The 72,089-nt window shown below is 38.6% G+C and overlaps 1 protein-coding gene and 1 non-coding gene across 2 annotated transcripts; both read left to right on the top strand.

Moving 5' to 3' along the window:
- The first annotated feature begins 22,604 nt into the window (after positions 1–22,604).
- Positions 22,605–38,358, top strand: CLDN1 (claudin 1). The gene is made up of 4 exons (XM_037131757.2): positions 22,605–23,081; positions 31,202–31,366; positions 33,494–33,578; positions 35,205–38,358. Exons 1-4 carry the CDS (start codon positions 22,859–22,861, stop codon positions 35,365–35,367), a joined length of 636 nt encoding a protein of 211 aa, XP_036987652.1. The 5' UTR covers positions 22,605–22,858; the 3' UTR covers positions 35,368–38,358.
- A 21,846-nt stretch (positions 38,359–60,204) lies between these two features.
- On the top strand, positions 60,205–60,306 carry LOC119039131 (U6 spliceosomal RNA). Its single transcript, XR_005080562.1, has one exon. It is a non-coding gene; the product is annotated as a U6 spliceosomal RNA (small nuclear RNA).
- The last annotated feature ends 11,783 nt before the right edge of the window (positions 60,307–72,089 follow it).

The raw sequence follows: 72,089 nt of genomic DNA on the forward strand, positions 1-72,089 counted from the left end.
CATACTTCTTAACTTCACGATGCCTCAGTTTCCTCACCACTCAAATTGCATTAACCTCTTAAGGTTATCGTAGCAGGATAAATAGTGTCCCTCCACACAAATTCATGTCTACACAGAACCTCAGAAATGATCATTTGGAAATAAGGTCTTTGTAGATGTAATCAAGTTAAGACGAAGTCATACCAGATCATTGTGTACTGAATCCAATGACTGGTATCTTTCTAAGAGGGACATTTGGACATAAAGATGTGGACAGATGAAAGAAGGTGTGAGATAGGGGAAAATGCCATGTGAAAATGAAGACAGATGGAGTAATGAATCTGTCAGTAAAATAATGCCAAGGATTGCCAGCAACCACTTTGTAGACACCTTGATTTCCAACTTCTAGACTCCAGAACTATGAAAGAATACATTTCTGTTATTCTAAGTCACTCAGTTTGTGGCAATTTGTTGCAGTAGCCTTGAGAAACAAATACAGTTGTTGTGAGATTAAGTAGGACAATTTACACAAAGAATTTAGAGCTGTGCCTATAGTAAGCATGCCCTAAAATATATTTTATTTTATTTTTTTAAAGATTTTATTTATTTATTTTTAGATAGAAGGTAAGGGAGGGAGAAAATGAGGGAGAGAAGCATCAATGTGTGGTTGCCTCTCGAGCGCCCCCTACTGGGTACCTGGCTGGCAACCCAGAGATGTACCATGATTAGGATTAAAATCAATGACGCTTTGGTTTGCAGGCCAGTGCTCAATCTACTGAGCCACACCAGCCAGGGTTTATTTTATTTTCATTTCATTTTGTAAGCCAGGGCTTATTCAAATCTAGATTGAAATTCTTAAAATGTAAATATGATCCTGGCACATTCCTACATAAAACTTCCCACAGGCTTTTATTGTCCACATCATGGAGTCCAAAACCTTATGATAGCTCAAAATGCCCTGAACATAATCTGACCAGACTCCCAACTCTATATGCTTCCTTTTCCTTCATTCTCTCTTCCCCAGCTATACAGACCTTCTTTCAAATCTTTGTTCTCTCCCAACTGCAGCCATTCTAACATGTCACTCCCTCTGCCTGGGGCATGCTTCCCTTTCCTTTCCCAGGACACTCTCATCCTTTAGGTTTCTGTGTAAAGTCCTTTAAGGGAGTCTTCCCTAATTTGCCAAGATCCTGCTGCTTTACTTCCCTTCATGCCTTCTATTTCTGTCCTCCGCTTCGTTCCTCATCCTTGTCAATCTTCATTTGTATGCCAGGGGACCCTGCAAGCTCGGAAGGGACTGGTCACAATCGTCCTATTCTTTGTGCTTAGCCAGTCAGTACCTGGCATATAGTCAGCCACCACCTCAGTAAAAGTATATTACATAAATAATGAATAAAATTATTCAAATATAATAACAAACATACAATTATGACTTCACAGGAGAATAGATGGATAGGCTCGCAGGTCACCGAGGACAAACTAAGAGTCAGAATTTTATGGATAGGAAAGTCACTAAAGTGCATTTATTTCAATCTTTTTCCCATATTTCATTTAGTCAGAATGAGTAACCAGAAGCCCAGTGGGGTAAAACATTTGCTCAAATGCTTTACAGCTGTCAACAAATGGCCAAACTAGAACCAGAATTCCTTTTCTTCTTCAAAGAGTTTTTCCATAGCATTATGCTGTTTACAGTAAACAGAGGTGGAGCTAGGACCTTTAAGAAATAAATGATTAAGAGACAGATAACACAACCGCAAGAATGGACCTGGGGAAAACACCAGACTTGTTTACAGAGAACAAAAATAACAAGCAATGAGGTGAGAATATTTTAAATCATTCCAGGATTGCCTAATAGGGTGATTCAAAACTGGGTGATGGGAAGTAACTCAAATTCCTTAAGTGCAGTGAGAGAATATGTAACTAAGGGAGGAGAAATCAAATTCCTGAGGTGTAGCGAGACAGTGATCTGGAAGGAGAAGAGAAATTCCCTAAATTGAGATAGAACACAGAAGGAACAAAGAAATTATGAAAGACCTGTCATCTAGGAGTATCTGTCCATCCAAGCCAAAATTCTTCCTGCCTACTTGCCCCTAAGAGCTCTTGTCAGCTGCCGTTTCCCTGGTTGCCATCAGAGTTGGTAAGATAACAAGAACCAGCAACTAACAATGCCATTAGCACAGATAACATAACAGAGCTGTGTGTGTGTCAGAGTGGGGACAGCTGTCTTTAGCCAGATTTCTTTTCTCCCTAAATCCACAATTCCCAATGTGAACTCTGCTGTTAGGCTAACTCTCCTGCTGTCGCAGAATTCTGCCTATTTCTCCTATAGATTTTTTCTAAGTAAAAGCCCAGTCTTCCTATTCCCTCTGCTTACACTTCTGAATATGGGCATACATCACTTTATTGTGCTTCAGAGATGTTTTGTTTTTTATAAACTGAAGGTAAGACCCCCCACCAGCAATAAAATTATGGCTTGCTTTTTCATGATACTAGCTTTATTGTGGTTGTCTGGCATGGAACCTACAATATCTTTGATGTATGCCTGTAAATAAAATTATATCCACTCTCTCAATCAACCTGGGAAATTCAGTTACCAGACCCTCCTCTGTCAATATCCAATCAGTCCCTAAATCTCGACCATTCTGAGTATAAACAAGAAGACCTTTCATACTTTAGTCTCAGCTAACTCCTACAACAATCTCTCCAGACATGAACACTCTATACTTCAGCCACACTGCTCTCTGAAATCTTTAGGTATTTTTTACATTTTTATATTTTTGCTCATTATTCACTTCTGGAGGATCAAGTGATAAGAGTAATTTAATTCTAAATGTTCTGACAAAAGAAAAAACTGGGTTAAAACTATATATTCATATGCATTTTAATCCATCATAAAATGTTAATATATTCAAATGTTCATATGTATAAATATATACTCTGTAATAAAGTATGCAGCATGTACAATTATAAAGTCTATATGGATAACATACACACTATTCATTCATTGTTCCACTATACTGATATGAAAACTTAGAGTTAGTGATTTATATGCACATGGAACCCACTAAATGCTAATGACTGTTTAAGTGATATTTAATAATAATGTATTTGTAACTCTATTAATAGCAGTAGCAAATATGATGGGGCATAATTAAACATAGCCCTTGGGAGATGAATGCCTAAAAATCCATATATGTCTTTTTAGGAAATTTTAAGTAGTCACTCAGAGGTGTTTGGGTAATATAGTGATTTCATTGAAGATGTGTTAGTTATAAAAAATAAGGTAATTCTGTACTTTATAACCTTAGAGTTATGACTATTCTTTGTACTTTCACTGTCTTTGGCTTATAACTCTAGTATAGCATTTACTTTGTTTTGCCCTTTGAAACAACTATCCATAAGCATAATTCTCCATTAACAATACAGCTCATAGAGTGTAAGTGTAAATTTATTTGATCTGTGGGAACACAATCATTGTTTTAATGGAGTCATAAAATAACATACGTGGTTCTCTCAGAAACTTAGGACCCTTGATCTCTTAAATCAATTTTACATCCTACCTCAAATTTCACCTCAACAGGTTATCTTCATGGGTATTGAAGTTGCATCTGTTTCAAATATTTTCTGAGTTATTACAATAACATATGAAATGATCTCTTTGTAGCTGGTCTTGTCTTTCTTACTATTTCTCCTTTACACTGATATCAGATTGATCCTCCTAATGAAAATATGATCAAATCACTCTCTGCTTGTCCCTAATTTATAGGCCAGGATTTTGATAAGAAATCAATGTCACACAAAAGTGAGGGAATTGAGAAGGGGTAAATAAAAGAGCTATTTTCAAGATGTGAGCAATATTCAAGGAATGGTATAACCCAGCTCTCTCAACAGGAGAAAACCATTATGACAGGGTATCCTAGAAGAAAAAGGGGAGAGAGCATTTAGAGAGCTGTACCTACAGAGTGTGACCACTAGAGGAGACTGTGGTAGTCAGTGGTATAAGGCAGCCATTGTCACAGCCAATTGACTTAGATCTGGTAACCTAGAAGCAGAGCATAAGGGGAAGTCCTGTACCAAGTGATTTATGAAATCTGTAAGGGAGAAAGGAAATCGAGAAAAGGCAGAGGATAGAGTTAGGCAAAAATGTGATTTCTGAGGTTGTTTAAGCTCAATCAAATCCCATAGAATTCTCTAGAACCTAAGGAGACAGAAATGTTTCTGTTCAGAGAAAGGAGGGTTGCAGTGTCACATCTGTACATCAGTCAGTCATGGGCTATCAGCTGACCCCTGGGGGGAAGACAGTTTAAATTCTCAGAAACCTCTGCTTGTGACAGCTTCAATCCACCCAGGACAATCTTCCAGGGTAAAAGGTCAGTTTGAGTAGTTATCAGCCAAGACCTGTAGCCAGTAGGGGATGGATGCACCAGTCCAGCAAAGGGGAGTTGGAGAGGTCCCCATAGCTTCTGCCATGGGTGCACCGCTTGCATTTCTCAGATCCACTTGCTATCGTGATAAGCTCTTCCCAATCTGTTCTCAGCTTCCTCAAATTTGGGTTGGTCTCAATTCCTGGGGAGACGTATAAGAAGAGCATTAACAAGATAAAGTACAGCCTTCTTTGCTGCAGTTGGTTTCAAGTTTGTAAGTGATACTCAATCATCTCCTGCTCCTACTCTTCAACATTCCCTTTATTCTTACCTAGAACCTCAGGCAGCCTAGGCAGCTTGTTTGGTGAGATGACTCAGACTCTCACCCCAGAGAAACTTGACACCCCAGTTACCATGCCCTTGCAGGCCATGATTACTATCCTTGTTCTTCTATAAAGTAAGGCCAAGAGACACCTGTAGTTCACCTGAGTACTAAACATATTTTTCCATGCCCCTATTAAGCAACCCTACTCTTGGAAGATAATCAGATTAAAATACCCCAGTGTATATAGTGGTGCCAGTATGGTAATTCCTTTACATGCTTGCTGCAGAAGTGTAAGGGATCAAGTATCAGCCACAGCTGAAGTTCAATGGTGTGGGGGCAACTTTGCCCGCAAGTCCCCTCATCCACCACAGATGAAAATAAAGCTGCCAAGACATGATCTGCTTGGGGAGGAGAGGTGACCGATCTCTCACAGGAGAAGGACCAAGAGTCTCTTCTTCAACATCTTTTATTGGGTTCATTTTGCACAAGAATACAAGTAAGGATCAGACAATAGCATTCAAAGAACTATGAGGGCTTATTCTCAGTCAGGGCCAGATAGCTAAAGAGCCATAAAACTTTGAGGAACAAACTTCTTGCTTGGACTCTTATCATTTAAATGAGAGCATTCTAAACAAAGCAGGTTTCACAGGATTTTACATATTCTCTCTTAGGCCTAATCACTCCAGATCCCTCTCTAGCCAGCAAAGGGCTACACCACCTTCCCAGTCATAGGTTTTTAGGCTTAAGTGGATTAGAGCCAGGAAGCACTTCTCCCAGATGGACATGGGAACTTGGGCTGTGTCAGAATAGCTGGAAGGCTAGGGTCCATCACTCCCTCTTTGTTGCAGCCCCCCAAGTCCTTCTTGAGGGCCTCCCAAGTGATTATGTCTGCCTTAAGTTGCCCCCCCTCTGTGGGGTCTTACCAGTCACTGACTAACCAATCAAGCGTTGGGGGCAGAGATGGATGAAGCAGAAGCAGGGCTGCTGCCAGAGACAAGCTTTGTCTCCTGGGGCTCATATTTAGGAGGTTGCTCAATCAGCCTTAGCCATGGGGGGCAGTTACAACTCCTGAAACCAGGCAGAATGGTTCCCAACACAGTGGGACTCTTGCTACTTCTCAGAGTGGAGGCATCCAAATAGGAACTCTAGACATATAGGGTCTAAAGTTGAGACAAGAAACAAAATTTCTTCCCATGGGCCCCGGGAATGATGAAATAGGGCCTCTATTTCTTCTATCTATTGGTTTCTGAATTCATGTTTTCTGCCTCTTTGGAACACAGCACCATAAAATGGCCATTGGTTTAAGATAAGTAGACTGTTCTCTGAAGGACACTGTCCCCAGTAGGGTATATCATCTTCAAGCTTGCTCTACAACTGTGCCTTAAAGTGGGCATTTCCATGCTCTATAGGGTCAGGAGACTCTAAAGGATTCAATACAGAGTAGGTGCAGCAGATTCCTTTGTAAACTTCCACCACCATGCCTTTTTTGCCATTAAAGGGGTTATCTTGATCTGGAGTGCTATTGTGATGAATCCCATCCAATAAGATCATCCTGTGAGTCCTTGTATGTGATGCTGACTGACACTGTAGGTTAGAAAGGTAAACACATACTCAAAATATATGTCATTACTGCTCAGTACAAATTGTTGCCCTCATCGGGATGACAGGGATCCAGTGTTATCAACTTGCCTCCAAGTGCCTGGTTGGCTTCCTTAAAGGAGGTGTCATATCAGGGGCTCAGCATTAAAATTTGTTTACATATTGGTTGGCCATTTAGCTGTTACACATTAACTAGATCACTTTTAGTGGAAGGGAGCCCATGCTATTGAGTCCATAGATAGTCTCCACCTCTGTCACCATGGCTACTCCATTCATAAGTCCATTGAGCAAGCACAGAGGTTGGCTGATACTCTATTGGACCAGCCATCAACCACACCAGATTGTTTCGTAGCTTTTTGATAGTGGTGCTCTCTGGTGCACCAATGTTAGATAGTAAATTCCTTTTATTTTGATCCCATTCCCATGTCCATCCACATTCATATCCCCTGGACCTCCTTGTCCCTGGTCTGCCAATTTTGTCTCTTACCGGGCTCTAACTAATGACCCAAGCTATTCACCACTACATATACCTTTATGTACATCCTTATTTTGGCCACTTGTCTCTCAACTAAATGAGATAATGAGTAGTACTGACCAAAGCCCTGTCTGCCGCTTAGAGTTTTTCATTACTACTGTCTTTCAAGGCTGCCCCTGGGTGAAACCCTATTGTAATAACAACCCATTTGTAGGCCATGCTAAAATACCAAGCTGAACCATCCATGAACCAAGACTGAGTTGCTCTTATCCCCTAGTAAGCTGGTTATAAGAAGTCTCCCATGAGGCTACATTGAGACTGCTATGTGACATGGAAGTCTGGGATACTTGTTCATTCATCTTATTTATGCTCTTTGGACCAACTTAAGGTTTATCAAAATGGAACCCTTCCATTTTATAAATAATTACTCCTGGGGCTGCTAACATTCATGACTTGGCAGGTCTGGCAGTTACCAGTTTGCAATAAGCAGCTCTGTTTTCATGGCTACTTATGTCGCTTGGTCAGATGTTTACCTTCCCTATGATCTTGATTCCCAAGGGGAAATTAGACTACTAGTCCACAATGAAGGCAAAGAAGAGCATGTCTGGAAAACAGGAGATCCTCTAGGACACCTCTTAGTATCACCATGTCCTGTAATTAAGGTCAGTAAAAAATGATAGTCCAATCCAACAGGACTACTAATGATACAGACCCTTTAGAAAGAAGGTGTGGGCCACCCTGCCAGCTGAAGAACCATGGCCAGCTGAGGAGCTTGCTGAAGGCAAAGGGAATACAGAGTGGGTAGCTGAATGTAGTTATGGATACCAGTTATGACCATAGAACTAGTTACAGACACAAAGACCGCAATGGTCATGGGTATTACCTCCTAATTTTATTGGGAATATGTTTGTGTGTACATACACATACCTTAAGCACATATCCTTGTTTTCTTTCCTCTCTTATTTTTTATCATGTAACATAAGACATCATGACATTATATCAGTGTTAGTTTTACACCACAGTATTTAAGTTATGGGATACCAGAAGCAGAGTAACCATCACTCAAAGACATTACCCCTTCTTCTGGAGAAGGGGCTAGTGTATGTTCAGGTGTACACAGGATAGTCGTATCATGGAATTTGGCATTACCACGTTGCTATTGTCTTTATTTTGAGATTAAGTATGGTTTAAGAAGATACATCTATCAATAGAACCAAGTTGACAAGGAGTGCACTTTGATGGTTAACTTTATGTGTCACTCTAACTGAGCTAAGAGATGCCCAGAGAGCTGGTAAAACATTACTTATGGGTGTGTCTGTGAGGGTGTCTAAGGAAGAAATTAGTGTTTGAATCAGTGCACTGAGTAAAGAGCCAACACAGGTGGCAATCACCTCCGAGGGCCTAAATAGAACAAAAAGGCAGGAGATATACTCTGTGCCTCACATCAGACATTCATCTTCTATTGCCCTCAGACATTGGTGCTTCTGGTGCTCTGTCCTTTGGGCTTGGACTGAATTCTACCACTGAGTTTCCTGGTTCTCCAACTTGCAGACAGCAGATCAAGGGAATTCTCAGCCTCCACATTTGTGCCAGCCGATCCTTATAATAAACCTCTTCATATGATTTATAGATTGCGTGTACTTTATATTTTTAAATAGTACTTTTTATTGATTTTATTTATTTATTTATTTTTAGAGAGAGGGGAAGGAAAGGAGAGAGTAAGAGAAACATCAATGTGTGGTTGCCTCACGAGCACCCCCAACTGGGGACCTGGTCCATAACCCAGGCATGTGCTCTGACTGGGAATTGAACCAGCAACTCTTTGGTTCATAGGCTAGCATGTAATCCACTGAGCCACTCCAGCCAGGGCTGTATTTTACATTAATTATATATATAATCATTGTATATAAAATGTTAATATAATGTCATATATATATGCTTTTATTCTGTCTATATAATTCATTCTGTTTCTCTAGAGACCCTGACCAATATACCATGCCTGGTAGCATTCCAGCAGCTGTAGGTAGCATGATCTTGCTCCAAAATCTCAGTTGTCTGCTTTGAAACTCTTTTGCTGAGACTTGTTGGAGGCTCCACATGTATCTTTATCTCCTGCAGATAACTCTTGCACCATTAACCCAAGCTGTAGGACTGCTTCTACTACAGCCTGGACATGCCCTTTCTTGCTCAAGTTCCTTACTGAGCACTGGCAATTTTCCACATAACTTGCTAAATCACTCAGTGCAGTATTTGCAAGTGCAGCATTGATGTACTTTGCTGTTTTCTTAATGATAAGATACACAAACTGCAATACTTTCTGCTTTACATTGGAGGGGATATCCCAGGATGCCCCAGACCACTGGATCCCTGCAAGAGTCTCAGACATAATAAGCCACTGAATCTTTCTATGGCTTATCACTGAAGCCCATATCTTATCATGGCACCATCCTGAGTTGTACCTTGGCTGTGACTTCAGCCTTCCCAAAGTTTTGCTATCCTTTTCATTGCCCCATGCCTGGTCAGCAGCTCAGTGTGCCCCCCAACTGCAGGTGACAAGCTCTCTAAAGGACCTCTGACTTTCACGCTTAGCTTTGAATTGATGATCAATCATTGTCTCTTCTGAATGCTTTAGCAGGCATGCAATGATAACCACCCAATTCCTCATTCCTTCATTTTGTTATTTTTCCTGTTTCTCTTAAATGCCAGAGATGCTGTAGGAGGTCATGCATCACCGTTACCTCAGCAACTGCACTGCTACGCATCCAAGAAACCATCAACACTCCACTTACTGCAAAAAACAGGATCTTCCTTGTCATCCAGCTGGTGTAGGATACAACTCCAGAATTAAATCTTTAGAATTGGCTTTACAGGACTATTTCTAGTATCAGTTATCTTAAATCAGGCTTCCTAGAAGATAAGTTTGGGCAGACAGTCTTACGCAAATGTTTTATTCAGAGAGTGCTATTAGGATAAAACTTCAAAGGAGTAAGGGAAGCAGGATAGGGCTGGGGAAGATGCTAAAAAATATGTTTTCCAAAAACATTTATCCTCAACCTGAACCCACAAGGCACTCTGGAGTCTCAATTGTTCACAGAGGTGGTACTGTCTAGATCCAAGGGGACTGGGATGTTTTACCCTTGTATTATTGGTCAACTACTGGTTACTGGCCACTGATTAAGTGGAAGGTAGTGTAACTTCTAGGCATCGTCTGGCAAGATGGGCCTCAAGCGCCAAGGGCTCTCTTCATTGATGCTAAAATATAAGTTGTTAATAAAAAGCTGTAGCCCCTATACAATGAATGCACCATTCTGACAAAAAAAGATAGAGCAGGACACCACTAGCATCTGCCACATTGCTCTCCTCCAGCCCTCTGATTTCCTAAAGGTGTTTTTCTCTGGTCCAAGTCGGAAGACAAGAGAGGCCCCAGATGCAACAATAAAAATGTACTTCCTGGAACACAGAACGGGGTGGAGAATATTGCAGAGTGGTTGTAGACAAGCACACAGAAAACACCCTGTGCTTCTATATAAAAGCATTCATGGCTTCCACATAATGTAAAGATAAAGCCCAAAGTCTTCAGCTTGCAGGGCCCTTCACAGCCGCTCTTCTCGTCTGCTTTGAGGCTTCGTTATTTCATGGCTCCCTAAAAGATATAGTATATGCTTGGGCCAAAATGTCTCAGACTTCCATTACTTTCCTTCTTCCCATGTATTTCCTCCCCCAACCTCAGTACCTCCTCCTGCTGCCTTATCACAGCTTCATCCTGGTTTCCAAACACACACACAGTTTTTTCCTAACAAATACTCTGGACTCTAGTTCTTGATCGGTCTACTTCTCAGATAGATTCTGAATTAGCTGAGAAAAGAAATAGCTTTGTTTCTGCACTGGTTTGACACAGAGGAACGGATGAAATGGGTGGAAAAAATAGTGAATGATTCATTAATATTCTTGAAGATTCACTTTTAAGTAACATCTTATTAATGCCAGTTCTGGCCTTTCCTTCCTGTCTCAAATTTTAGGTGCTGTGCCACTCTGTCTCCACAACCCTTTTCCTGCATTTTTAATACAACTTAGCATAGGACATTATAATAGTTTGTTCAAGCGTCTGTCACCCCCATCCCTGGAATAGGAGCCTTTCATTATTGTATCTCCAGTGCCTGGAAAATAATAGGTTGTTTAAGAATATGAAAGATGAATAAATGACTGAATGAGTGAATGGGTGTAATAGACTGTGAAAGTATAATCTTCAGGAGAGCATACTTCTTCTTCAGAATAAGAGGAAGAATTTGAAATTGTAATGAGATTTTAATATGTGTGGCATGTTCAGTGGGCTACATGATAGTTGGCAGAATATTATAGATAGGTAATAGATAGGTAGGTAGGTAGATAGAAAATATAACCAGGGACAGTGACACAGATAGAAATCGAGATCTAGCAGTTTTATCTAATTAGTTTGCAGCTTCTATGAAGGGAAAATTTAAATTAATAATATATGTGATTTTTATCTGGTTTCTGAGTAAGGATATATTTAAGTTAGGGTGTTTTAAGGTACTCATCACTGATAATTTGTTAATATTTTTAGAGTATCATTGGCCCAAAGAATTCTAAGAATCTGTGTGATTTCTAGAATAACACCTTTAGACAAAATAGTTTTAAAACACATCGATCTAAGAGCTTTGGCTCTTCAAAGTTCTCGAATCCAAGGTGTATTTCATGCAAAAAGCTTCTCCTGCCCTCATTGGTGTGGCTCAGTGGGCTGGGTGATGTCCCACAAATCAGAAGGTTGCTGGTCTGGTTTCCAGTCAGGTCACCAGTTGGAGACGTGTGAGAGGCAACCTACTGATGTTTCTCTCACACATCGACGTTCCTCTCCCTTTCTCTTTTCCTCTCTTCCCCTCTCTCTAACAATAAATAAATACAATCTTTAAAAAAGCTTCTCCTTGCAGAATGTGTGGAGAAAAGCCTTTGTTTCATTGCTTGGGATGAACTTCCGCTGAGCTCCTGCCTCATACACACATAAATGCCCACAGCAGAGTCTCAGTTGTTTATGAACTTCATTGAGTACAAAGGTTTATCTGTGAAAGGTCAAATAGCTTTTGAAACAAAAAAACTGTAGCCCTTCTAATGGCAACAATGTTTTTGTGTTTTTCTAAACACTTGGTTAAAATAAAGGTGGGGGGTGAAAAGTTAAACACCTTTTAGACTAGATTGGACTAGTAATTAGTCCCAGTCTAACGCAACTGGAAATACAAGTGTTCCCTGGGCATCCCCTCTTCTACCCTTGATTCTTAATGAAGTGATGTGCGCAATCATACTTTCCAGGCCAAGCCTATTTCTACCCATTTTTTAAAACTCTTCAGTCGCAGGGTACCTTAATTTGCGATAAAAATGAGACCTGTTTTGCTATCACTGATTAGATCATTTCTGTAGTTTTCCTGTACCACGTATATTTTGCTTTATTTGGGTGCAATGTGGAGCAATGCTGTGCTGCTCAATATTGTGTGTAAAAAAATCTTATCATTCTCCTAAATTCTAAAAACTAGGGAAGAAGAGAGGAGAGAAACATCAATGTATGGCTTTCCCGAGCTACAAGCCAGGGCCTCTCCTACCCTAATTCTTAAAGAGAAAGTCTCTAAGAGTGGAAAGGGACCGTGTAGATAATGTTATCTGCTCTCCTTTTACCTATGTAAAAAGTCGAATTCAGAGAAATTTCATATGTGAGTAGGTGTCTATGCTGAAAAGAGAACCCTAGTTTTCTGGTTAATATCCCACACACAGCCTTCATTTATCCCACACTGCTATTTAAAGTGCTATTAGCCCTAGCTGGTGTAGCTCAGTGGATTGAGCTCGGGCCTGCGAACCAAAGATCGCAGTTCAATTCCCAGTTCAAGTCAGGGCACGTGCCCGGATTGCAGGCCAGTTCCCAGCAGGGGATGCACGAAAAGCAGCCACACATTGATATTTCTCTCCCTCTGTCCTTCCCTTCCCCTCTAAAGATAAATGAATAAAATCTTAAAAAAAATAAAATAAAGTGCTATTAATGTCTCTAGTCATTCATTCATTCATGATTGCGTACATGCGAGCTCTCAGACTTCGGTGTCTGGTGCACATTAAGTATAAGCTATTATTATCTTGTTTTTCTTGCAATTAACTAATTTAAATTATTTCATGACGTAGTCAAAATTTTTGTTAAATTAGATACATACAAATAATTATCTGTAATGTACTTACCTTGGACCTCTCTTTAAGGTACATCCTTGTCCCTTGTAAAATATGTACTTACTGAGCTAGGTAGAAAAACAGCTTCCCCCAGAGATGTCTGTGTCTCCATTCCCTGACCTGGGAGTATGTTATGTTTGTGGCCACGGGGGCATGGAGATGGCAGATGGAATTAAGGTTGCTCATCCACTGGCCTTGAGATGTGGAGATTATTTTGGTAGATCCCACTGGGACCGATGTTATTACAAGGGTCCTCATAAGCCAAAGAGGAGGGCAAAAAAGAGAACCAAAGGAGAAAAGGACTTATCCCAAAGTTGTTGACTGACAAGGATGAAGATCATCAAGAGCCAAGGAAGTCGGGTAGCCTGTGGAATCTGCAAGGACGAGGGACAGAGCCCCTGGGAAGGTACCAGCTCTGCTGACTCATTTTAGCTGGGTAAACCCCCATTTTGATCTTTCGAACAGCACACTCTGAGGTAATACATTTGTTTTTTTAAGTCACTGAATTTGTGGTAATTTGTTACAGTATCTAAAGAAAACTGATACACTCATTTTTAGAGGTATAGAAAAGTTCAAAAAGTATAAAACACTCTGCTACGGGGCTGACCACTAGAAGAACCTGAGAGGACAGGATGCTGCACATCTCCTTGCCCAGTGTGAGGCGAGTACCACAAATAGACTGATCCCACGAAATGAGGCAAGTGCCAAAAACAAACTGAATATTTAATTTTAATTTTAATTAATTCAAATTTAAGTAGCCCCATGCGCCTAGTGGCTACCAGATTGGGCTGCACAGTTAGCATTTGGATTATAATTAAATGCTTCTGCCCAATACCCTACCATAGAATCGAAATACAATTCTCACAAAATAATAAGGTAGCAATCAGAAACAAGACTTCGCAGGTTCTAAGCACTATAGCCATGTGAAGTAAACTATGTAGTTAGTAACTACTTAATGAAGCTTGTGAGAACCTGGGGGTAGCCGTTATTGACATGGAGGAGGCAGAGGAAGACAGTTCCTGGGGCAAGGTGCCTTTCTGCAGCCAAAGGCGGGCCAGCTTGGTCTCCGCAGCAGTAAGATCTGGGACACCCGGCTAGCACACTGTTGGTGCCTAGTGGCCCTGACCCCACAAATGTGTGGTATTACAGGTCAGAGTAACAGAAAATTCATTTCAAATTCTCTCCTAACAGCGGGAATTTTGCAATGTTCCGCTCTGTGTCCTCTTCCAGTTTCTCATGTTTACTTATTGATTCTGATTCCACCAGGTTTAACCTCTACCTTGTACAAGTTTCATAAAAAAAAAAAAAAAAGAACTCTTTTCTAAGGTTTTCTCATGTGGGGCAAAAATGGGATGGGAGAGAGGGCAGATCTTCTGAGAGTTTGGTTTTTATCTAAAGGTAGAAAGTGCATACACGCACATGCCTTTGAAAAATTAATTTCAGTTAGTTTTGATTATTTTTATGGGTTACCGGATGTAAACTGTTTCCTTATACTGTATTTGATGACATGATAAGGCACCTTCTCCTACTGCAAAACCTCTCACCTCCACCCTACTCTTCATCCTTACTCTTACATACTGGTTCAGATCCTCACCATCTTCCTCCTACGCCAGTTGTTGTAAGAGATAAGACCTACTGAGCAGTTAAAATGTGCCAGGCCTTCTTCTAAATGTTTTATGTAATAACCCTCTCCTTACCACCACCCAGTGATGGTGGAAATACTCGCATCCTTATTTTGCTGAGGAAGAAGTGAGGCATGGACAGGATAATTAGTAACTAATGTTGCCTAACACTACACAGCTGGCAAGCAGCAAAACCAGGAGTGGAAACCAAGAAATCTGGAGCTACAGCCCCTGCTGTTAGCCATTTTTGCCTCACTGACTTCACCAGCTTCATTATGATACACCAACGAGGAACACTAATTAGAAGATGAATCATAATTAATTTATTAATATTATAAAACAGTGTAATTAATCTAGTGATTTAATAGCCAATTGGTGTATTCCTTGGAGCTAACATTTGGCAATAAAATAATACATTTTCAGTAAAATGGAGGGAAGTCAAGTTTATGTTTCTAAGTGTCTCAGGCTGAGGACCTAAAAGAGTGAGCATGCCGTTAGGACTCAATGCATATAGGTATTATACTTGGATTCTTTATCTCTTTTTTCTTATGTTTGTATTCATATTCTTGAACTGGTGGCTACTTATGGCCAGGGCCCCTGGATTACATATAGCTATGCGTTCTGCCACGTACATGATAAAGTGAGGGGGAAAAGGTTGGGATCTCTGGCCTACCACAGAACAAGGATCTCTGGTCCTTTAATTAGGCAATTAACAGGTCTCCAGCATACAACTAATCTAATCCCACCACACTTTTCAACAAGATATTCCCACTTTTCTCTCAGTTTAGACTCTCTATAGTCCTGGTCTCCAACTCCTTCCCACCCAGAACATATAGTCAAACCCTTCTAACGTGAACGCACAACGGTACACCTCTGTGGCCTGTCTCTGCAGCCCATTCCCCATTCTTCAGAGCGATGTTAAAAACATCATCGCACAAACCCTCTTATGTCTTGCTCCTGCTTAGAAGTTTTCCGTGTCTTCCTGTTGTCCTCAAGAAAAAATTCAAATAACCATTGCTAGCTCTAATCATTTACATCTACATATTAATTAGAAATAATCTCAATGTCCATTATTCCTCATTAATCCTCCTTGTCCTAAATCTTATTATTCCTCTATACAAGATAGTAAGAGTTGTCGCACACTAAAGACTTTACAGTCTAAAATCATGCATAATATAACTGTTCTTGGAAATCTGCTAGGGAGAAGCCATATTCAAGACTGATACACTGTATAAATCCACAAGGCCCAGCTTCTCCTCCACCTTTGAAATGGTTAAAACAGAGAGGAAATCAGTGTCCTGTTTCCCATCCAATGCAGCCCCGCAAAATCTTTCGAAAACACAAGTCTGCTCAAGTCTCTGCTTAAAATTCCGTGATTGCTCCTTATCACCGAGTGCGCGATAGAGTCCACACTCCCGAGCATGGTAGGCCGGTCCGGCCAGCTCAGCCTCGTACTGCATGCACTCGCTATGCATACATTGACACCAGTGGCCTTGAGGATGCGGAGAACTGACGCAAATGGATAAAACAGAAACAGCAGACACTGCAAAGAAACAGGAAACCGGAGAAACTATTTAATGGGGCACAGTACGGCCACCTCGGTTTTGATCAGAATCTACATTTTTAGGTAAAATCATACAGCGATTCTTAAGTTAAAGCTAATTTACATTCTGGAAATTACTGGGCAGGTAAAAATGCATATTCAGGTTATATTTGAGGCACAGTTCACTTATCTGTAACTGCTCCACATTTTAGTATGAATCTTTGCCTAAAATGTTATCTTCCTTACATAGCTGGGAGTTTAGTTCAAATATTTACTTCAAAATGATGACACCACACCTGCCCTCCCCCCTCTCATCTGCGACTAGGGGTCACTGATCCAGTTCTCAGAGCACAGCTGCCACTTATCAAGCTCTCTCCATGTTCGCAGTGCAGGGGCAACATTTCACAGGCATCCCCCCAGTCAAGTTCATTTTCTCCTCACAGCACTGTGAACTACGTGTGCTTGTTTTATTTTACAGCTTGGGAAACAGAGGCTGGGAGAGATTAATTCACTTGTCCAGCATCATGTCTAATGCAGGGAAAAGCATCATCATATCTTCAAGTCTGTCTTATTCCAAAGACCTAGGTTTCAAAAATTACAATACTTATTACATTGCTACCTTTTTCTTTCTTTATTTTATTTCCCCCAGACCCACCATCTAAAACTTTCAAGCATCTCCTTGAAGGTCATGGCTCACCAATGTGCTTCAATGCCTCAGGTTCCTCATCATAAAGAGCGGAGATTCATTGGTTCTCCACCAGTCCATTCATCTGTTCACTCAACCACGTAACGACCCAACACTTACTGAGCACCGACTGCTCACACCGATATGTCTGATTTGGGGATGTGCTGAGGTTCCACTGGTAGGTGTCATCACTGTGCTGCGTGTTCTGGAGAGTCGGAAAGGACATGGAAAACATGGGCAGGGGCTCCAGGTTAGTACAGTGCCCTGCACAAAGCTCTTTGCCTCGGGAACTGCATGTGCTGAATTTGGACGCCAACTCTGTCCTGCACCAGCTGTGTAACTTGGGCAAACTACTGTACTTATTTGGGACTGAGTTTCCTCATCTGTAGTGATTGTGACTTAAGTCGCTGGCTTTTTTGAGATGTAAGTGAGTTTGCATAAATAAAGCCTTAAACTCTAAATGATCAGTACATATCAGTTAGTGTGATGATTAATTTTGTGTTTCCATATGGCAAGGCTGTTGTGGCCAGTTCTTTGCTCAGGTACCAGACTAGGTTCTAGGTGTTGCTGTGAGGATGTGTTTTAGACCTAATTAACATTTAAATCAGTAGATTTTGATTAAGCAGATTACCCTCTATCGTGTGGATGGGCCTCATCCCATCAGTTGCAGGCCTTAAGAACAAAGACTGAAGTTACTGCCAGTGGGGGAAAAATTACTTCTCCTTAAAACTGCAACATTTGTGACTCAAGACAGCAACATTAACGCTCACTGAGACTAGCCTATTGACCTGATCTACAAATTTTAAACTTGGCAGCTCCCACCGTTGCATGAGCCAATTCCTTAAAATTAATCTCTCTCTTCCCCTTCTCTCCATATAATGCTACGTCTAATGCAAAGATCTATCTATTATCTACCTATCCGTCCATCTATCTAATCTCCTATTGGCTTTGTTTCTCTGGAGACTGCTGACTGGTATAGTTAGTGCTCCACTGAGTAAATTAAAAATGAACTATCTTAGTAAATTGACTTTGGTTCTTAAGAATCAAATAAGTGTGGCTGTTTCTAGCTTCCTAGTGATTAAAGGGAAACCTTTTCCCAGAACACAAGCAAAGATGTAAAGTACGGAAACAGTTTTTCACCAGCTTGATTCAAGGTAGATTTTTATAACTTAAAAAGCATATTTTTTATGGTTGAAATTCCACTATTTCCCACCCCCCTCTTTATTTCTAAAGTGATAGACCTGCTAGGCTAGGAGTTGAGGGGAGTGTCTGAAGGGTGTTTATAAAATCCATGTGATAATAAGGCAGAGACTTTATAAAAATCTTACTTAGTGTGACATTTTTCCCTTGACTCTCTAAAGAATCTCACTGATTTGCAGAGAGAATCACTTGGTACCGTATCTCCATCCTCCCTAAATTCTTGGTCCACCCCTTCTCAGAAGGAGCCTTTAATCCCAGCCATGGGAACTCCACAGGACTCTGAGGGGACACCCGTCTAGGAACTGGAGAAGGGGCCTAGGATCTCTTCTGTAGCCCCTGCCCCTCTCGTTGCTGCCTTCTTGGTTTCTGAACACAAAATTGTACCTGTGTGATAGAAACCGCCGATTCTGTCAGCATGATTTAATATAACATTAAGACTCTAATAAAGTCAAGGCAAGAGTCTGAACAAATGTATCATTTAGAAATGAAAGGGTTAGCAAACTAAATGCATCTGTTGTGCTTGAAACAATAACTATCATTTCATAGGTTTGCATGTGGCTGGCAACTATTATTCTAAGTGATGTGCCCCTATCGACTTGCTTAGTGACCACAGGACTATGGGGTAGAGTTTTACTCACCTGAAAGAGGAGAAATTCAAGGCACAAGTACAGTTGCAAATTTTCCAAGGTTACTCCACTAGTAAGTGATAGAACTAGGGTTCAAAAAGTTTTTACTTATAACTACTCATACCTCATTATCCTCTAAAACTAAAAGTATCTTCTAATACTAAAGTCCATGTTAAATTTTCAACTTTGTACTTTTATTCTTCTGTCAAGCCTTAAATAATATCATGGCAGATTGCAATTTTTTTGTTAAGAAATGCATCCATCTATTCAGCTTTTAACACCTTGAGAAACCCTGAAAAGTCAATGTGAATAGGCATTGTCACTAAGTGAAAAATTTGTATCTCAAAGACTTTCTCACTTTTATTTTTCACCGTATCTTAGAATCTGCCATGCTGGTTCTTGGGAATTGTATGTGGGGGGTGGTTTTTTACTTGTTTGTTTGTTTGTCTACACTCTCATCTATCACCCGGAGTCTCACCTGTACTTTCTTGTACCTTCTATTTATTCCTGGTTCTCAGGATCATGGCTGAGCCCAAGCCCAAGCCCAAGTCACACATGGACAAGGGGCACCCCAGTGGGCCATGTGCTGTTCTCATTCACACTTCCCTCCTCCACAGCAACACCACCCACAGGGTTCTGGACCCCCATGGTATAGAACCTTCGTGGGCAGCAGCAGAAACAGAGAAGTGACAGGAAAGAGCAGAAGGGCAATCACCTGAGTGGAACATCTCACTGCTCTCTGGAGGTAGAAACACATGATAAGATTGGCTAAACCCTAAGAGTCAAGAGCCCTCCACTTACTTGGCTCACACAGGGAACTACTGTAGGGCGGAGCTTAAAGGCCTGAGCCAGGTTCGAAGTGTGCAGTTTGGAAAACCAGTGCTGCCAGTTACTACACGTGACCCTGGGTAAGTGATCCGACCTCTCTGTGTCTCTGTCATCTTCACAGAGGGGACAGTGCAGGGTGTCAAACTCATTTTCACCGGGGGCCACCCCAGCCTCATGGTCGCCTTCGACGGGCCAAAATAATTTTAGGACTGTATAAATATAACTACTCCTTAACTGTTAAGTGAGAGTTTGGTGCTGCCCCCTGGTAGAAGCAAGGTGCCAGGCTGGATAAAACAAGGTGGAGGATGGATTCAGCCCGCGGGCCTTGGGTTTGCCGCCTGTGAGACAGTGCAGATAAAAGTCTTAGCTCATCGCTCGGTGAGGACAGCGTGTCAAACCTACAGGTGTCATCTATTATTACTCAGTGTCGTAAAGCTTTAGACCGGGGTGACCTTTTAGAAGTCAATTTCTAACCGTTAAGAATAGGAAAACTGAGAAAGAGAAAGGAGACAATTTGTCTGAGGGTGCACAGCAGATTTCCTATCCCATAAGACTTTTGCCATACTGTAGTCAGCCTTTCTAGAAAGTTCTCAGTTACAGGGCTGCCTCTATTATTTATGCTTTATATACGAAAGGCTAATGTTTGTAAGTGGGTTTTCCTCTTCACTTGCTAGATTTATGCTGAGCCGTTCTCTCACCTATCTGCTCTTAGGAAAACAGAAAACTAGACAGGATTAGGGACGCCAGAGATGAGCATGGGTCACAGCAGGGTAAACAGCATCCACCGCAGCCTCACAGACACGGCTGTGGGCAGTGAAGTAATCAGCCTCAGAGAGACCTGGAATAAAAAAACAAAAACATTCAGCCTCACCACAGAATCCGTCCCTCCGATTCCTGGACAACTGCAGGTTGATGGAAACAGGTCCTAACGTGGATTACAAGGGCCTGTGCACAAGTATATTTATTGAACGGAAATCTCGTTTTCATGAATCTAAACAACAAAGAACACATTTTTAAAAAATACTTTTAGTTTTGAATTGACTGTAACAAAAAAGGTAAGATGGTGTGATTCACAGGATAGTGGTCTAGCCAGACAGCAAGTTCTGGGAAACTCCTCTGATCCTGCACAGTGATCCTGGGCAATCGATGAATCAAGCGTGACTGACATTGTTTCACCCACACCCACAAAGTGCCTGCAGAACATCCATGGGGGACCTAAAAATCATTCCTGACTTTGGACTAGACCCAGGGGACTCACCCTGGATGCATCTTGCCCTCTAGCTGACTGAGAGCCTCCCCGAGGCCCTGGGAGGCTTTCTGGAGGACAGCCCCCACTGGCTTCACTCCTGCTGACCCCCAGATCAGGGGTGTCGTGCTCATTTCACGGGGGCCCACATCGGCCTCGCAGTGGCCTGCAAAGGGCTGAATGGAATGTTAGGACTGTGTAAATGTAACTACTCCTTAACAGTTAAGTGAGAGCTCAGCGCTGCTGCCAGGTAGAAACAAGGTGTCAGCAGGTAAAACAAAGTGGAGGGCCAGATTCGGCCCTCGGCCGTGTGTTTGCCACCTGCGCCCTAAATGGATCCCTTCATCCAGCTCCAGTGTTACCCTCTTCCTTGCCAGTGACCAGATCCCTTTGCAGACCCGTCTTTCAGATGTAAACCCTCAGGCATTATCTGACGATCACCAGGTGGAAATGAAGGTGGTGGGCTTTGGGTTTTTGCTTTATTACTTTTATTTATAGACTTTGACTTTTTTAGGGCAATTTTAGTTAGGATCACAGCAAAATTGAGCAGAAAGTACCAAAATTCCTATGTTTTCTCTGGCTCTGCACATCTTCCCACACTGACAACACCCCCCAAGTGGCGGAGTTTTCTCATTCTTTTTATTTACACCCTGAACTTCTTTACTATTCCCTCCTGGTCACAAACTGGCAGCTCCCATAGTAAACACAGGGCTATATCATATTTTCTCCTTACCATGTTTATTTCTGCCTCCAAAGCACTTCTGTTTTTAATAAAACCATAGAAGCTTCCCCTCCCACTACACTAATACCACACACAGAAAACAGTTGGGAAAACATTTTAATTATTCCAAACCACAACCGCACTTAACTACAGAGAAGGAAGCTTTACAGACCCACTGGGGGGGGGGGGGGGGGGGGAGTCTCAACTGAGTAAAACCTCAGGGGTTGGCCATAGCCAGTCACTGCAAACCCGGAGCCAGCGCTCACACTTCCCGAGCCCAGTTCTCTTTCTACTGGGGAAAGACTTTTTAGATGATCTCGCTTTGATGAATCGCATCCAATAATTCATTAATGAATCACCCATGTAGGGGCAGGGAGCATTGCCGCGGTCTCTCCCATAACGAATTGCTGCTCTAAAACACACAGCCGTGGGGAAGAGGCTGACATGTGTGGGAGGGTGAGGGGGCTTGGACTGCGTTTTCATAGCTATGATACTAAAGGACATATATTTCGTGTGTTTCCCTCCAGTTGAGATGTAGTAGAAAGTAGGGTGGGTTGACAACCAAGTACTGGATGTGCTACTACTCTGATGTGATGTGGAAAGCATGTTTCCTCTCTGTGCCTCAATTTCTTATTCTATAAAGTATAACGATTTCTTACCATCCTTGCAGAAATACGTGATTCTAGGATAGCTCCTGAAAGAAGACAGGGGCAGAGGGAGGAAAGGAATAGGGGGAAAGCTGAACAAAAAAAGGAGTCATGTGAGGGAGGGGAGGGAGGGGAGTGGAGAGGGGAGATGCCTTTCATTAAGACAGTGAAAAAAGTTGAAAATGAAACTGTGGGTCTCATGGGGGCTCTATATTCTCATCTTTTGGATTTTTCGTGTTTACTCATACATAGTAATTTGGGGGCAAATAAAGATTGCATGAATGGAGAGCCTCAAAAGGCTAACTAGAGAAGAAAGTGCGAGGGGAAAAATGCGAGGGAGCGAGCACGGGAGCTGTCTGCGTACATAATCCCACCCAAGTTATCCCCACATCGCGCCCCCAGTGACCTCCCCTGGCTGCGCGAGGCCTCCAGTTTCCCTAGAGAGCCTCCCTGAAACCGCCAGGGGGCGCTGCGCAGCGGCCCGGCCCGGGCGCAGGGCGGAGCTGCTTTAAATTGCGGCGCCCAGCAGGTTGGCGTCTCAGTCCCAGAGCTTGAGCTCAGCGGCAGCTTGTTGCACCCGGACTCCAGCGTCAGCCCGAACCCGGACTCGGAAGCGGTATCGGACCTAGAGCCTCTCCAGTGACAGTGCAGGGAGCCCGGCTTCCTGTAATAACTTACTCCACGTGGCTCTGCTACTCCTGGGAGCCCCGAGTGAACCTCTGCAAACTCTGTCTGCTGCACCTGCCACTCCTGAGCCAGCTGGGTCGCCCGAGTGAACCATGGCCAACGCGGGATTGCAACTCCTGGGCTTCATCCTGGCCTTCCTGGGCTGGATCGGAGCCATTGCCAGCACAGCGATGCCCCAGTGGAAGACCCACTCCCATGCGGGCGACAACATCGTGACGGCCCAGTCCATCTACGAGGGGCTGTGGATGTCCTGCGTGTCACAGAGTACCGGGCAGATCCAGTGCAAAGTCTTCGACTCCTTGCTGAATCTGCACAGTGAGTGCATTCCCCTCCCCCACAGCTGCGACCCAAGTCTCCAACCCCTGCCACCCCAGTGGCTCCGTTTAGGGGCAGTGGCTACGAGCGGCTTCTGTTATGTGATTACATGGTTATCAGTCCTCAGTTGAACGAGTCTTCCTTCTGATTCTGTGCGCTGTCGAGAAGTGGAGAGAACTGTGGTTTGGGAAAAGGGGAGTCTAGGACCAGCTCTAGTTTTGCCTCTAGTTCCCTGGGTAACACTTTCTCTGCTCCTGTAGGTGCGTTTGCATCTGAAACTCAAGTAAGAGCCGTGTGGAGATTGAGGGTGAAGGCCAAAGCCGAACTTGAGTTGTTAGGCCTCTCCTGCGTGTTCTAAGATGCTGTGTATATTGAAGAATGGTAGGGTTTGGACAAGAAAATGGTGTACCTTGGAAGGTTTGTTACCTGGTAGCTTCTCAAGTTCATAAAATTAAGTAGATAATCTCAAAATCTTTGATAATTGTTCATTCCAATCTATCTTTACTATGACCTTTCATAGAAAAAGTCCTATGCTTACATGGAATGCCCCAGCTTAATGCTTCTGCTCACATTGGAGTTTGAATCTTTTGTTATTTAAGATTCAGCAAGTGCGAAGGAGCCCCTTTGCACCCCTTTTCATAACTTTCTCAAGAAACCTCTGGGGATTCCTCTGAAAGTTTTCAAGTCAGGAAATTTCAGAGGAGTCAGATTTTGTCATGTTATTTTGGAAAGTGAAGGATGGTGGCTGGTGGGAAAACAACAATTAAGAAAGAAAAGTTTTTAGTAACCTCCAATCATAATATGAAGGGAAGAGTGAACATACTGAAGCAAAATGCCAGGAAGCAGACAGAGCTGATGACAGCAGAGGTCAGTTCCAGGAGGAAGCCAGGGAGAGGGGTGCATCTTCTCTCCACATTTCCATCTTGATTTTCTGCATAATGGATGTTTGCTTCTTATTTCTGGCAAGTTGGAAAGGATTATGTAGAGAGAAATATTTCTAAGGATGGGGGGGAGGGAATGACAGGATGGCTTTTTCCCCTTTCTTATTTTTTTTTAAATAAAAGCTTTTTAGTGGCTTGTCTGAAACTCATTTAATTCCCACTTACCTAGGCAATAACAATTTATGGCCGGAGTATCTTCTTTGACATATTACATTCGTTGTCATGTAACATGTGTCTGTTATTTCTTTGAACAAACCTGAAGAAGAGCTCCCTTAGTCTTTGGCTGGATAAACAAGCCTGCCCACCAGCCCCTTTATGGGCTGAGGGTGAGCAGTGTTGTTCTCTGTATTAGGTGTGCTGTTTTATATAACCATTGAATCTCCCCACGGAAAGATAAATACATGCAAGGAAATGGTGTCAGAAAATCGGGGTGTCATGTTGAGATATTGGTAGATGGAGAAGGTTCTAAAGACAATTCTAGAAAGGTGTCTTCTGGTCAAAATAGTTTATTTTCAACAGGTTTCAATAGATGTTCCTTTAACTTCCTTAAATAACCAATGGATTCAGATTGATTCATGTTATAAATACTCAAACAGGCCATTCCTACCTATGATAAGGTTAGATTGTTTTATTTCATGTACTCTTAGTTACCATAGCTATTACAATTTTTGAAGTTGTGGTAGAAGACTTGAACAATGTCTTCCTCCTCTCCCCAGTACCCATTTTGGAGATTTCTACCTGATGAAATCCCCAAAACCTTCCAGTCGGATTTTTCTTTTCATTCTGGTTAAAGCCAGAGATTATCCAAGGTGGGGCTGAGGCCATTCTCTCAAATCCAGTTCCCAGAAGAGGGAGTTCTGACTCACGGGTTTTCTCTCCAACCTGCCAGTGACTCATAGGATGCCTTTGGATGGAGCCCAGGGAACCGTCCGTGTCCATTTCTCTACCTCAGCAGTGGCGCTCACACCCACCTGATGCAGAGACCCAGGGTGGTGATTCATTGGCTGGTTTTGGTATAGTTCTCTCATCTCTAAATTTTAACAGGATTATCTGTACATATAAGTAATTTTCCTTGAAAAAGGTTGCATTACTTGTAGTGCTCTTACTTGAAAAGCTTGCCTAGAAGTCTGCTAAAATTGAACCTTGTTCTCTTTGCCAGTAGAGCCCACTTGGCATCTTAGGGTTGAGATACAAGGATTCATCAAGGTTGTAGTGGTAGATGTGTTAGGGGCCCTTGTCCCCCTCCTCTAAATAGTGTCAGCTATAACTAGAATGATTCCGTAAGTGTCAAAAGTGGTACAGTATGTTTAAACCAATATAGGAGATATAGAACATGAGACACAGCAGGGTTTGGGTTTGTTTTTGTTTTGTTTTTTTCGGTAGTTCTTGCAAAGAAATTTATAAAAATGTAGCTGAGACACTTACTTCCCGGGGCAGCAAGTGTGGCACTTGCTCTGGGGTTTCACTGGCTGAGACCATTTCAGGTGCATCCCGAGTGTGTGATGTTTGTTCACACTGATGACTCCTGCAGCTGAAAGTTGGAATGTACCGAGGAGAGTGGCAGATACAGTTACGATAGACTTTTCTGGACTGAGCTTTGTACATCTTGCCTGGCTGTGATCCCATTTTCAAACTGTCGGCAAGCTGGTGTCTATTTTATGTGCTTAGTTAATTGCTTCTTCTTGCTTGACTTGAATAGCTAGGGCTGTCCAAAGACTGGACTTCCCCAGGAGGCCGCACGGTAGGAGGTGTATACGCAGAGAAATAAGTAAGCATTTCGTAGGAATGTTCGAGAGAAAATCCAAGCACCAGACAAATGGGAGGTTAGACTAGACTCTCTAAGTCACATCCGACCTTGGGATTCTGTAATTTGTTTATAAGCTCCTCCAGCCTGTTCAACCTGCTTTGCATGAATCCACATGTGTGTAGGAGTGCTTAATGAGTATTGGTTCTCAGTGAGGTTTCCCAGCACTCTCACCATGATGTCAGGCTCAATCAAAGAGCAAGATCACTAACTCGGACAGACTTTTGGAGCACAGGCAGCGAGGACCACTCACACTTCCCCAGTCTGCGTTATGCCTGCTGAACCAAGGGTATTTATTCACAGAGCCACTGGCATTCAGATCTGTTTCAGGAATTACTTCTGACCCCTGGAATGATGGATGTCAAAACAAAAATCCAGGCTTGAGATCAGAAGCTCTTAATCCTGACCCTGGTGTTACACTAACGAGTCATGTGTGCAATGGTGAGCCACTTGGTCTCTCTGAGCTACAGTCTCCCCACTTATACAATAGGTCAGGGTTGGGGTGGGGGGAATGGGGAGGAGAATCCATGATTCATTCATCCCTTCCATAAATGTGAGCTGCCTTTCTCCTAGGGATGCAGCCGACATGATATATAAGCTGCTAAAGTTGATTTCTTCCAATACCAACATTCTTTGTCACTGACTACAGTGATTGAAGGGAAAAAGTTAAGTATGTGAGTATGTGGCATAGAGGAAATATAGAAAGATAAATTTAATTGTGAGGCAATGGGAAGGAGGGAAGGAAGGAAGGAAGAAAGGAAGGAAAAAACTGACTGCTAAGGACATTCCCAAAAGTGCTAAGTCCTGCCTCATCTCGGATCACTTCAGTTTCTGACTGTGCTAGAGTCCTGAGGTCACACCCAGTGGCCACCAGCTCAGGCACCAATAAAATAGAAATGCTAACAATGAGGACTCTTGAGAAACTTTGAACTTGAATAAAAGCAAGATTTAACCAGTGAAAAGGCCACGGGAGTATAGTTCTGTGATGAGCTCATTTAATTGCAGAGAAGAGAGAGCACTTTTGTTCTAGCGCCCTAATGTTCAGTTCATTGATCTGTCTATTACTTATTAAGTAACTTCTGATGCTAAGAGGGGCAATGTGAGGATGCAGATGCATTTCATTTTTTGTTGATGATATGTAGTACACAGGGTAATAATATAATAATATAGCCAGTAAAGGGCATGAAAATGTCAGGTATTTGAAAAAATTTTTGCTACTTATATAGTTAAGACTTTAGCAAAGCTTTAGAAAAAAATCCCACTTACTTGTCTGTGCTTGTCTCCCTATGCTTATGTTGATTAACCTAACTGTAGTAGATCAGTAACTTCTAACTCATTTCTTGTCTTGCAAGGAGAGATCTTTGTAAGTATTTTTTTCAAATTATACTTTCAGATTGCAAGTAGTAAGAACTTCTTAGGGAGCCTTTAATCTCAAGATGATCAGTCTGGCCAAGTATAATTAAAAGACTGCCTTCTCCACGTATTGCTGAATAATGATGAGAAACAATAGTGTAGCTTCGCGAATGTTTACTAACCATTTTCTCTGCAGACTACTTTAGTCAGTGATAACAGTATTAAATAGGTATCTGTGAATTTAAAGAGCTAGGAAAGAAACATAATTGCTTTGAGATTTGATTTAATCAGACCAGCCCAGAGTTTATGGTCCAAGGCTCTACTGTACTTCTCTAGTCCAAAGTAATATTTTGTAGCTTTTAAACATTTTTCAACTTCTATGCCCTGCTGATCATCATTCCACTAGGGAAAAAAACTTTCTTGGAAGCTATTTAAATGTATAATTTAAAAATTTAGAAAAATTTAAAAGTAGGTCAGATTAAGCAAAAAGTATGAATTTTTTCCTCCCTAAGCCTAACCTGAACCCTAACCCTAGAATTACTAGCTTTTAAAGTTCTAAACTAAGTTTGTCCGTATGTAGTAAGATTTCAGTGTCCTCAGGCTGTCTAAGGAGGCCTTTCTCAGCATTTTTTCAAAGGTTAAGCTTAACACAAGATAATATTTTGAATTTGTAAGGGATAAAAATGTGTTCTAATTTAAATTTATCAAGCAAAGATTGTAGAACTTATGTAGCTTGTCAGGTACCACTTTTAATGCTTTGGATGAAAATATGAACAAATATCTTACCCAAGTCATCAAGGAGCTCACGATTATATAGTCTACATCTCTGACTTCACAGACTTGCGTAAACCTTAATTTGAAGGATTCATCCTATCCCAGCTTAAAACTGCGTGATTGAGATTCTATCTGCACATAAATCCCTCATAACGTCTAACACACCTGCTTACTTTGATTTTTAATCCATTGTTACTTATGGCCAGCTAGTGAGTTTTAAGCTGTTGTGATTCTCACTCAGCCTTTTTTCCTTTGTACATTTCCCCACATACATCACTATAGTGAAGAATTAATCCAAATGTCTCCAATGAGACAAAATGAGATGTTTCTGTTCAAGGCCCATCGAGTTTTGTAAAGTACAAAGAAATGTCCAAAGTCAACGGGTGCCAAAGATGTAAAAGAAAAAATACTGCTTTGCAAACCAAAACTATTACTTTATCAGATTTTTAAAAAAGGAAACATGATTTCTTTGCTTTATAAGGTTTATATGACTCCTAAGTACAGTTTTGTTTTAAATTTAAGCAAGACATTATTCCATAAAGAAATAAAACACACTAAACTCACAGAAACTGTGTAGAAGAAGTAGAAGACTAAAACTGGTACGGCATGAATCAAATGTCTCTTCTTTGAGAATTTACAGGAGACAAAACTTAGCAATGAAAACTATGAATCTCAAATAATTCCAGGTGAGTGCAAAGGGAGCTTTGAAGTAGTTCACCCATGTGTGCTCCCTGCCCAGATGGTTTCATGCAAACCTGACTCACCAGACTGAACCCCAGCAGCCTCCTCATGAAGGACACCTTGTGACCAAGGTGCTCGGACCTGCTGGGCTGGTGGCCCGCTGTGTTCCATGCAGAGCACACCAGAATGATTATTATGGAAGTCGGGCTTGGTGTGAGGCCCTACAACTCCAGCAAAGTGGAAAACTTGGAGAGAGATCAGAGAAAGAAACAGGAGTGATGAATAAAGTCAGGGAATAAGTATTTATGAGAGCACAGAGTGGACGTGGCCAAGAGATGCAGGAGGCTGTGCGTATTTCTAGCATAGGAAGAATGTTGGCCGGTTGTGCTCTCTATAATGAGGATAAAAATCCCATCACCTTCTCTTTAACACCCTCCAGTGACATGATTACACAGCCAAAACTCCAAAACCTCTAGCTTGCAAAGTCCTGTCTGATTTATACCTTTTGTCCCCCTTGCTAAACCCACCTAATTTTACTTTTTACATCCTTTAGTGCCCCAGTTGAGTGACCAGCTGTCCTGGTTGGCTGGGGATTGAGGGTCTTCTCTGGATGCCCAACAGGTAGTTTTAAAACCAAGACAATCCTAGGCAAATGGACCGGAGGTCACCCTGTCCTCTGGGCACATGAATCATCTTCGTAACTTTGAGCATTTCCTCTTCCACTATTCCTTTGCTTGAAATGATTTCCTTCTGAGTGGAATTTGAAATCTGTGCTGTGGATGGAACTTAGTTATTTTATTGTCCTTCTCCTTCTTAGTAATGATTGTCTTTGCAAAAACTCTTGGTAAATCAGAAGGACACACCCTAACAGAAAGTTCTTGGTACTTTCCTCTTCATACCACACTGAAAGCACCTTCAGTTCCTGGTAAACCACAATGCAAGCACCTTCAGTTCCTGCATGGAACACATGTTTTGATTTAGCAGCCCTTACACCACACTGGAATGTTGAGATAAGTGTGTAGGTAGGTACTTATAAGGAGGCGGATATATGTGCAGAGGTGGGGAGTGTCTCTGGTTTGCTTTTTAATTCAGTCAAGTAAAAATGTATCTTGGCTTCCAAAATATCTCTCAAACACAGGGAAAAAAGGGAAAAGAAAGGAAAAGATAAAAAGGAAAGAAATATTGCTACTTTGCAGATAGAGGTTACTATGATCTTATCATACATTGGTTATGATGGGGATGGAAATATTAAAAAATTGAAATTTGACATTTTAGATATTTTCATGTTAATTAGGATTGGTAACTTAAGTTCTCAGTCCCTGAATATACCAAGATTGAATGTAGGTCTAAATTGGAGAGTGTGATATAAAATCTTTTTCATCATTTCACACTTTTGAAGAGCATCAAGAAGTCAGTCGTTCCAACTCGCTGGTTAGAGATACCATCACTCACACTTGACATAATAGAAACATGGTCCCAAAGAATAATAAGCAGCTTACTGAAGTTAGCATGTTTTGTTACAATGTAAATAGTATTTATATATGCAGAAATACTTGTCACATGTTAGCACCATCAATGAGATAATGATCTTTATGTGAGGGAGGATATAAGCCTAGAATTAATCATATTCAGCTCAGCGGCATAGTTTCAGCTCACCTGCTTTAAGTCTGCCCTTTTACGCCACAATGATGGCGTCATGTTTTTTTATAGTGCATTTTTTATTTGTATTTGTATTTCTGTTCTTTTTTCTTATTGTGCAAGTACAGTTGTCTCCATTTCCCCCACCACTCGCCCCCCTACCCCCATGTTCTCTGTCTTTAAGAAACATACTGGCATGACCCCGGGGACCTGGCCCTAGCTGTTGATTACATTATGCAACAACAATAACAGGGAATTAGAAAATTAGTGGGATCCTTAGAAATATTACATTGAATTTATTATCTGCTTTTTGACAACGTGGCAATTGAAATAATCTTAAAGTAAAACTGCTGAGATCTATGAATATCCACTCACACCCCCCATCCTCACTCCAGTCACTGGAGATACAAATGCTGGTTATTCCGCCATGAAAATCTATGAGAAACTCATTTCTTACCTTTCAGATTCACCTTTTTTCCCCCTAAAGCTTCATGACTGGGGTATAAAGCTGTTAACTGTTACCAAGATATATTGCAAACCACTTTAATTATAAATGGTTTAACATTAAGGATAATACATGTGATTGTATTTCATAATTAAAATACTCCATTAGTAAGGATTAAAGATGTATTAGGTCAGTTAAACCTATTCAAGCAGATCATTAATTTCTCTTTCCAGAGGAATTTGAATTTGACAAGAAATCTTAGGGCCAAAGGGCTTCTTATTTTTTACCCGGCCAGTTGTTTGTTGTTCTGGAGAAGAAACTGTGACAGTTACCTATGGAAGCATCACATGAACTAGGGTCCCTTGACTCCTAGTTTAATTTTCTTTTTTTCACACAACTTATAAATGTACTTGGTCTCCTACCACTCTTTTCTTCTTGGGCTAGATGAGATTATTCATACATATTCTAAAATATTTTCTGCCAGGCACTCTGCAAGCAACCCGTGCCCTGATGGTGATTGGCATCCTGCTGGGACTCATAGCCATCTTCGTGGCCACCGTCGGCATGAAGTGTATGAAGTGCCTGGAAGATGATGAGGTCCAGAAGATGCGGATGGCCGTCATCGGGGGTGTGATATTTCTTATTTCTGGTAAGAGAGGCCCTGGAGCCCCTTCTTTCTAAACTATCTCTGGTGTGGTATGAGATCTAGCTTTACATTTCCTTCAGTGATGTTGGACTTCTTGCACTTGAATTGATTTATTTCAGCCCCTTTAAAATCTGAAGACATGGAAACCTGAAGTCCAGCTTACTTCCATACTCTCAAAGGGGAACTACATGAAAATTTGAGATCTGCACTCACAGCGGACAGGTCTATTCTTTGAGGTTTCAGAGGCCAACTGGTTTATTAGTACCAGTTTTGCCAGGTGAAGAAAAATTTCTCCTATCTAGAAAACACTAAGGAACAATTCTAACTGCATAGAAAATTTCTGTGGCGTCCCCACAGATACTGTGTGGCAAAGAAGAAAACTAGTGACAGAGAATATAAAGAATGTGTGAGTCATACAGATGTGTGAGAGATGGATGGGAATAGGATTATTAGAGAAGAATGAGAACATGATTTCAGGTGGTCAGGTCTGATTCCCAAATAAACAGGATGTACCCAAGGATTAGTGAAGAGAAAGGCCAAAAGGAGTAGAGGAATGGCAGGAAATTAGGTTAAATAAATTAATACCAAAAACAATACAGAAAGGTCTTAAAAACCCCAATACGTATTTGTCGTCTTATTGAAGTGTTGATTGGCGAATTAGATATGTGTGTGACCTTTGAGAAAATGAGAGCCAGAGAAAGATATGGAAGCTCCATTTCACTGGTATAATGATGCTTGTTTTAAATGGGATTGCATGTACGTGTATCAAATAATATTTTAAATATATAGGCTATTTTTAAAATAATACATTATATATATATAGTAGTTCATTGTGTTTGAAAGTGACACCAGTGATATATTCTACCACTGAGAGAAACTAGAATTAGACTTTCTTATTTTCTCTTTGACAAAACACATGGCAGGAGCGTTTGCCTCAGCATATGTGGATTTAACCAATAATGAATAACACCTGTGGCTTTGCTAAAGTTTTAGTTAAAGTCATCAGTCTTTCAGTTTATCCAAATGAGTTGCTGCTCCCACCCCTCCCCCCACAAAAAACGCAGATGGCGCTTTAGTCCCAAAATTCATCAAAGGCCATAAGGAGATTTATTGCATTGCACACTTCTTTTGCTCACCTTTTTGTAACTCCTCTAAGTGACTCCAGCACTCCCAGTTCAGTTTAAAGGGTTTCTTAGGGAGTGAAGGTTGAAAGTTCTAGAGCATTCCCATGGTGCACCTGAGCACTACTTTTTTCTGACAAGTATTAGAAGCAGTTAGCTTCTAGTTAGCTTCTAACCCTTTTTTGAGGGAAAGGAGGTTGGAACAGTGAAAGATTTGATCTGTCTATATTCCTGGTTTCTTAGAAATACTATAAAAAGAAGTTAATACCTTTGGATTAAAAAAAGAACATATTTTATACTTCTGTAAAATGATGGCATGAGTCATTTTGACTAAGTCATTTCTTTGGTATTACTAAAATATGAAATGCATGGAAAATTGAGAATATGCTGCATAAGTATATCTGATGTGGCACCTCAGCAAATCACAAGGCAATGCTTGGCAGGTCTGGCCAGGGGAGCAGTAGGAGCTGGGGTGGTCTGGACCATTCGTTCTGAGACAGGTCCTGGTCTTCCCTGCTATCTTGTTGCTTACTTTCCTTTTGATCCTACAGAAATGTGAATTTTAAGCTTTGGTCAGGAAGAGTGTAGAAGGACTTTTTGTCTTCCCTTTTTCAAAGAACTCATCTGTAGTAATAAGGAAATCAGGCTCACCAAAACTAGTTTAGTACACTAATGTATAATAATATCTTTGATGATCTTAAATGACACAAATCTGCATTGCTTCCAAAAAAGCATTATTTGTGCCGGTGACCTTGAACTATAAATGAGTAAGATGACACAGTATAAACTATGCCTAACTCTGACCTAATATTTTTGTGAGTCTTAACAGAACACTTGGAATAAATCATGACTAAACTTCTAATCTTCCTAAATTAAAATGCACTGAATTAAAACTGTCAGAACTATTGATGAGAGTTAATTCTTGTAAAATTCTTATAAATATAATGGACTGTATATTTATGCTCAGTGTTCCATAGTGATTAACAGTTTTTGTTTTGAATTTCTCTAGGTCTGGCTATTTTAGTTGCCACAGCATGGTATGGCCATAGAATTGTTCAAGAATTCTATGACCCTATGACCCCAGTCAATGCCAGGTAATGCTATTCATGTGTAAAATAGCTTGTTTTCTGAGAAAATACCCTTTTCATGTTCTCTGCAAAGGCTAGCTAGTGTCACAGCTTCCCAGAATTGCTTTCCAGAATTTTATGTCAAACTTACAAATAAATTGAATAGCCTGTGACTCATATTAAAATGAATTTGATACTTGTTTTAACAGCCTTTATTGATAACAGAATGTATTTAAAATAGAAAAGTTCCAAGCTTTATACTGTGCAACTGTGTGCTGAAAATGTTCTCTTTCAAAAATATTAATAAAGATGTTAATATATTTGAAATATACTTTTTGAAGTATATTCTGACATAACACTTAATTGTGATTATAATTAAAACATAGCTTATGATTAAAAATAATACTCTATGGCTTAATGAATAATACTTCATTCTCAGCAGTTTAACTTTATGAAAGTAAGTTTTGGTTATGAAAAAGTAAGTTGTGATACTATTTTGAAATTTTTTGTTCCATCACAGCTATAAAATTGACTTTCCAAAGGTCAACTTTCCTAATATTGCAAGTTATGGAAGTTCAAAGACTGACTCTTGTCTCTCAGGTCAACACTCTTTGATCAGGGACATGGTTCTTTGTCTCACTGTGTTCATTTCTTTAAAGCCTAATAACTACATTTAAAGTCAGGATGTTAAGATGTAATTATTGTTTGTTGAGTGCTAGGATGAATAGATGAGAAACCCCAGTGGTTAGAGAGATAAGGCATGATTCTTTTTATACAGTCACCCACATACAGAAGAACAGATACTGCAATGATTGTGTTGGAGCCCTTCCCATAAGATTTACTGTTTAGGGGCAGAAACTGCTGGAAGTGAATCAGCTAAAATTTTACCAGTTATAGATGTGAGAGTACTTTATAAATTTCTTGGCACCATACACATTATTTACATTGTCTAAGGTGATCCCAGAAATAGCCCAGTAAGGCAGATGGGATCATCCTGCTTTAAGGAGAAACTGAGGTGGAGAAGTGATGTTAGTAGCACACAACTGCAGCAGCTGAGAGCTTGCACCTGGACCTAAACCCAGGCCTTCCAACTCTAGGTCTAGTTGTCTCCATTCTTATTGTCCACAGTCACAGGTCCTCACCCTAAGAGTGTGGCTGATCCACTTAGATCAGCTTAATCTAGAATGCTCTATGGGCTGCTTAGAAGTCTTTTTTACAAAACCACCAATTTCACATTTCAGTGTATATAGATACCTGGAATCAACTACTAATGGTCTAGAAATCTAGCAGCTTCTTCATAGACTATGGCTGCTACTTGGTGATAGCATGACTTGTCAAGTTTGGCCTAGGAATAAGGGTTCAAACCTAACTTCTAAAGTACATAAACATGCTTTACAAGTCTCCTACACGGGGAAAAGTCTTGGGAAATATTTGCATAATTAAGCTGATGTTGCATGTTGTGTTGCCTGATCTATTATTGCAAATTGTCAACAACTGCAATGTAGATATTCTTGTGTATGTGATCACAAACTGAAAGTACTTCTCCCAGAGATCATGGGGGATTATTTTCAGGGAAAAGATATAATGAGATTTCTAATTATAGTAGAAAAGTCTCCAATGATTCACTGATTAAGTAAATGCATTTCCTTTTAGGTATGAATTTGGTCCCGCTCTCTTCACTGGCTGGGCTGCGGCTTGCTTCTGCCTTCTGGGAGGTGCCCTACTTTGTTGCTCCTGTCCCCGAAAAACAACCTCTTACCCAACACCACGGCCCTATCCAAAACCTGCACCTTCCAGTGGGAAAGATTATGTGTGACACAGAAGCAAAAGGAGACGACCTTGGAACAAACAAAAAATGGACACTGAAATACTATTATTGACTTTAAGACCTTTAAACTTGGACTATCATAATCTGAACTGTGGTATTATAAAAAACATATTTTTTAAATACCCATTGGTAAAAGTGACTTAGTCTTATTTTATCTCCTTTCCTTAATACAGGAGGGAAGACTTTTTCATTTGTATTACTGCTTCCCACTGAGTAATCATCTCAGATGTGGGAGGGCTGTTCCTTAATTATAGATATGTATATAGACATGTTTTTCTATAAAAAATTAAATAGTAAAATCTCTTATGTTGGTATCAACATACTTAACACACATCTAAAAATATGTATATTTAAGTTTCTCTTGATTAAGTAGTTTATTTGCTATATCTCTTCTTTCTAAGTATACACATATGTTATACATCAAATATTATTTACTTGCTTCATCAGCTTTTAGGTCTTTGACATGAGACCTAGCCTACTTAAAGCAAGTAGAAACTCTTTCAGTTCTTCATATGTGCTCTTTTATTTTACTTTTTTACTGTGATCTTATAACACTTGCTTTGTCATCAGTCATTCTTCATGTCTTTGTTTTTATTAGGTTGAGTCGAACTCAAATCTAACAACACATTTCCTAAGCATACTATTTAATTCCTAAAATCAAGGAGAATCTCTTATAACTCAGACCTTTGGAGGCAAATCTTTTAGCACGGCTAGATGATGTATTTCTGTTAACCTTCCCACCTCATCTCTGTACTCTGACCTATAATACTCTTGTTTACTTTCAAAATATTTGCCTTATTGAGCAGCTGTGTGCTGCTTTCCAAAGTGTTGTAACACAATTTTATTGATTGAATTTTTAAGCTACTTATTTACAGTTGTATCCCTCCAAACTACCTTTTTCTCTCCCTTCCCTCTTCAGTTATGTGGTTTCTCGTATGTAATTATCATATATTGGGTTGGCCAAAGAGTTCATTCAGTTTTTTCTATAAGTTGACTCTGGTAGCACTTGGTTGTCTAAGTTCATTTAAAATTATTTTATTAGACTGTATTATGACAGCTGTCATATCAGTGTGCATTTTTGAAAATTACCAAAATTGGTGACATTTTGTGTAGCCATTTTAATATTGAAAAGGAAAGAAATTTAATATTGAAGATGAATATTGAAGAAAATATACAACACTTCAACATATTATGCTTTATTATTTCAAGAAAGGTAAAAATGCAACTGAAACATAAAGAAATATTTATGCAGTGTATGAAAAAGGTGCTCAGACTTATAAAATGTGTCAAAAGTGGTTTGTAGAGTTTTGCACTAAAGATTTTCCACTGGACAATGCTCCATGGTCAAGTAGACCAGTTGAAGTTGATAAGGATCAAACTGAGACATTGAGAACAACCAATGCTCTACCACTTAGGAAAGAGCCGACATACTCAAAATATCCAAATCAATAAAGTTATTGGTGAAAATGGAAAATGTGTCTTTTATTTATGGAAAAGACTAAATAAACCTTTTTGGCCAACCCAATAGTTTACCTCTTCCCAGATAGGTGTGGTCTGTCTGCATCAAGTGCTAGATTCTCTGTAGTGATAATGTGGTGACAAATATTCTCTCTATAGCTGTAAGCCAGTCACCTATTCTGTCCTTTTCCCATATGTCAAATTGAGATAATGATACTTAACTAGCTGGTGGATGTGTTATATTAATTAGTTGGTATTATGCTCATTCTTTGAACATGAAATATGTCTAAGTGGTGTTTTTATTTGCTCAATTGGCTGTTAGAAGTCATTGAACCAAACCTATACACACACCTGCACAAGGTTCAGTACCTTCCTCTCCCCTCTAGTCCATTTCCTTTCTTTCAGCTGTGCCATCATGTTGTTGATGTTTTGTTCTATTTTCATAATCGCTCTTAGTTTTCCAGCCTGTGGAAAATGCTACTTTACTTGAGCAACATGAGGTAACGACAAGGGTGTTGCTGTTGGTGTCTGGAGACCTGACGAGTCCTGGTGCTACATCAATTACTGTCTGAGTTTGGGCAAGGCACCTGGCTGGCCTAGATTCATGGTTTCACCTGTCCAAAAGGGATTGTAATTCCTGACCTGCCTACCTCACAGGGTTTTTGTGGGGATAGATGTGAGATAGAATATGTGTAAATGTGGTTTGTAAGGTGAAAAGCACTGTAATAGGGCAAAGAACTAAGTAATTTAAGTGCATAGGTTTGAGATTACTTTTCAAATGACTGAAGAGAGAGAAACTTTAAGAAATAGGTTTCTTGCCTCAATCCATATCTCGAGTGATGACACACTACAGTGAAATTCAGCTTACTAAATGAAAAGGTTTCTAAAGAAGTCAGTTTCTTCAATTAAAATGGCTTGATGCTTTCTGTGGCTAAGCTTTTCCACTTTTAGGAATGCAGACTTGACCTAGGACAAGTCTGCAGATGTAATGGGTAAAACAGAAGTGTAAGTGTTGGCAAAGCCGAAGTATGGAAAATTGTTTGAATTATAATGACTTGCAAGGATATTCAAGGTGATGCCTTCAGAGCTGATGCTGTTAGCTAGCAGCTAGCACTGCTAGGGTACTTTGGGAATGGTAATTCATAGTGAAACCACACATGAAAGATATCCAAAAGATTGCATCATATGAGGATTTGAGCCTAGTAAGTTTTACTGTCTTCCAGACCTGAGTCTATGCTTCTGGAAGGTATAATTGAAAGAGCCTTTGCTACATATATAAATCCTAGCAATGTGCAAGTATAAATGCATGTGGTTTACTACTGGCTAAACTCTTCAAAGAAGTTTATAATCTAAAATGACCAACAGAATTGTTGCACCAGAATTTGGTCAATTTTGATAGTTTCGTATTCTGTTAATGTACCTGGAAACAAACCCAGTAGATGTTGTGGGACTTTGTAATAGGAATTTGTATAAAGCATTATTCTTTTTTCAATAAATTGTTGAATTTTTTAAATAAAAATATAGCTCCTTGGCTTGTTTTTCAAACTATTATTTCAAGATTCCTATGCTTAGAAGAGGTAATGACTTGGGACAGGACTCACTCTGTTCCTAAGAAATCTGACTCACCCTGATCCTAAGAAAGAGCTATGGTACCTCTGGGTTATCTATCAAATATTTGAGTGACTCCACCTACTAGGATGCCCTATTTCTCTCAAACGGAGCTCCTTCATCATCGAAGCTGGTGATAGAGAATACCAAGGGGAGTTATTTAATCTTGCTCATCCATGAAAAGGGGACAAACAGTAATGATGGGCTAAATGATAAAATAACCAACTGTGAAGCACTTTGAAAGTGTCAGGTGGCTGCGTTCCTCACATGGTGGAAGAGTGAGATTCAGGATTGTTTTTGTAATGATTACAGTCAAAACTACTTCTTAGGAAAGCAAGTGATGAAACATATTTGCTGGTTATCTAAAAATATCAATAATTGAAAGAGCCTTAATTATAGCCTCTCCCTGGGCAATTTTCATATTAAAGATACAGGTTTGTAAACAAAGAATTGTAGCTCTACATAGACTCCCAGGCATTAGCACCGTAGGCGAGGGGCTAAGATTATTGTCAGATTGATTTGAACTTTCCATAAATTAAGCAAATGCACCAGAATTCTCACTCTGCAGATTGAAATCTCTGGGTGGGGTGGGGCCTGGGCCACGGAGGCCAATGCAGATGGAATGGACCAAGCTAGAAAGAGAGTGATAGGAGATGAAAACATGAAGGAAAGAGGAATCTGAACTGCATGGGGCCTGGTGAACTATTGTAAAGACTTCATTTTTCCCTTCAGTAAAAGGCAAAGATATTGTTAGGTTTTGAGCAGAGGAAACATGAGATCTAAATTATGATGTAATAAGATCATTTTTATCTGTTGTGTTGAGAACAGATTTATAAGAGGGCAAGAGGAGAAGCAGAAAGTTCAGTAGAAGTTATTACAACAATCCTGACAGAAGATGGCTTGGTGATAGCAATGAGTAGTAAGAAGTTGTTAAATCTGGATATCCCTTTAAATTAGAGCAAATAGGCTTTGCTATTTAATTGTATATGAAGTGTGAAATTTGAAAAAAGAGTCAAAAATGACTGTAAGATTTTTGGCATGAACAACTGATAGGAGAGAGTTACCAAAAACCAAGAAAGAGAAGACTGTAGGGGAGCAAGTTTCACTTTGGCCATGTTTAAGTTTAAGATGTCAATTGCATATCCAAGTAGAGATGTTTGATAGGCAGCAGGAAATTTTTTAAAAAGGAATTGTAGATGAAGAAGGAATTTTCAAGAAGAGAGAGTAATCAAACATCAATTTCATATGGTTTATCAAGTTGAAAAATATACTCCAGTCTTTGAACATTTAAATTGATGGCTATAATCGCTAGAGTAAAAGGTCAATAAGAGCCAGGAAACAAACCTACTTACCTATTATTGAATCTTTTTATCATCTTACAAATTATTTATTGTATTATTCTCTCTAAGAGTATTCTCAAAGAAATATGGTGTATTAGTCATAGACCTGCCCTGGATTTAGTTTTAATTTGGCCCTTTATCAGCTCTACCTTTTAATTATTACATTTTAATGATTTAATGTGGCCAAAACCAAACCTGTCAGTTTAGGTGTTCTGGGAAGCAGGGCTCCAGAACAGAGACTCCCAAGAGATAGAATACTAATGTCTGTGGCAGAGAAAAGAAATATGTTATGAAACAAATCCTCAGCCAACTTCCATGTTCATGTCTCATTGGATAGAACAGTTTCCTATGGTTGCATTCAGCAGCAAATAAAATGCAGATATTTAGTTGTATAAATGGTCACATTACTGCCCATTAAAATCAGATTTTGCCTGCCTTGTTGGCTGTGGCCTTGACCAACTTACTAATATCTCTCAGGCTTAGTAATAATATGTGTTCAACTTAACTCATAGAGTTTTGGTGGAAGCCAAATGTCATGATATGTGTGGATATCCTTTGCAAACCAAAAATACTGCACAAATATAAGAAATTAGGGTTCACAAGAATAATTTGTTTTGTTCAATGAAAGCCTTTGATAACTTGAAGTACACAAGATACTTTCCCTGATTTCAAATATTAACCTACCTCAATGTATGTTTCCCACTATAATATACAAGGTCTGTCCAGAAGGTATCCATCCATGTAATATGAAAAATCAAGACATTTATTGAAGAAGATATAAGATGCAAGAAACACTGTAAATAGGACAATGATACCTCAGTCCCTTTCAAATCAGACACCTTGGGACCTCACACAATTCTCCCAATCGCCATATGCTGCTCCTTTGTATTTTTCTGAATCTTATCAATGGTCTAAAATCTGTTCCCTTTCAAAGGTAATTTTAGTTTTGGGAAAAGCCGGAAGTCAAAGGGCACCAAATCTGGGCTCTTGGCAGAGCTGAGTCACCTGGGTGATTTGATGTTTCGCTAAAAGACTGCACAAGACGTGATGCATGAGAGGGTGCATTATGGTGATGAAGCTGCCAATCACCAGTTTCCCATAGCTGCAACCTTCTGAATCATCTGAATAATTTTGCAGAGGAATGCTTAAACCTAATGCAAAACTTGAGGCAGATTCGTTGCTTTCCTCACTCAGTCATTTTGAATGTGATGGCCACACAGTCCACATGCTCACTCAACAGCGTCTACCTCCCCCACTGACTAGTACAGTGAAGTTGTCATTGTTCACAAATGCACAGACCAGTCCACTCTCCTTGGCTGCCAGGTTATATCGATGTCACCCAACTATTCTCATTATGTTGGACTGGACTATTTCCGGACAGACCTCATATGGACTCAGCATGGAGAGCCCCATGTTACAGAATTAAGAAGCCAGAGGTCATAATACATCATCTAGAAAAGCACATTTTCTGACTTTCAAAACACAATAAAACCAAAAAAGTAGATATAATAAAAACAATGTCTAGTAAAACCATTTTGTATTTTAGTTTTTGATGAGATGCTGGAAGCAAAGCAATGCTACTGAAATATCAATAGAGCTACCACCTCTTCATTTCAACATTTATTTAGGTCTTACTATATGCCAAATCCTGATCGAAACACAACTTTGTGTGGAGAGGTGGGTAAGACAGTTGCTGCCTCAGAGCCACCTTTTTGCAGCACCCGAGTAGCACCATTCTCATCATGACCTATGTGAACAAGGGCCCCAGAGACTTCACACAGCCCAGAGGTCTACACACAGGGGCCTCCAAAACAATTCTGAGAAAAATATGTATGGGCATCAAATAGGAAACAAATAAGGTTTGTGGGAAGAACCTTGAATGACTGCTAATAATCAATGAGAAACAATTCATTTTATATTCTTCGGGTTGGTAAAAATCTTAAGATCTAAAAATACCAAGGACTGGCTAAGATGTGAAGAAATGGGTTCTCTTCCTTATTTATAAGCCTAAATTGGTAAACTGCTACAGAGCCAATTTCAAAACACCTGGTAACATTTATTCTTTCAGTGTGACCCAGTAATGCTAACTTGATATATATAACCTTGAAAAACTAATTTCAGTGCTTGTTGTGATGGTGCTATATTTATAATAATAAAGAAAGTATTGGCATTAAGTGCTATGGGGAGCCCAGGCACAGAGAGCAGATAACAGCCTCCGGGATTCTGAGAAATCTAGTAGAAAGGGAATCCTTAAGGGATGATCGAGAACCTACCATCTGGCCATTTCACTCCTCCAGCTACTACAATCCAAACCCCAATCATCTAGTATTTAGACCAGTGAAATGATTTCCCAATAGATCTCCTGCTTCCAGTCTTGTGTTCTGCAACCTATTCTTCCAATAGGAACAGCAGTGATCCTTTGAAGACAATTCTCCTGTCTCTCAACTGTCCTAAATCTTCCTCCAACTAGTTTAAAATAAAAATGACACTAGCTACCTTCCCACCTTCATGCCTTACCAGTGTCCTCTTAAATCATTCTGTCCAATGACTCTGGTCTCCTTGCTTTTCCTGTGATTGCCACGAGCTTCTTGAATTCATTGTTTTTCTCCTGGTACCACTCTTGCCCCAGAAAAATCCCAAATATCTATCAAAAGATACTTGTCTGATCATCTTATATAGAATAGGAACTTTATCACCCTTTATGCCCTTCTCCTGCAATATTTTTACTATTTCTTATAACATGACGAGTGGAAAAAGAAAATATCTTTATCCATGTGTTACTGTGTTGTTGGATTGTCCCACTGAGTAAATGCCCTCTGAAGGCTGGGGATTTATTTATTTATATATATTCTCTATGTCAGTTTATCACTCTATCACAGATGCCTAAATCAGTACCTATTCCATAATCAAGCTTAGATGATAATTAGTAAATAAGTTAATAAAGTTATAAATAGTGACTAATTTAATGAAGAGTACATGGGCCAAGTATGACCAAAGAAACTCCATTCTTTTATTATAATAATTAAGAAAGAAAATTCTCTCTAAAAGTTGCTAAATAAAAGGGTAAAATCTGGAGTAAAAAATAATAGTAATAATAATAAAGCCAAGTCTATAAGAAAGCAGAGCTGTGGGATGAGGAGCAAGAGAGCCTTCTAACATAATTTAAGCCCCGAGGTCCACGTTAGAGCTAATTGGGACTGTGGACTTTTCAGTTAGGTGTACCGACACATTTCTTGCCTTTAAAATTCACTTTAACTTAAATTTCTGAGTACTAACTAGTATAATTACCAATTTCCTCCTACAGAAGTCGGTAAACCAAGATCTGAAAAAAAGGAAGAATTTTGATCAAACTCTTGATCAAAATTAATGATGGAGCTAAGGTTTAAGTTTGGATCTTTAAGTCCAAATCCTGGTCCTCCCCAGCCCTCTCCATGGCTTAGCTGGCTGCACACGTAGATTCAAACCCTCCCATGAACTCAGGTTGTTGTACATTTACAAAATACCTCGGTATTAGGGCCAGGAATCCTAGGAAACTAAGTAGGTTGAGATGAAGTCCCTTGTGTTATTTAATCTTTTAAAATTTAAACTGCTACCTCACTGTGCAGGAGTTCCACTCAGAAAAAAAGAAAAAAATCCTCTAAATAAAATATTAAGGTTAATCCTCTCAGTCAAACTTAAGCTATAGATTTGCTAGAGAAAGGAAAATTCTTTTTACAAAGACTTGTTTTTCCTCAGAAACTTGTAAGATTCACGCTTTTTCCTCCTGGCTTGTTGCACATCATAAATCTTTTAATTCCTTGAGTCCTAATAAATGTAACGTAAGCACGGTTTCTGTTCACTAGTGTGGATGTGACCACCCCTACAAGCTCAATATTGGGCTGTCAGAATAATAAGAAAATGGCACAAAGTGGGTATTTGAAAACCTTTGTTCTGCAAATATGAACATGAATGTGTCTTGCTTATAGTATTGCAAAAGTTTGTAGGGGAGACTTTTTAGCTTTTATAGTTTTCAAGGTCTGAGACAATCACCTCAGCTAGATTTCAGGTTATTAATATACTAGAAAATAATTAAAATAAACTACAAAAAAGAAGTATTCACATTATATTTTGATTTTATAGGAGAAAACAAAATTTTATTATGATAGGTTTTGTTTTAATCCTCATATTTATTACTTTTTTACTGAGTTTTAAAGATATTTATGAAATATTTTTAATTGAATTTTTATGAGCAATACAATTATGTATAAAGAACAATTTTTTATTTTAAGTTTTTTAAATTTCAAGTTTGTTTTGTTTATGGTTTATATTGAATTATTTAATATGATAGGAATAATGTAAGCAGAGCCTGAGTCTATAAGAGACAATAACTTGGTTGTTGGGACAAAATAACCTGAAAGGAACTTTTTAAGGTTATTGCTTCTTAAGGTTATGACATTACTTCTTTTTTTAATTAAGAAATAAAATTGTGATTAAACATACAATTTATATAAAAAATGGTATTCTTCATTTCTTGAAGAACTTGTTTATCCTTCCAATTTCAACAGTTTGTTGAAATTTGTTTTTATTATTAATGGCTTTTTAAAAAAGTAAATTAAAAGCAAATATTATCCAGAAAATCAAGAATATTGAATAACTTACATTCTCTATTGAAATTTTTGCAGTAAATGTATTTCAGTATTAAAAGATTTTTATACCAACCAGACTTTTATCAAACAAAATTATGAAGTTAGTGCACATAAACTGTATGTGCCATGCTCTGAACACTAAGCTAATGCTAGCAACATTATTTTCAAAACTATCTATTTTGACATAGCAACTTAGCTACACAGAGATGATGAGATGTGGTTTGAGCCTTTAGCTTAGATGGTAGTGTTTTCAGTTAAAAGATTGCAGTGACTGAAAAATGCCCCAGACTGAAATAAATCCTAACAGGAAACTATTCTCACGTGGTTTCTTCTTCATGATTTTCTCTTAATTTCCTCTCAACTAAAACCCATCTAAAAACCATCCCATTTTTAAAACGCAATACTCAGTTTGTCCCAAGAACTCCAAACTTGAAATATAGCTACCTACTCAACATCTCTGGTAGGATGTCTAATAAAAATCTCAAACTAGACAGGGCAAAACACGTTCTTGACACCAAAGGGGGGGAAAACCTGCTAAGTTTCATCTCTTCTCAGTGTAACTCTGTTTCTTCAGTGCTCTGGGCCAAAGCCTTGGCAATGCCCTTGACTACCTTCTTTCTCTCAAACACTACATCCAATTCATTATCAAATCTTTTCAGCTATAGCTCAAAAGTTATCTCAAATCTAAACACTTCTGACCATCCTACTCCAAGTCACTCAGTCTCTCATTCAATTACTGATATTTTATTGGTCCTACCCATTGGTCACTGGGTTTCAATTCTTATCCATTCATGGACTAATTGCCAGACTTCAGCCTGATAATCTTAAAACTCAATTTCTATCATGTCAGTCTCTGCTCAAAAGCATATAAGCTTTTTATATTTTACTCAGAATAAAATTCAAATGCCATAGGACTTGGTTAGCTCTCTGATATAGTCACCTCTTCCTGGCTCATTCTTTGCCAACCGCAATGATCTCCATGCTATTCCTCAGTTACAAACAGCATACTCAGAACTCAGGGCATTTGCATGTTTGCCTTACCATCCCAGTAGTTAGCTCTTCCTCCAGATATCCACATGGTTTTAGTCCCTCATTGCTCTCAGGTTTTTGTTCAAATGTTCCCTTGTCCAAAAACCCTTTTTGACTAATCTAAGTAAAATAACGTATAATCCAGCCCCTCATCACTCTAACATCTTACCTGCTTTGTATTCATAATTCTTATCACCAACATGTATAATATACTTGCTTGTTTATGTGCTTATCTTTCATGTCTCCAATGGAATGTAAACTTCATAAAAGTGGAGAATTTTTCTGTTTTATTTACAGCTTTATTTTTGTTTCTACAACTGTGTATGGGCCAGAGCAAACATTCAATAACTTTTTGATTATTTAGTAATTAAGTTTTCTTCTTTTCCTTTAACACTCTCATACATAGTTTACTTCACAGATTCCTAATAAAGGAAACTATAGTAATTCTTTATCTCTGACTTAGCACATTTTTTGTATAAGATGTAGTATTGTATTTTTGTTTTAAGATACTCATTGTGAGGTGACACAGGTAAGGCAGGAAAGGTGGAATACCCTGCTTTTTTACATCTTTGTACTACAGTGCCAGGGAGGAACTGACTACCAGGAAGGGAGCTTATGGGAATTAAAATGGTGAAGAGAAAGGCAGTGTTTTTCCTTTGCTTGAAATTCTCTTCTACCTAGGACCGAATGAGATTCTAGATGTCAAATGGTACAATTTAGACTAGACTGAATCACTTTTCCAACATCCTAGACAACTGGTCATCCCTACTCCCTACAAAGGCAAGGAACTCAGTGAAATGCAGGGTTGCAGATGTCTTAACTCAGAAACTTCTCCCAAGGGAGCTCCACCCTCTGGAGTCCCATTCACTACATTAATATAAGGTGATATTACATTTAACCCTAGAGAATTTTTCCTGTCAAGTCCTCAAAGAACTATCTTCCAGAGCCTCTGTCAGTCTTAATCCTAATCAAGTGGAAAAACTGTCATAATTTCTGAAGCATAAGGTCAGACACTCCTCCCTGCCCAGTTTTAAGGCCATGAGGCAACACTGTAAGGCTTTCTGTAACCATGAATCAGCTCATAGATCACTGCAAAGAGAAACTGGTATATGAGAACCTCCCAAGAGAGACTCTTTTGTCATGAAGAACTTATAGCAGGGCTAGATGATGTGAAAGGCTTGTCAGTACTAATGAACAGTGATGCCAGTTTAAGTTCCAAGAATGTGGAGCCACCTACTTTGACATGAGCTTTCTTGATTCTCTAAATAGTTCTGGAACTCATAATGCAGCTAAAGAGCTCCATGTTTTTCTCTTCCACTTACTACCTCTGTGACCTTGGTGAGGTCATTAATACTCTTAAGCCTCAATTTCCTCAACTTTAATTGGGAATTACAAGTACCAAATTCACTCGATTGTCATTAGTATTAAATAATTATACTATGTGGATATAATAGTCAGTCAGTAAACATTACCTAGTATTAGTATTTCTGTACTTGATAATGGCATGAGGAAAATGGAATATAAGTTTATTTTCTAGTATTTCTTGCTATTGATTTAGGAAGAGTTTTCACTTGGAAGTAACTGAAAGGTAAAACTTCCCAGAATTAGTAAAAAGAATTGAATTATTAATTATTCAAATAGAATTTTTATTAAGTACTTTGCAAATATGTTGTTCTAGTAAAAGGTCATCAGGTAATTGAAGAAATCTCACAGAATAAATAATAATATAATCAGATAAAACTTTTATTCAAATTGTTTAGACCACAAATTTATTCTAAAGTTTATTTGGAGAGACAAGAAGCTCAGAATAGACAACACAATATTGAAGGAGACCACAGCTGAAGGTCTAATGTAAAGTTACAATTATCAATACAGAGTATTATTGATGAAATAATTAAAAAATAGATTAATGGAACAGAACAGAGAGATCATAAATTGACTCCTATAAATACAGTCAACTGATCTTTGACAAAGGAGCAAAGGCAACACAATGAAGCAAAGATAATCTTTTCAATAAGTGGTGCTGAAACAACTAGACATATACACACAAAAAATAAATAGATAAATATGCACACAGAACTTACATTTTTCCCAAAAGAGGAAGAAATTGGAAACTTATTTGAAAAATAATGAAAGAAAACTTCTCTAATTTGGTGAAGGAAATAGACATACAAGTATAGGAAGCACAGAGAGTCCCACACAAGATGGACCCAAAGAGGACCGCAATAAGACACATCATAATTAAAATGTCAAAGGGTAAAGATAAAGATAGAGTCTTGAAAGCTGCAAGAGAAAAGCAGAGTTACCTACAAAGGAGTTCCCGTAAGACTGTCAGCTGATTTCTCAAAAGATACTTCGCAGGCAAGAAGGGACTGGTAAGAAGTATTCAAAGTGATGACAAGCAAGGACCTACAACCTAGATTACTCTACCCAACAAAGCTATCAATTAGAATGGAAGGGCAGATAAATTTACCTTGTGCTACCCAGAAGAGGCAAAGATAAAGGAATTCATCATTACCAAGCCCTTATGATATGAAATGTTAAAGGGACTTATTTAAGAAAAAGATCAAAATTATGAACATGAAAATGGCAACAAATGCACAATTATCAACAACTGAATCTAAAAAACTAACTAAGCAAACAAACAGAACAGGAACAGAATAATAGATATGAAGAGCATTTGGAGGGTTATCAGCTGGGAGGGAGATGGGGAGAATGGGGGGAAAGGTGCAGGAATTAAGAAGTACTAACTGGTAGGTACTAAAATAGACAGGGAGATATTAACAACAGTGTAGGAAGTGGGGTATCCAAAGTACTTATATGTATGACCCCTGGGCATGGACTAAAGGTGGGGATTACTGGCAGGAAGGCAGATACTGGGTGGAGGGGGGTAAAGTGAAAAAAATCAGGGCAACTGTAATAACATAAAAAATAATTTTTAAAAAATGGGTCATAAACCTGAAAGTAAAACACAGATTAATAGAACTCCTGGAAGATTCATGTGAAACAACCTAGGTGGCCTTGGGTATGGTGATTCCTATTTAATGCAACATCAAGGACTGGATCCATGGGAGACAAAAATTTATAAGATGGGCTCTATTAAAATTAAAAATTTCTTCTCTGTGAAGAACAATATGATGAGAATTAGAAGACAAATCATAGACTGGGGGAAAATATTAGCAAAAAATACGACTGACAAAGGATTGGTAACCAAAATACACACCAAAAAATACCCCTTAAAACTTAGCAATAAGAAAACTAACAATGCAATAAAAAATCAGTCAAAAACATGAATAGCCATTTTATCTAAAAAAAGATACAGATGGTAAATAAGCATATAAAAATGTTTCACATTATTGAACCAGGAAAATTCAAATTAAAACAACAAGAGTCGCTTCTATACAACCATTAGAATGGCCAAACTCTAGAACACTGACATCACCAAATGCTGAGGACGATTTGGAACAACAGGAGCTCTCGCACATTGCTGGCTGAATTGCAAAATGGTACAGTTACTTTGGACGACAGTTTGACGGTTTCTTGAAAAACTAAGCACACTCTTACCATCCAATCCAGCTGTCACACACCTTGATATTTACCCAAAGAAGCTGAAAACTTCTGTCCAACTAAAAACCTGCATGAGCATGCTCATAGCAACTTTATTCAATATTGCCACAACCTGGAAGCAACAGAGATATCCCTCAGAAGGTGAATTAATAAACAATCTAGGATATATTCACACAACAAAATTTTTTTCAGAACTAAAAAGGAATGAACTATCAGGCCATGAAAAGACATGGAGGAAACTTAAATACATATTACAAAGTGAGAGAAGCCAATCTGAAAAAGCTACATTCTGTATGATTTCAAATATATGACACTGTGAAAAAAGGGAAAACTGTGGCTAAAATATACATGTAGCATTCCGGCGCGGGACGTTGATGACCAGGGGGCAGGCTGCATGTGTGGGCACAGAGCGTATGTGGGAAATCTCTGTATCCCTCTTTCAATGTTGTTACAAACGTCAAATCTCTGAAAATAATAACGCTCTTTAAAACATCGCTCTTCAACACAAAATAAATAGGATATTAATTAGTACGGAACTTGCTAGATGACTTTGACCTAAACAGCAGAAGTTAGAGGATTTCAACTTTCAAAACAACAACTATACCTCAATAATAGAAAAAAATGTGTACAAAAATAATCCAATTATTTTAAAGAGTGTAGACATTTTAAGTCCCCTCCTTACCCATTAATTACTCTATATTTTTCCTTTTGTTACCCTCCTTCCTTTGACCAGCTTCGAAGCTTCAAAAGCTTCAAAACAAACCACTTCTCTTGGGTATTTATAAAGTTGAATGGAGCTGGAAACTCAAGGTCAAAGCCAGAAACTCTCCAGTGAGGGAGAATTTATAATAAAATGCATTCTCTCCTTCCCTCCCTCTGCCACTCCCTCCTTCCCTCTGCTTCTGCCTCATTGCCCAGGAAAAATTCTTCTGATTTTAGGACCTGCTTCTTTCTTGTTTAAAATGTCAAAATTCCTGATTGGACTCTGAAAGTAGGCATTAAGTATCTTAGGTAAGGACCTGGTTCTATCTACCAATCTGTTGTCTTCCAGCATGACGTTATTATTTCTGTACACGTAGGATGAAATTTAATGTCGTTACTACCACAAAATCAAAGATCTCAATATCAATTGTTTAATCAGCATGCCCTTCATGTGTTTTCTATCAAGATATTTGCATCTTGCTCTTTAAGGTCCCAGCTATGGCAAGTCACCTGATTGTTTCCTAACTGTTTTTCAATTATTTTCCTATGTAGAACATCTGATCGTTTTCTGATTCCAGGTACAGGAATGTATCCTACAATTATCTTGTCAGGGTTCAGAGACTCTGTTCAGGTCAGGTTGATATTTCGGGGCTTTTTTGACACAACCTGCTTAGTAACTTTTTCTCTCAAATCCCTCATTCTAATCTAGTTTGATATTTACATTATAATGATCTCTTCAGCGCCTGTGACATATACACCTATATATTACCTTTTCTGATCCATAAATAGATAGAAGTGGAGGGTTTAGTACATGTGAAATATAAACATATACAAAGAAGGTGAATCTTCTCAGAATTCAATGTTACTAAGCCTAATAAATTGCATTACAAAATTAAAAGTAAAAGTATGTGATGGTGCTGAAGTGTGCCATCCATTTGTTTGTAGTCCTTTCAGGAACTGAAACAAATGCATCATATTATGTGCACTTAAACAATGTCTCCATATTGGGCCATAGAGATATTAAATTATAAGCTAATAAAGTTGGTTCAGCTCTCTTGCTCACATTGTTACTAAAGTTAATTTTTTATAAAAAAATAATAACAGAATAATCTGTTGTCACGGTTCTGGCTCTCAGCTGAGGATTTACCAGACGGCAGCTTGCCAGGGGCAGGTGACTACTGAGCTCTCTTGTCTGCTTCACTTCGCCCCCCTTAACAAAGGGGCATCTGCGTGCAACAAGTCTGCAGCCATTCATTTTGGCTCATGAATTCCTGTGCACCACACCCTAGTCTCCGCCTTGTTTATGACACTTGGAATTTAAAAACTTAAGTTTAGACGGGCTAATTGGCTCTTTGTAGAAATTCACAAAGTACTTGTCAAGCATTTAATGACACATGCATGCACACACACACACCTGGCAATTATTACCATAACTGCTCGCTGTGGTAGCCTTCTCATTTTTCTGAGTTAGTCTTTGTAACTAGTAAAACAATACTAATTTTCAGACTAAAGAGATATCCAATAGATGGCTTATTGTGTAAGTCCTCTGTTCCTTGGTTACATAACTTGCTGTTCTCTCCTGTACCTCCTGATGACAAGAACCAAAAACAGTAACCATGGTAACCCACAGCAGCAGCCAAGCTCTTTCCTCCTTTGCTGTATGATGGCTAGCCAATTGCTGGCTACCCTTTCTTATTTATTAATAATTGGAGGAATAATTTGATTAAGCACTCAGGGATTATTCTGAGTTGTGTTCTAATAGTTCTGCAGAAACTACAAAACTAACCCAGTCAGTGAAAATGGTTGAAGTTGCTCACAATAGCTTCTTTTCTCTTAATTCTCAAATGTAATCTGTCACTAAGTCATGCTGATTTATTTTTCTCCTAAATATAGCTCAAATCAGTTATTTCTCTCTGCCACTACCTTGGACTAAGCCACTGAACTATTTCAATACCTCCAAATATGCTCCTATCCTCCATTCATTCCCACTTCCTTTGCCAGTACTAAGCTTTAGCTCGCAGATTGGTCCCTCCTTCCTATGTGCTACCTGACATTGTAGGAAAGGCTAAATCTTGTAGCTGTGATAATCAGGCTATTCGTCAACTGATTTCTTGCTGGTTCTGCTAATAGGAGATAGTGGCAAGAGATTGGATGACGTAGGAGGGGAGCAAACTATTTCCTTCTTCCTTTTCTATCCCAGTCAGCTCTCTGGCACTGTCTGATCTCATTCCATCTCCCATGGTTCCAGCTTCTCCTAGGAGACTCTGGACACCAGGTATTGGTTTACTACCTTCTTCCTTGGTCCCTCTAGCCTTAGTGTGTTAGAGGCTTCCAGCTGTTGCTGACTCTGAGTTATCTAGCTGTCACCTGTTGACGTTTAATTTACTTCATCAACTACCAATTGTCAACTGACTCTTCCCAGATTGGAACTGTCAGAGAGAGAAATCAGACAATTACAAGGTGAGGCAAAAGTAGGTTTATTGTTGTGAGTATGCAAAACACAAAGTTTATTCTTGTATTATTATTTATTATCATATTATTTTCCATACAAACAACTGTACTTTAGCCCCACCCTGTGTAACCAAGGAATTTCAGAGTCTAGCACCATTTCCTAGTTCCCAAGACCAAGATTAACTACAATGGCACAAAATAACAAAGCTGTCATTGTGGATGAGTTGATGAATGTTCTGTGAAAGAGCTAAGACTGTATAAAGCCACCAGGGAAATTGAGTTCTGCACATCGTCTGAGGAGGAATGCAAAAAGTACCTGACTCTGAGTTGTTTATTCCCCACAGACTGCTAACGATTATTATCATGTGGATTCTCTCTGGCTGTTTAACCCTTTCTTTTTGAACATGATGATTGTTGGCAGCATCTATATCTGGCTAGACAGGCTACATAAGGATAGCTGCAGACACAGCAATACCCAAGTGGTGTTAAGATGAAAGTCTCCACTGCAGAGGAGCTTTTCTGTGCTGTTTGTACAGTCACGGAGCAGAGTACTAGCATGCACCTCCTCTTTAATTGCCAGGTTTCTCTGCTGTGCACACGATTCCTTTTCTGCAGTCTTAGCAGTTTCTCAGCAATGCTGGTGGCCAAAAATCCCTGGATAGTCTAATCCCTTTGGACCAGTAAACAGTTTAAAATATACAGGCTTTTTATATTTGTACACCATGAAAATTATACTTTGGGTCTGGCTAGGTCTCCTTTCCTTACAGACTTCATTTGCTATAAACTCATTGCAACTTAACTGAAAGAAGAAAAGAAGTTCCAAACTATATTTAACATAATGTTTATCATTTGATACTTATGAGGGAAAAAAACATAGTCTCTTATAATTGGGGCTCGGCTCTGAATTTATTACTATCTTCTTTTCAAGTTGAGTTTTTTAGAAAAAGAAACACTTTTCCCAAGAGGTTCTTTTATCATTACTTTTCTAGGTAAAAGTAAATCCATCCCACTGTTTGCCTCTTCATGGTAAGGCAGTATAGTGTGAACTATTAAGAGCGTGAACCCTCAGCTTGAAAGACCTGAATTGGAGTCTGGGGTCCAACAGTTACCAGCAGTGTCGGCTGAGGTGAACTGAACCGCTCGTGCCTCAACTTCCTTATGTCTCCAGCGGGGGTAACAATAGAATTATCATGAGGAGTAGTGGCATATTTGTGTAAAATGCTTATCAGAATGCTTGACGCCTAAGGAGTTTGCTATAGATTATCTATTTTCATTGTTATTTTTATTCTTAACATGTATACTTATTTTGTATGGATTTCATTAGAAGATGTCTTTCCCTATCCCAAATAAACTCCTCCTTCAATTACTAATCAAAATTAGGCTTTTTATAATACTCAACTGAATATTCCTAGGTAATTATTTCATGAAGGTCATATACATGGAATCTAATATAGAAATATTATTACTCCCCTTTAGTAAATATGTGGTTCCAACTAAAAACTCCCACCAAAATTCGTTTTTTCCATCCCGCTGTGGGACTTAATATACTGGAGAGCGGCCAAAAGGGAATTCAACTCTCTTCTTCCTGTCCTCTCTTCTCCGCTGCAGGCAAAGGCCTCCATCTCCTCTCAACCAGCCACATGTGTATTTTTTCTCCCCAAGGCCTCTCTACCTTCATCAACTCCCTCTTTTCACTCTTCATTTACTAACTCTTAAGTTTCAAATCATTTTATTCGATTCAATTAATGTCAGGAAAATAAAGATACAATATTTTGAAAACACAGTTCAGCTCTTTAGAAGTTCAAAATTAGGAAATTTCACAAATGGCAATGCCCAATTGTTGAACAAACAGTGAACAAGAAACAGGTTATGAAGTTACAAAGAACTGAAAGAGATTACATCTTATTGGAGGGATTTAGAAAATACCCTATGGAGTAACTCTGAAAGATGATTATGGTTTCCTCAGGAAAAGATAAGAATAACAGGCAGAAAGATAACCCAGGAATGTCAGGGGTGTTTGTGGGGATCATGAAATAATCTCATTGCTTCGTAAATAGAGGTGTAGCTAAGAGTGAGAAAGGATTATTTGTACTATTTGGTGGAACATTTAAGACATTAGAATAAACAGTGTACATGTGATTAACAATAAACAAGAAAAATTTTTGAGGCAAGATAGCAGTGCTTAATATTGTATTTTTATGTGTTGCTGTTTATTTTGCTACCCAGATTCAAATGCTGGAAAACTTACATATGAAATATAACTCCAGTCAAAATATAAAATTAAAGCATAAGATCTAGGCAAATTCCTGTACTTAAAAAAACAGGCATTTGTGTTACTACTTAAAGATTTCAGCAAACAGTGCTTTTTATGCTTTAAATTCTTTAGGCATGAAAATATATCCATACCTGTATGTTTGCTATGTGCTTAGTCTCATTACAAGCCATAAGACACAGCAGAACAAATAAATTGCATTCTCTTGTCTATTGTAAACATGGGAAGAATCCAGGCATTTGGGTTCAATTCACTTGATAGACAGCTGGGGGATTTGTCCTTTTAGGAAACTTCAAGGATGAAAAAAATACTATGTTCTATATTACATGTGAGAATATTAAGAGAAGGAAAAGTACTGATATATTTTATCAATAATTGAGATTTAATAAACAGTCTCATAAGAAAAATCCAGTTGGTATAGTAAACCCCTTCAGGGAAAAGTGGGTCATCTATATAAACAACTGCTTTGCAAATACAGATATTTGCTAAACCACGTCTGCAGAGATGCTGCTATGATAACAATCTTTCTCCTTCATTCTACCAGCACTACCTCCACAATCACTAAAGGAAAACAAATCTATTTTCCTTTATGCCTTTTCTTTCCCTTGATAATCTTCCTAAAAACTAGCACTTTTATTAGCCTTTTCCAACAATCAACATTTAACATTTTCATATTCTCTCTACAGTATATTTGTTTCTTATTTTATTCATGTCCATATTCTCTATGTTGTTTGTTCTATTTAGATTTACTTGTTACTTATTCTTTAAAAAAACTTCCTCAGATGAGCTAATGGTGATTGATTTTCTGCTTCATTTATTTTCTAATACATGAATTTAAAGATAAAAGTTTTTCTCTAAACACAACTTTCCCTGAAGCCACTAGGTTTCAAAACGTAGTATTTTTGTTATCATTCAGTTAAACCTATGTTGTAATTTTAATTTTTACTTAATTGTTTCATGGGTTGTTTTAAAGCTCATTTCTTAATTTAAAAAGGTTACAATCCTTGTTCTAGCATTTAAAAATTATTAATTTCTATTTAAATTGCATTTTAGTCAAAGGACACACTGTGATGTCAATCCATTGAAATTTGCTGAGATGCACCTCATGGTATAGAACGTGGTCAATTGCTGCAAATGTTCCATGATTGACAAGAACGTATATTCTGAAATTTGGAGTATAGTGGTTTAGGTATGTTAATTAGATCAATTTTATTTATATTTTTAAATACTCATAGAGGAATTGATCTTTATTGTTTTCTTAAAAAGCTTCTACTTTATCTTATACAGTTTGAGTTTGTGTTGTTATTTGTCTTGTGCTTTGCATACAAATTTAGAATTATATCTTCTTTTTGAATTAAATCTTTAAGGATTTCGAAGTGACCGATTTTATCTTTTTCTAAAGTTATTTATCTTCAGAGAGGAAGGGAAGGAGAGAGGGAGAGAAATATCAATGTACAGTTGCCTCTTGTGCATCCCCTGCTGGGAACTGGCCTGCAACCCAGGCATGTGCCCTGACTGGGAATCAAACCACAATCCTTTGGTTAGCAGGCCCGTGCTCAATCCACTGAGCTATGCCAGCCAGGGCCCATTTTTATCTTCAGAGATCCTTTTGGCCTAAAAAATATAGTTGTCTCACATTATAATAGCTAAACTGGCATTCTTTTGGTTAATATTTGCATTTGAGTAGCATAATTTTTATCATCCTTCTGATTTCATTCTTTCTATATCCTTGTTTTAAATGTCTCTTGTCAACAGTATAAAACTTTTGTTTTTTTCCATCATGATAGTCTTTATCTTTTTGTTGGAATATTTAGGCTTCTATGAATTTAGATGCAAATTTAAATTTAATGTTATTACTGATATATTTTGTTTATATCTCTGTCTTATAATTCCAATATTTTTTAAAAACAGGGGAAGGGAAGGAGAGAGGGAGAGAAACATCAATGATTCTTTCATCATCCCCTATGATCCAATATTTTTGAATTAATTTTTCCTCCTTTATTTTACTTGCATTTATTAGGTTTTACTCTATTTTCTGTCTATATTAGCAAGACAGTTATACATTGTCTTACTCTTCTTTTAGATACTATAATATTCTTTCATAGATTGAAATGATTCCTGCTTTATTGTCTAATATTCATGAGCTCTTTAACTTTTGTCTTATGTAAGAATCAAAGAACTTTTTAACTGCATTTACCCCTTTTCTGAATTAAATACCATTGTTGTAATATACTGCAATCTTGTCTGAACTGTAAACTCAGGAAGACATTACTATTAATTACGAAAAATATTCATTTATACTGATCACAACCCATTTCAAATTCACTTGTGCTTTTCTACTTCTAGCTACAAACTTTATTTTGAAATAATTATTTTGTCTGTCTGAAGAACATCTTTTCATACCTCCCCTAGTACAGATCTGCAGAGTTTTAATTCTCTAGTTTTGTTTTTGTTAAAATTTTTATTGTTATTTTTGAATGATATAGAATTATAGATTGGTAAATATTTTCATATAGAATATAGTGTTATTAAAAAGTCAACTGTTAATGTCTTTAAAGACAATCTTTTCTTGATTTGTTGATTAGGTTTGTACATTGGTTTTTTTACCCTAAAATAACAATAGATTTAATTGTCAGTAATTTCTGCTTTCAAATTTTAAGTGGTTGAATGTTTTTCTAGTTAAACTCTTGAACTAATATCTCATGTCAGTGAATTGTGAATAAATACCATAACTGTTCAGTTGTGACTTTGCAACATTTTGCTATAATGATCTTATATATAATTAATTTATACAAATGCTAAATGCTTATTCAAAAAGAATGCCTATTATCTGACAGTACAAATATTAGTATGTATCTGTTTAATCATTTCATGTTATTTAAATTCTTTTTACTCTCATTTAATCTTGCTTATTATAACAGACAAAAGTTATCAGTCTTCCAATATGATTGTCATATTATGTAATTATAAAAGGTTCTGATATGATTCCATTCACAAGGGTTCAGTCTATTCACTGTAGGTTTAATTTTTTCAATATAAGATGACCCTTATTGGTGGGCTGGAATAGGGGTAAAGGGGAGAAAACTATACTTGAACAATTAAAATATAATAAAATAAAGATTAATAATTTTTTAAAGATGATGATTTTCGATCCAGTATAATTTTTTTACTTGAATTCTCTTTATTTTTATTATTATTGTTTCTTCCCCCTTTTTATTTATTAGTTGAAATTCTTATCATTTTTATCCTTTTATTTTTATCTTTTGCATAACATGTTAATTTAAGTTGGACTCTTTCTTTGTACAGCTAGAATTTAGTTTTGAGTCTTTGTTTCTTAATAAGAAATCAACCCATTCATATTTTTATTCTTGCAAGAGCATATCATTTCTACATAATGTTAGATCACTGATAGGTTATTGTAAAGTAATATGAGTTCTCAAATGTCACTTGCCATTCTCAAAAGTAGAAAGACTAAATTAATTATTTAATGTCTAAGGATAAATATTATTCTATATATAATAATACATTTATATATTTGTGTGGTAATATGTAATTTACAATGTACTTGTATAACATATTAATAATTGTATAGAAAGCAGCAAAAGGTTTATTACATACTCAGTATTAATTACATTTTTATAACATTGCATTGAATATATCATAAGTTCTTCCTAAAATCTCAGATGTAAGTAGAACAAATCTTATCTGATAGTATAAAAGAAAATACTGTTCACAGAAGTTGCCTAATTAGTACAGGACCATACATCTTTTAGTAGATGGGACTGAACTTGAACACAATTCGCAAAACTTCAGGTACATTGTTTTACCTTGAATTCTAAGCTTTAGTTCTATTTTTATAGTTTGCGTTAACACAAAACAACATACTAATATAATCTCATCATTCAAATTTAAAATATAGGGAAATCACTGTTTCAACAACCATATATTATACCATAAAGAGGCCTAAATAAAGCTTATATTGTTTCTTAAACTTCAATGAACCTAGATGAAATTAAGATATATTCTAGTTTTTGTCTCTCTCAGCTGAGTGATTCCACTCTACTCCAAAACATATGGAAGAATATAATGAGTTATAAACCTCATCTGGTTATGATTTAAGGAAGTGGGATGTCATTCTAAAGGAAAGTACCTTTCTGAGCTGCATCCTGAGCCAGACTATTTAGGGAGGCATCCAGGAGCTTGGACAGGAGCTGGTTTGGCTTTCGTGAAAGGACAGTAACGAAGTGGCAAACTTTACTAAGCTATAGAAATAATTCCATCATTCCACACGCTCTAATTTCCATAGTTCAGGCATGCACAAAAATCATTCTAAAAGTGATGAATTAGAGAAAACCCTCAGTGATGAATATCAGCTAACTGGAATGCTGATATATGTTGAACATATAAACAAGCAGATGTCCTAGTTGAAATATTTAAGAACATTAAAAGCCTCTTTCTTTTTAGTTCAGTGCTATTTAGAAAAAAAACCAAATGGTTCTCTGTGACAGCTGATCAGATAACTGGAGAGAAAAATCTCAACTATAAAAACCATGGTAGAGTTAGAAAATAGCGATGCATTCTAATTGTCACTAATGCTAGATGCATAGTGCATATAATTCCATTATACTGGTGTTCCATAAAAGGTCCTTGAGGAAATGCTAATAGATATTGTTATAAAAGTTTAATACTTTAATTTTAATATTATATTAAGAAATATCAGACATATTTTGTTTCTTTTTATTATTTAAAAATGTAATGTCTTACATGTTTGTTTTGATTAACTAAGTTATACAAATACCATTTCTGTGGCTAAAAGGCAAAAAACAAAGATCTTGTGGTTCTCAACTCCAACCAAGTGAAATTTTAGAAACTCAGATTCTCTCTCAAAGTTAAATTGAACAACTGAGCTTTTGCTTTTAAAAGTTAGTGGGGATAGTGATGATCTATACAAGGTGTAAGCCTAAAAGCATTGGAAATAGCTGAATTCAAGATTAACAGTTTATTACTGTGTAGTTTATTTGCCTTTTATTATAATGAATATGTATAAAATAGAATTTTCATATTAAATATCATGCAAAATAAAATACAAAATGTACAATAATTTGAATTCTCCATTTTCATTTGTAAAAAGTTAAATGCAACACATCAGAAGATAATTTTTTATTATTTTTTGTAACAATTTAGGTGCAAAATCATTTTTTGATGTCTAGTACATTCAAACTGTTTATTATAGCTATTGATTCTCTGTTGGTTTTCTTTTTTTTTTAATTTTATTTATTTATCTTTAGAGGGGAAGGGAAGGAGAGAGGGAGAGAAACATCAATGTGTGGTTGCCTTTCATGTGTCCCCTGCTGGGAACTGGCCTGCAGGGAACCGGCCTGCAACCCAGGCATGTGACCTGACTGGGAATTGAACCGCAATTGTCTGGTTCACAGGCCCGCGCTCAATCCACTGAGCTACACCAGCCAGGGCTGTTGGTTTTCTACTAATACATGATAACCTAAAAAGTACTTCTGTGGCCTGATTAGTTAGGGGAATATACCTAAAATATTGAGAGGCATTTATATATAGATGAGAAAGAAAAATAATTATATCTATCTACTTATCTGTCTATTTATCTATCTATCTACCTATCTATATTTTGGAATCCAAAAGCACTATATTTAATTCTTAGTTCTTCTGCTTATTAGCTTATGGTCTTGGAAAAATAAATGTATGAACTTACTCAGGGATCCTTAACCTTACATGGCACACCAAGCTGCTACAGCTGGCTTTGGCTGTGGATATACTGGTTGGTACTGGGGAGAAACTGAGAGGGTCAGCATGGCCTCTACACAAGGATGACACACAAGTTCATGAAGCATTCATATTTTTAAAAGAAAAAAATACTACAACTGGGAGCACTGGCATGGATGCTTAGGATTGGAAGGAGCATCAAGATAACTATTCCAATACTATTGATACAGGGTGCAGCCAAAGGGGGCCCCCCAAAAAAAGATTTGGAATGGTGTCCAGAATTCAAAGTGTATGGGAATAATGGAGAGACATATAAGATGTCCTCACCCCACCCCCACAGGTGTGAGTTGGGGGGAAGGGACAGTTTTGTACAGCCACAGCCTTGCAGCTAATCCATGGCATTGTCTTTTAACATATCTATAGCCTCTGGCGGTCACTTGGATATGTTAAGTGGCTGTGGCCAGGCTTGGAGCTAGGGGGATGAAGTCACTTCCCCCCAAGATGTAACTGGGGGCAGGTCCCCCCAAGTTACAGCGCCTGCGTAGGGGCTTGGAGAAGATTGGCTCGAGGACATGGGATGATTACTGCCCAGACTAACGATGGCAGCCCAGTAAACTTGTATTAATACAGAATACTGGCAGGTGTAACTGATCTTGGGAGGAGTTGGAAATAGGGGTACAGAGGAAGATGGGTGCTGGGATTTAAGAGCCAGGCACGGCAGCCATTGAGAGAGAGCCACGCGGTTTCAGCAGAGTGAGGACCCCCTGTTGGTGGGGTGAAAGAGGGAGCCACGTGGTTTTGGCGGAGTGTGGACCCCCTCTTTCCCAGGTGAAAGGGAAAAACCACGCAGCTTTGCCAGAATGGAGATCCCTGCAGCCAGGTGAAGAAGACAGCCACATGTTTTTGGTGGAGTGCGGACTCCTGCAGCTTTGGTAGAAGAGGCCCACGCGGCTTTGGGGTGCCCCCTTTGGCCGCGGGGCCTGAAAAGCAACAGAGACTTTGACTGGAACTGGGTACAAAGGACTCTTGCCAGTGGACTATGAGAGGGTACCACAGTACTTTGGATTAACTCGAGATCCTGCACAGTGACACAGCTGATGGCACCAGCGGCCTGAAAAAGGGACGTGTGCTCTTTTCCTGATTTACGGTACCCGGAGTTGGGACAGTGGGAGAAGGGAGCGCTGTGTGGGTGTAGGTGTACAACCTAAAGGACTTTGATATTTTAGTGGTGGCATTAGGCCTCAATAGCATTAAATAAACATTTTGTTTCCTTTTCACAAATCTCTGGCATTAAGAGATGTGTTTCCAATTGGCGGCGGACAGAAGGGCCCAGTAGATTTTAGTATTTTGGTTTTTGGGAGGGGCCCCTGTTGTACAGCAGTTTTGGGCATCCCTAGGTGGGCCAAATATTGTATTGCCCCTCCCTCCGACCTCCTCTTGTTCGGTAACACTATGATGTTCGAATTGTTTAATAACACCTATGCTTCAAACGGTGATGCTTGAAGTTTGTTAATAGACCCTGTCAAGCATCTATCAAATTGAAAGAGATGTGAAGAAGAGAGAATATTTGTGTGTCAAAGAATGAGGTAGGTATTCGATATATTATTCAACTTTCAAAAAATGATATAAAATATACTTTTATTATTATGCCTGAAACTCAATAAAGCTAGAAGTTTTGACAGGAATCACAAAAGTGATTTCTGAGACTGAATATTCAAGTGGACAATGGGCAGACCCCATGAGAAGCAGAACTCTGTTCCACAACCTGCAACAACCTGCTCAGGAAATCAACTTTGTATCTACAGTAAACAGCCCAGGAAGCCAATCTGCATAACTGAAACTTCTAGGCAGCCAGATTTCCATTTCTAATATTGTAAAAATCCAAAAAGCTATACAGTAACTCCTGTAACAACCAGCCCAAATGACCAGGACTTGATTGACAGTTTCCCTAATTTTCTTTACTTCTAACTCAGGACCAGAGAATTTCATATATGACTCCTTACCAATCACATAGGATGTCTTTCTTCCAATTAACCTGCCTATAGCATCCTCAGGCCAACAGCCTTTAATCATGGTGCACCCGAAGGCTTCCATTTCCACTATAACTCTTTCCCACTCTTCTGCCTTCCTTTGAGTCTGCCAAAATGCAAGTGATGGTGGCTGGCCCCTTTGCTAGCAAGCTATCAGTAAGTGGGTTTTGTTTCTTTCATTCCATTTATCTTATTTATATCTACAAAAAACTAATAAAATGGATCTAAAAAATTATTGTATCAAGCAATAGGCTACATGTACAAGAATATTCATGGTGGCACAGTTTATGACAGACAAATGCCCATCAATGAGAATAGTGGAATAGTTACATGATTAAAATCGAAACAATGAAAAACCTTACAGCAATAAAAATGAACAAATTTCGTCCATAGTCAGCAATGTAGATTGATCTTCCTTGCACAGAGAGGGTATCCGTGATTATTGGAAAGGGCCATACAGGGGAGTGCAGCACACAAGCACCTGTATTTAGTCATCTGGCTGGGATTACATGGGTCTCCCTTGATTCTCAATCCAGACTCCTTTGCTGTAATAATATACTCCTTTCCCAGGATAAAGGTGACCATTGTTTGCTGAACTTGAAGTTTGAGTACAACAGTTATGGGACCCTTGCAGCTTCTATGGGATTGATTCTTGCTTTATGCTGGAAAAAAATTCTGTCAGGAGCATGAATTCCCTTTAAAATTCACTTATACATTTCTGCTTCAAGCCAGGTTTGTCTCTCCTGCAGGGACAGCCAGACTTTTCTGCTCACAGCCGCTGGGAAAGAATGACACTCGGCATACTTGCTCTGGGATTTTACTGGATTTTTAACAGAATTCTTGCCCTTGATTACAGCAGGCAAGGAGTGAGGAGTCGTTCCTTAGTCTGTCACCAGGTTTCTCCTTCCTATCTAACCCCTTTCTTAACCCATTATGAGTCAGAAAAAGTATCTCTGAAAGTATATTAGAGAGGTCCAGACCTCTATTATATGATACAGACTTATGGGGGGAAGGACAAATTACTTCTGGTAGGGTACTGGTGAAAGTTTCATGGAGAGATCACAAGCAGTCTTGAAGTCTGAGCAAGTTTTATTTAAAAATTTATTTAAACATTTTAACATGTAAAATGGCCTGTTTAGCCTTTCACTGTTTCTTTTTTACTTTTTATGTTGAAATAATTTTAGACTTCTAGGAAAGTTGCAAAAATATTGTACAGGTTTTCTACAAAGCTTCATTCAGAGTTTCTCATGTTAACATCTTAGAAATATATGCACATATACTGACCAAACATATACTCAGGTTATATTTACATTTCGGTATATCTTTATGTTTGTGTGTATATGTGTGAAAAGCAGGAATCCATACTGATATCTCTGATTCTAATCCAACACCACAAGATTAAAACTTCTGGGGAGGGGAAGGGGGGAAGGGAAATGGCAAGATTTTGATGGCAGAAGAACACTTTACATTAAACAAACATAGAGGTTCAAAAGCCTTAGTTCTGCTGAAGAAAATGGTCAGGTTTTGCACTGTGTAGGTGGCAGACGGACAGTCGCACTGTGAAAAATGCTGCCAGTGGAAAGAGCAGGGAAGACCAAAGAAAGACTGATGGGTGTGCCGATACACAAGGCAGACTGACACAGTTAAATCCATAGAACATATCTGTTTGATTTATTATTAAACACAGGACTGTAACTTAAAGCTACATTCTAATACTGAGCAACACTTGCCTTACTGGGAATTCAGTCTCAATCGTGAATTTTTTTTCCTCCTCACCCACGATTCTCACCTCCCAAAGGCAAGTTTGCTGAACGTTCAGAAATGTACGATCCTGCTTCCTAAGAGCTGGAATAGCATCAGCTAGATTTGATCCATTTCCTCTCTCATGACCTTGGCAGCATCTGGGATGTTCTCTGCCAAAATTCCAGTCAGCCGTATAAAACCTGGTGCTTGGAAATGAGCAGACATGTGAATTAAGTGTGTGGGAGCTATTGTTTGGTGAACATTTATAGGTTTCCCTTTTGGGTTTCAGATTTATAAACAGCATGAATAATAACCTGTTTGGCATAAGGTTATAATTTTATTCAAGAATGCACATCTAACTCTGCAAAATATTATACTTTTGCATTGTAGAAGTCTCCTTTACGATGTATGCAGTGTTTACAGTTAGGATTGTTTACTGATTCTGCTGATTAACCTGAGTGTACCAGTTTCCTGAAGTGTGGGACAGTTTGTCCTTTTCTATTGACTCAACACTAATATTTTACAGGGCGTCAAGGCTCTGCTCTATTCTGCTGTGCATAAAACTGAACACAAAGTTGAATAAGGTACAGCGTGTATGTGACTCTTTCCTATACCATTCCACATTGAACAACTTCTGGCTTTGGCTCTAATAATAAAAAGAGCTTAGAAATCAACACTCTTGTCCTTGAAATGAGGAAAAGGTGGACAACTTGAAAATCAATCATTTTTCTTGGATCCATTAGTGAAGTGAGATTGCAGGGCAAACCACCACCTCAGAGAGACAGATGGAGAAAAGATGACCAGACCCTTATTCCACTTGGGGGAAGGGCGTTCCTCCTGCTTCTGCCCTTCTAACCTTTCTTTTTAAAAATTTTTTATCACAGTCATACTTCATTTTTTATTAAGAGGTAATATCTTTTTTATTGTAAAATTCAATAAAGTATATTCCCTTTTCTCAAAGACAGAAAATTCACCCTAAATATTGAAATAAAATAAATTAAAATGTCTAAAGATATGTAATTTCCAGAAAGAAAATAAATATCTTTTAAAAAAAAGAGAACAATATCTGATCTGTGTACACATTTTCTCAAAGTGACTACTTCGAAAGGAAGTCAGTTATTTGGTATATAATTTCTAAGTTATTTGTACAACATTGCATTAGTCATTTGTATTTATTTTTTTTTCTTTTTGTCTCACCTTATAGGGGAGGGACAGAGTGAAAGAGCTATTTTTCTAAAGAAACTCTTGTGAGGGTCATAGCCAGAGACAAAAGCCACTAAAAGACTGAGACTTAGTAATAAATTTACCCAAAGTTTTGGCTTCCCCACACTTGACCACCACACTAATTGGCTCCAGCGTAGTGGATCACAGCTGAAAGAGACACAAGATGCAGACTTTCGCTGAGGAAGCAAAGTCAGGGAAACCTGACACCAAGATAAGAGACAGAAACATGAACAGAGCAGGAATCTGAAGGCTCTGGCACTTACAACTACAGCAAAAATTAAAAAACAGCCCTACTCAGAGGCAAGATTAACATAAATCCTTACACTATTGCCGCATTTACTTCCTTTCCTGTCATGTGATACCTCATATCCAGCTTTAAGGGAAAAATTGTAAGACATGCCAAAAGGCAAAAAAAGTGCTAAAGAGGCAAAATAAAATCAGAACCAAACTCAGCTATTACCCAGATGTGGAAAGTAGCAGAGAATATAAAATACCTATGATTAATATATTGGGCTTTTAATGGAAATGTAGAGCCCATGAACAAATAGATGGGTAATATAAGCAGAGATTTAGAAATTCTAACAAAGAATCAGAAGTGAATACTAGAAATCAAAAATGTTAGCGAAATGAAAAATGCCTTTGATAGACATTATCAGTACACTGGACAGGGCTGAGGAATGCATTGGCAGGCTCGAAGATATAGGATTAGAAACTTCCCAAACTGAAAAGCCATGAGAAAGAAAAAGAATAAAATAACAACAACCCCAGAATATTCAAGGACTCTGGAACAATTTCAAAAGTTGTAACATATGCGTAATTGTAAAACCAGAAGGAGACATAGGAGAGAGAGTGGAGAAGAGTGATTCAAAAACTGATCTGGCAGGAAGGGTTCATGCCAGAGGAAGTAGATCAAGATGCACTTTGGGCTGGAGGAAGCCAAGAAGCCTTAATGAAACAGAAACAAAACAACAGATCAGAAACGGGATCAAGAAACTTGATCAGATTTCTTCATTTTTCAAGCCATTCCAATATATAGTTTTCCCAGCAGCTGGGTACCTGGAGAGGCATCTTCCAGTAAGAGTCAGAGATTCTCATCGTGATATGTAAAGGTCATCCCAGGCAGGTATGAAGCACAGTTTTTCAGCTCTTTTTTTGTGCCACCATCCTGCTACTTACATCTCCTCTCCTCCTCTTGGCTTTTCCCGAGGAAACCAACCTTCTCCAGAGAAAGAATCACAGCACAATGAAGAATAAAAGAAGCTAGAGCAACACACATCTTCTTTGGTCCTTTCTCAAGCACCTCTGATATCCAGTCCTTGGTTTACAACCCAATCCTGAGGTGTACAGTCCGTAAGAAAGCATGGTGTTTTTCAATATTATGATAACCTATATAAATTTTTTCTGTATCCAAATCCACATCCTGGCTTTCAAGGACCATTAGGCTAAATGTTTTTAACTAGGAGGTTAGCATAATTAAAAGACTTTACAGTGGCATTGCTGAGTGAGCTTTGAGGGAGACAAGACTGGTGGTAGATCAGGAAATATAGAACTAACTCATATGAAGATGAGGAGGGTCTGAACTGAGGCTGTAGTGAAGTGGAGCAAAAGAAGACTAATTTGATGAAAGAGAGAGGACACAGTACCCAAATGAATGTTGGGGAAAGAAAAAAAGAAAAGCTTATATTTGAGGAATATATAAATGGAATATATTGCCTAATAAAGGCACACTATTTTTATTTTTATTTTCTGTGGGTAGCAAACTCACAAATATGAGTGGAACAATGAAGAAATCAGCCTAATGAAAATAGAGTCTGTGTTTTTAGGAACTAAGTTTTCAAAAAGTAAGGGAGGCAGGTTATGAAAAGCCACGCAGTTTGACTTATTTGAAAAGGATGTCACAGGCAAGAAGGAGCCAATGGAGACTCTTGAATAATATCATGCAACAATTTGAAGGATGTATGCAAAGGGGAGAAGTGGATGTTGAGATAAAAAGTCTTTGCAAGATCTTCGGCATGGAGTGAGCAGCACTAGAACCAGGTAGGGGCAATGGGAGCTGGAGAGGACCCCATGTTGATCAAAGGTGCACAACATATACCTCTGCACCTGGGTTTCTCATCTATAAAGGAAGAGTAGTAATCCTATTGTCACATATTTATTGCAAAGCTCAAAGCAGCTGTCAAGGACAATGGATATGAGTACACAGTCTGAAGCCAGGCTTTGTGGGCTAAAACCCCAACTCTGCTACTTACTAGCTGAATATTCTTATGCAAATTGCTGAATACCTTGTGCCTCAGTTGTTCCCTCTGTAGAATGGAACTTATAACAATTCCTATTTTATGGACTTGTGTGAAGATTTATGGAATATATACACACACAAAAAAACTCTTTTCAGTGTGTAGCAAATGCTATGTAAGTATTGGCCCTAATTACATATATAAAGTACCTCACTCAGTACCTAACACAATGCTCAATAAATAACATGACTTGTATTTTAAAACTATAATTGTTTGGGAAAAGTGTGGACTTAACGTCCATCTAGTTCAATTCCACGTAAGACTCAGCATCTACAACTTCTCTCATTGCATCCTTGCCCTGCAGTCGTCTAGCCTCTGCTTGAACAATTCCAATAGCAAGGAGCTCAGAAAGACATTTCGTGGAATATGAAGGACTTCAAGGTAATATTTACTTTCTGTCTCAACCTCCCTCTAGATGCTGGCAAATAACCATGAATAATGTTTGCCCGGGTATTCTCAATAGGGATCATAAAACCAAGGCAGTCAGCAAAAGGGCTCTGCCCTTCCACCAGTGGTACACACCTATTTTCTTTAGTCTCTGGCTCTCCACAAAGCACAACAGATTTGCTTATCTCCTTTTTACTGTGCAAGTATTTTGGACACTGGATTTTATTATCTATCCCTTTTCACAGCCATACGAGTATTACAGGTTTCCATATCCTTGTACAAGTTTAGTAATTTCCTGCTGCAGCACTTGGTGATAACATATTTAAAAAACACCCTAAATTTTGATAATTAATGTAATTCAAAAAATATTTACTGAACATACACCAAATATCAGGCACTGCGTTGGAAAATGAGACTAAAAATAAAACAAGTATCAATCTTTACTTCTAGGACCTCAAGTCTGGTTGGAAAAACAGACTCACATGAATGCATAAAATGTAGGGCTGAGTATAAAATCATTTTTAAGAAAAATAGTCTACTAGAGTTTCCCTCCTGAGTGAGACTCTTGGTCTTCACTTCTTTTGGTTTATTTCAACAATAGCCATTCAAATCCTGGAATGAATAAAGTTTACAGGGTTTGTCTGAGAATTTGAATATTGGCAAGAATATTCATGGTGGCTTTTAGCTTGGAACCTTTAGACATATGATTATAAAAATTACAAAATGTGTATCGTTACCAACGATTTTATGAATTATAAGAAAACTTAACCATGAATTTGGAGGCTGCATTACAAACCTGCAATAATTTCTTCTACCAGCTAAGTTAATTCGTGAGAAAGTTGAAACCAAGACCAGTGGAGAAACTGGCCTGAATCTGTGGAGGTTGCATGCAGGAGCAAGGAGAGGTGATGAGTTGACAATGGAGCATTTCCAAAAGGTGCCTGGCAAATATTTGGAAATCTGCAATTAGGGTACAGGGCCAGCCATCAAGATTGTGAAGATATTTCTTGAGCACTGATGTAGTCAGAGTCCTGCCAATGGGTTAAATCTCTACAAGGTCATTGTTTAGAGAGAAGAGATGAAAATCAATTGCCAAGTCATGCAGTAAATAATCATGGCTTAGTAAGAGAAGAAAGAAAAGCCAAAAAAGTAGAGAGAAAATGTACTTGCAAAATAGAAGAGAGCACTGTCATAGAACATCGAATAGGAGGGTTTCAACTGGAAAAGAATGGTGGGCAAATTTCCATCATCTGGATTGGTTAATAAAATTGGCCAAATAAAACCCCTAAGGAAATTTGTAAGAAGAAGTTTCTGAAGAGTAGTGACTGCAGAAGCTAGAATTCAAAGTCCTAAATTGGGGACAGAGGCTTGATTTTCATATTACCAAGGCTATTATTTATTTTGGGGTGGGAAGTGTAACTGGGAAAACTGGAGCAGTACCCTTGACCTTCTGCTATCATGGGATGACTCCTCTTTAGCTCAAGGGGAGAAACTCAGACTTTATGGAGCTCGATACTGCTCTGAGCTCTGCCTACTAGATTGTACTACCTTTTATTTTTAAAAGGTTCCTAATTATTGTGTCTAAAGTTAATGTGTTTTCTTTTTCTTGGAGGTTTCCAGCTAGACACATATTTTCTACCACCAACTGGTACTATTTATTAGACATAGGCTACTTAATCTGTGCTTTCATACTAAATTAATAGCCCTGTGTTGAGCTTCGTGTGTGAAGGCCAATACCATTGTGTCTCATTAAAGATGCAGAATCACATGAGGCATGTTCTCCGCCTCCTGGAGAAGTGACATACAACAAATACCCAATGAGTTGTGCAGATAAACACAAAGTATTGAGACAAAACAGAAGGAGTCTAATTACCTGAAAGTTTGTCAATAGAAATTATATTTTTTAGAGTAGTTCCTAATACTGGGCCCCTTGCCACCTCCTCTTTCCCCTTTTCTGTCCACATTAAGCTGTGTTTTTTGTGGGTGGCAGGTGGGAAGATGACATTTGAGGCCCATGTTCCTGGTTCTCTCGGCTTGCCAGTTAAGGCTCCATCTGACTCATGGCGCTGCAGGTATTTATTGCTCAACAAGTCAGGTGTGACGGCTCTAGGAGATTCAAATCCCACAGCCATAATGAGGACTAGAACACTCATCTGGTAAACAACTTGGTCTGTAATTTTGGTTTTGTTTTCTTACTTGATTGAGCAGTTGCCTGAAAAATATAGGCTTTTAGAAATACACATTGTACTTCACATTTATTTCTAAAAATTGTGCCAGCTTCATTGTAAAAGTTGGAACACATTTACCTTCCTTATTTTCTTAAATATCTAATTAGATCTGGTGTTTTTTAGAATCTTTTAATATCTTCATAGGAGCAAACCTCAAAAATTATCTAATCTGGGCTTCCTATCCGATTCTTGAATCAGCTCTTCATCACTCTTGCCAGGTGGACATTCAGCCTTCCAGGCACTCAACAGTGAATGGCGTGTGACTATACTATAATCAGTCCATGACACTGGGTTTTCTGTACGAAGTGGCCTATTATTATTTTGTGTTATCTTTTCTGGTTTTTAGAGGAGAAGCCTCATCATAACAATCTCATTATCCTAGCATTGCACAACTTTCAAATTGCTTTCACTTGCATTTCCTCGTATCATTCTTACTTTGTTGTGAAGAAAACAGGACTGTTATTATCACTGTATCACCAGGAGATCAGCCACCCAGATCTTCACTCCTGGCTTATATTTACTGCTTCAATACATGATGACTATCAAATCTTTTTCAACACTCCCACATGACTGTCTCAGGGACCTTTTATCATCACTCAACTTACAATATTACCAGTTCCTTAAGGGCAAATGTGTCAGGTCCTAAAGTTCAAATTTTCTGGTTGTTTGGAGTTAAATGGAACTAAATTATAAACTAATAATAGTATAATGCTTCAATATTGTGAGTAATATAATCCTATTAATTTTTTCAGTCAGGAACAAATTTAGATCCTTCAAGATGTAAATTTTTTTTTATTTTGATTGATTTGAGAGAGAAACATCAGTTTGTTGTTCCACTTATTGATGAATTAATTGGTTAATTCTTGTATGTGCCCTGCCAAGGAATCAAACCTACAACCTTGGCATATCAGAACAATGCTCAAACCAACTGAGCTACTGGACCAGGGCACAGATGTCAAATCTTTTAAGGGATTGCCGGAGTTTAGGCTTTGAGTCATCAAATAATAGCCACCATTGATTTAATGTCTACTATGTAGCAGTCAGTGAGGCAAGTTCTCTGTAACTCACTCCCTTCAAGCTGAGTTAATAACCACTCTAAATTGTCACTATTCCCATGTTATTGTTGATAAAACCAAAGCTTAAAGAGGTGAACAACTCACCTAATGGTGAAGATCAAGGAACTTTAGGCTTTGGGATTTAAATTTAGACTTTTCTAACTTGAAATTCTGAGCATGCATAGATTCTGTTAGTATGTCTTCCTTTAAAAAAATCTTCACCTGTGGATATATTTTCATTGATTTATAAAGAGACAGAGAAGAAGGGAAGGAGTGAGAGAACCATCAATTTGAGAGAGAAACATCAATCACTTGCTTCCTGTATGCATTCCAACCAGGAATTGAACCTACGACCTAAGTCTGTGACCTGACCAGGGATCGAACCTGCAAACTTTTTGGTTCATGGAACTATGCTCCAACCAGCTGAACCACCTGGCCAGGGCTGTGATAATACTTCTTAAACTGTAGTATCCAGACTACCTGCATTAAACTACCTGGGGTGTTCATCAAGCAGTCAGTTTCTTGGACATTTTCCAAGGCTACAGAAAGGGAATTTCCGGAGACATGGCTCAGGCATCTTAATTTGAACTGTTTTCATTTGGAACACTGATCTTTGAGAACCGCTACACTCAGCCATCCTCCCTCACAAGCACTTTTATAAGGATGAGGTAAGGGCATGGAAAAGTTTTGAACTTCATTGTACACCATGGGTACTGCCAGATGGTAGCTGTTGGAACCAGGCTTTACTGACTCTTGTAGCCATCAGGAGGGCTGGGCTTGGCTGTTTTGACACTGCACATGATGACTTGAATCAAGAGTTTGGCAGAATTGGAAAGTGAGGGGCTTTTCCTGTTTTCTACCTTTATGTTTAGAGATACTGAGGACACCTGAAGAAAAAATACTCAGAGCTTCCTGTTTTATAAAAAAGTTGCACAGATTTCTAAATATCCCCTCTTTTCTC

Source organism: Artibeus jamaicensis, unplaced genomic scaffold (genome assembly GCF_021234435.1).
Source record: "Artibeus jamaicensis isolate MK-2021 breed Jamaican fruit bat unplaced genomic scaffold, CSHL_Jam_final scaffold_474, whole genome shotgun sequence".
NCBI lineage: Eukaryota > Metazoa > Chordata > Mammalia > Chiroptera > Phyllostomidae > Artibeus > Artibeus jamaicensis.

What these genes read in the sequence shown, in the direction of transcription:
- CLDN1 (XM_037131757.2), top strand. Translation starts at nt 22,859, where the DNA reads ATGGCCAACGCGGGATTGCAACTCCTGGGCTTCATCCTGGCCTTCCTG. An exon ending in TGTGATATTTCTTATTTCTG is followed by an intron (nt 31,367 to 33,493) that starts GTAAGAGAGGCC and finishes GAATTTCTCTAG; the next exon opens with GTCTGGCTATTTTAGTTGCC. An exon ending in ATGACCCCAGTCAATGCCAG is followed by an intron (nt 33,579 to 35,204) that starts GTAATGCTATTC and finishes ATTTCCTTTTAG; the next exon opens with GTATGAATTTGGTCCCGCTC.